The following is a 70,490-nucleotide window of genomic DNA, read 5'->3' on the forward strand; positions in this document are numbered from 1 at the left end:
TTTAAATATCAGATCAGTTTGCAATCACACGATAAAGTATGAATTGTACACTTTAGAGAAATTTTTAATCTTATTACCATGTTAAAACCTCTCTGAATTCAGACCTCAGTAAAGTGGACTTAATATAGGGAGGTACAGCCTAAAGTTTATCTTTCTGTGATTCATTATTTTATCCAAGTAAACGTATCATGTGACTAGATCATGGAGGAAATTTTCCTGCTGCTTAAAGGAATAAGTCATTTTTAAGTATCAGAATGTTTAGTGTCAGCTTTCATTTACCTCCATGTAATTCTGTTTTAGCAACTTTGGAGTTTATAATACACTATTGTTGACCTTTGTGCTGTGAATTGGCTCTCCAGGACTTTATCTAGCACTAGATACACACTTGCACCCTTAAACAAAATCTCCCCAACATGCCCCCAGCACCTGGGAACCACCATTCTACTCTCTGTTTTCAGGAGTTCAGCTTTTTTAGACTCCACATATAAGTGAGATCAGTCAGTGTTTGTCTTTCTCTGCCGTATCTCACTTAGCATAACGCCTTCAAGGTCCACGCCTGCTGTTGTAAATGGCAGTATTTCGTTTTTCTCATGGCTAAAGAATACTCCCTTGTATAGACGTATATGCATGTATGTGTGCGTGTATGTGTGTCCATATATCTCACATTTTCTTTATCCATTCATCCATTGACAGACACTTAGGTGGTTTCCATATCTTGGGTATTGTGAATAGTGCTGCAGTAAACATGGGAGTGCAGAGATCTCTTCGAACTTCTTTTTTCATTTCCTTTGGATATATACCGAGAAATGGATTGCTGGATCATATGGCATTTCTATTGTTAATTTTTTGCGGAGCCTCCACAGTGTTTTCCATAGGGGCTACACCAGTTTTCCACCGACAGTATACAAGTGTTCTCTTATCTCCACATCTTCATCGATACTTGTTGTCTTCTTGGTCATAGCCATTCTAACACCTGTGAGGTGGTGTCTCACGGGGGTTCTGATTTGCATTTCCCGATGATTAGTGTTGTTGAGCACCGTTTAGTGTACCTGTTGGCCATTTGGATGTCTTCTTTGAAAAAAAATGTCTATTTAGTTCCTCTGCACATTTTTGATTGGATTGTTTGGTTGTTATTATTATTGATTTGTATGAGTTCTTTATATATTTTGGGTATTAATCCCTTATCTGATATATGGTTTGCAAATATTTCCTCCCATTCTGTAGGTGGCCTTTTCATTTTGTTGATTATTTCTTTTGCTGTGCGGACGATTTTTAGTTTGATGTAGCCCCACTTGTTGACTCTTGCTTGTGCTTTTGGTGTCATATTCAAAAAATTATTGCCAGTCCAAAGTCAAGGAGCTTCTTCCCTACGTTTTGTTTCAGTTTTACGGTATCAGGTCTTATGTTTAAATCTTTAATCCATTTTGATTTAATTTTTGTGAGTGCTGTGAGATGGGGTCCAATTTCATTTTTCTGCACATGGTTATCCAGTTTTTCCAGCATCATTTATTGAAGAAACTGTCCTTTCCCCATTGAGTATTCTTGGTTCCCTTGTCAAATATTAGGTGATTGTATAAGTGGAGGATTATTTCTGGGCTCTCTATTTTGTTTTGTTGATCTCTGTGTCTATTTTTATGCCGGTACCATACTGTTTAAATTACTATAGCTTTGTAGTATAGCTTGAAACCAGGAAGTTTGATGCCTCCAGTTGTGTTCTTCTTTTTCATGATTGCTTTGGCTATTTGGGTCTTTTGTGATTCCATACAAATTTTAGGATTATTTTTTCTATTTCTGTAAAAAATGCCACTGGAATTTTGATAGGGATTGTATTGGATCTATCGATGGTTTGGGGGTAGTAAGTACCTTTTAACAATGTTAATTCTTCCAATCCATGAACATATTCAATAGGTATCCTTCCATTTGTGTCCTCTTCGGTTTCTTTCATCAACATCTTGTAGCTTTCACTGTACAGGTCTTTCACTTCCAGCCTTTGCTGGAACGCATCAAAGAATTAGGGCTTTGGTCTCTTATGAGGCAACACTTTTGGATACTGGAAGTGAGAAGAAGTCCAGCCAGCCTCCCTCTGACTTCATTAGGCCCTGCAGTTCTCTTTAGAGCTGCATAATCGCCCTCTCCTGCTTGAGGCTGTCAGGGACCACTGGGCGTGAGTCTGCTTTCTGGCCAGTGGAGACATCAGGGAAAAGCCATCTTGCTCAATCCTGCTGCCTCTAACTTTGTGGAGTGTGAAACCAGTGTCCTTTCCGGAGGAAGAAGTCGAAAGCCCAGGGTTAGAGTGTGGGGCAGTCTGTCCTCTGGTGGAAGTAATCCATTAACTGACTTGTCAGTAACCTCACAAATCCACTAAGTACTTCAACTCACCACCTGCAAGCCTTGGAGATTTGCAGCACATCTTTTCTTTTATTCTTTTTGGCCACGCCATGCAGCATGTGGGGTCTTAAGTTCCCCAACCAGGGATTGAACCCACATCCCCTGCAGTGGAAGCGCGGAGTCTTAACCACTGGACCGCCAGGGAAGTCCTGAGGCACATCTCTACTGCTCCAGAGAACAAGTTTCCTCTGGGAGCCAAATATGGTGCTGGGGCAACGTGCATACCTCAGTGGGGAAAATGCAAGGGAATTTGGGGTGTGATCCCTGCCTCTGTGTCTCCTGCGAGATCTGAGGGGCAGGAATTAACCACACAATGTAGGTTGCTCTCCGCCATTCACTTAGACACCGAGTCTCGTGGCTGGTGAGGCTCAGGGGAACGTCAATGAGGATCACTTTTGCCTTTTTCTGAAGTGTTTTTGTTGCGTTGTCTGTGTGAACAGGTGTGCTTGTCTTCTACCCACAGGTGTGTTTCCCAGGAACAGTGTAAGGAGACTCCCTATAAGTCTCAGCTCTCTTGAGAATGGGCAGGGTGGCACTTCATTAGAGGCACACGTGTGCTCTCCTGCCGGGGTCTCTGTTTGCCTGGTGGGAGGAGACCAAGTGGGACATTTTTTTTTTTTTTGCTGTACGCAGGCCTCTCACTGCTGTGGCCTCTCCCGTTGCGGAGCACAGGCTCCGGACGCGCAGGCTCAGCGGCCACGGCTCACGGGCCCAGCCGCTCCGCGGCGCGTGGGATCTTCCCGGACCGGGGCACGAACCCGTGTCCCCTGCACCGGCGGGCGGACTCTCAACCACTGCGCCACTAGGGAAGCCCGGAAATCTTTTCTCTCCTTCACTTTTTTCCAATAGCGTCGAATGATTTCCTTTCCCTGAAATCGGAGCTGGAAATCCACGTATATTTATCGTGACCAGAAATGGTTCTGGCTTAGTCCTCGTTCCTCTAACTTACGTTTCTTTTCCTCTCCCGCAGGTCAGCCGCAGACATGATGAGCACCAAGGCGTTCACCCTGGTCCCCGCCGTTGAGCGGGAGCAGCTGATGGGCGACAGGGAATGGGTGTCATTGGAGTGTGTGGAGTGCTGCGGCCGGAACCTGTACGTGGGCACCAGCGACTGCTTCGTGTACCACTTCCTGCTGGAGGAGAAGACCGTGCCCGGTGGGTCGGCCACGTTCACGGCCACCAAGCAGCTGCACAGACACCTGGGTTTCAAGAAGCCGGTGAATGAGCTGCGGGCGGCGTCGGCCCTCCACCGGCTGCTGGTGCTCTGTGACGGCTCCATCACCCTGGTCCACATGCTGAGCCTGGAGCCCGTGCCCTCGGGTGCCCGCATCAAGGGGGCCACGGCCTTCGCCTTGAATGAGAACCCGGTGAGCGGAGACCCCTTCTGCGTGGAGGTCTGCATCATCTCCGTCAAGCGCAGAACCATCCAGGTGTTCCTGGTGTACGAGGACCGCGTGCAGATCGTCAGGGAGGTGTCCACTCCGGAGCAGCCCCTGGCAGTGGCGGTGGACGGCCACTTCCTGTGCCTGGCCCTGACCACGCAGTACATCATCCTCAACTATAGCACGGGCGTCGCCCAGGACCTGTTTCCTTTCTGCAGCGAGGAGAAGCGGCCCATCGTCAAGAGGATAGGGAGACAGGAGTTCCTCCTGGCAGGCCCCGGCGGATTGGGTGAGGCGCCTTGGCTAACCTCGCCGACCTCTGCCCGGTCTCCCCGCGTTCCGTCCTTGAATTCACGCTGAGCTCGGAGAGGGAGATTGTGGTTCTGAAAACTAGATACTCGTGCCAACAGAACTGCACGCCCAGTGCTTGCACAGTTTTCATTAGATTGTTTTGTGTGTGGGTTTAATGGAACAAAAATAGGCCGCTCTTAGAATCACATTTCCTTTGTGCTAAAGTAGAGCCTGACAATGGCTCTGGGGAGAGAATTCCACTAAGGGGATAAGTACACAAAGAAGAATCTGTAAGACTTCTCTATAAGATTTTCTCCTGTGGGTGGGTTTCCTAGTGGGTTGGTTTTATTCTCCATTCTGAAAGGAGCTGAGGGAGCTCACTTAACAGATGATTTCAAAGGTGGAGGCTCCAAGGGTATGTCCCTGGTTTTCTCTTACTGACTGAGGTTTCGTCCCACCAAAAAGCGTCTAGCAGCTAAGTGCTTAAAAGGGCTTGAGCTGTTTGGTGTGGCCTTCCTCATTCTCCGCACTGCCTCCTAATGTCATCGGTGGTCGTGGTCGTGGATGGTTCATAGTGTGTGTGTCTGGGACAAGCAGGTGCTGAGATGAGTGAGTCTCCCTTAACACCCATAGTCTTTAACCTGTCTTCCTGCCCTCTTATAACTTTGTGATGTCCGCGGCTATGGGAGTAGTGCCTGGATCCTTGAAGTCCCAAGGGGCTGCCGAAGGGCAGCGTTCTGTTGCAGTCCATTCTTCCTTCCTGTCGACTGGAACCTTCTGCAAGAGAAGCTTCTCATTAACTTGGTTTGCCCCCAGGATCATCGTATAAGAAAGGCAGGAGAAGGAGGTTTTCGGAAAGATGACCCTTCTGTCTTCCCTAAGTGAAGTGTCACCATGAATCATGGATGTAAATGTATGTGGTGTTTCAGTCCATCTGCCCTTGGGGGTGGTTTATTCAGGTTGACTGCAAGCCCCTTCCCCACGCCCCGGGAACTTTGGTATCTTCCTTGCCTTCTGCTGTGACAAGGTGTCCGGGGTCCCTCTGTACGTTTCCTGCCCTAGATCTGGTTTCCGCCATTTCTCCGAGGACCCCTGATGTTTAGAGACCACAGTCTGGGTGCTGGAGGTGCTTGGGGTCCGTTGTTTCTAGGTCTCTTGGGTGGACAGAGCTGGGAAGTATGCATTATTTAAAGATAAAACCCATCGTGAGAGCATATCGATGGAACAAGTTTGGGGCTACCGGGCCCTGACCCCGTCTGTCTGCGTGCCTGTGTCTCCTCCCGCCCACCCCCAAATCCTAGTAGGTTCCCACCGTGACGTGGTTGTTCCTTTGATCTGCCCCACAGGACATAGAGCAGAAGGACAGGACCGACACCACCGCGCCCACCACGTAATCATCAGAAAACGTTTGATTGTAGTTCTTTTGTCCTCAGGGTACGGGCCGTGTAACCCACTCGGAACGGGCAGTCACGTTTCTGCATTTAACGTCACTGGGAATAGTTCCCATCCATGTGGCTGTGCCAACAACGGGATATATATACAGTTAGACGGATGTGCTTTGTTTCACTTTCCATTTCTAGAAATTGCTTTCTCTCATTGTTTTCTTCTGTAAATATGTACAAGTTTCCACGTCAGATCCACACAGCAAGGTACATTCCCCTACTGTCTCCTTCCCCCAGAAGTAACCTTTATTAGTGTTTGTCCTTTCATTTTCAAAAAAAAATTATAAATGAATATGTAGATAGGTGTATCTCCCTCCTTCAGAGTTGCAGGCTGTCTCTCCCGTGTGGAGGGACCACCGTGCCTCAGTCAGGCCCCGGTGGTGGGCATTTGGGTTTTTTCCAGTCCATGGTATTAGTAGGAGCTTATCTGTTTGGATTTTTCCAGTGTATCTGTGGGGAATCTTTCTAAAGATGGGGTTGCTGAGTCCACATGTAAACGCATGTGAATCTGGAGGGGGACAGTGCCACCCACTCCCCTCACCCCCGACAAAGGTGGTAGGTACCGTTTTTTCTTCCCCTGGTGCCTGTTTCCCCTGAGCTTTGCCGGCAGCGTCCATATATTGTCAGACTTTCGTGTTTTTGCCCGTCTGGCCCATGAGGAATGGCATCTCAGTGGTGTTAATCACATTTCTCCTTTTATAATCAAGGTGGAACATTTTTCAAGAATTTAAGAGCCATTTGCCTTTCTTCTGATAATTATCCCTTCTCGCTAGCTGTTTAGTTTAGCATTTGTTATATATTTGAGATACCAGCTTATCTGAGACATGTTTCGAATATCTCCAGTTTTTACCCTGAAAAGGCGTTTCTTACACGTTTCTATATAATCAGATGTATTAACCTTTGTACTTTCTTGCTTCTTTTCTGGGTCATAATTATTAGGGATGTTTCCCCCTCTCCCAGGTTGTAGACAGATTCACCCAGATTTTCTGCTGGTACTTTTATGGTTTCATTTCTTATAGTGAAGAGTGAATTCGATTTCCTCTTCGTCTGTATGGTTGTCTGTTCTCCCCACACCTGATTCAGGAGTCTGTCTGTCCTCGCTGGTGGCGGTGGCTGCCTCTCAGGTATAGTCAGTCTCCTCATGCCGTTGGGCCTCGCCTGATGGGTTTCCTGTTTTCTTCCATCAGTCCGATTGCTTACTGATGAGCTGGAGCCTGCTTTGGATGTAAAGGCTTTGTTGTGAAAACATTTGACTCCAGTATCCTTGTGTTGGTTTCAGTGTCCAGATTGAAGGGAAATGGTAGTCCATCATGTTCAGGCCGCATTTTTCCTCAATAATCTGTCTCAACGACCTGGGCATCGTGGTAAATGAACCAACCTTCTTAATTGTTGTTCTGCTTGTAACAGGTGTGATTACAAGCAAATTGGAGATCCCTTGTAAGCTCTGTAATACCTCACTACATGGAGGCTCCGCGTACCACACAGTAATCACCACCATCGTTAAAGGGCTTCAGAAATTAAGTTCAAGCAAATTACTGAAATGAATGCATATGTACCGGCAGACATACGAACGCTTATGTTTTCATTTTGCCCACTGCCTTCCCCCCTGAAGATCCCATGTGCCCACTCCCCTGTCATGAGAAATTGCTCTTAACTTTTTGCCTTAGTTTTTTTTTTTTAATACATTTATTTATTTTATTTTTGGCTGCGTTGGGTCTTTGTGCAGGCTTTCTCTAGCTGTGGTGAGCGGGGATTACTCTTCGTTGCAGTCCACAGGTTTCTCATTGCGGTGGCTTCTCTTGTTGCCGAGCATGGGCTCTAGGTGTGTGGGCTTCAGTAGTTGTGGCACTTGGGCTCAGTAGTTGTAGTGTGCGGGCTCAGTAGTTGTGGCACACAGGCATAGCTGCTCCGCGGCATGTGGGATCTCGCTGGACCAGGGCTTGAACCCGTGTCCCCTGCATTGGCAGGCAGATTCTTAACCACTGCACCACCAGGGAAGTCCCTTGCTTTAGTTTTTTTGTGTTTGTTTTGCTTTGTGTTTTTGGCGGGGCCGCGCAGCCTGTAGGATCTCGGTTCCCCGACCAGGGATTGAACCTGGGCCCCGGCAGTGAAAGCCCAGAAGCCTAACCACGAGGCCACCAGGGAACTCCGTGCTTTAGTTTAAATTGTACTATTTTAGCCGCGCTTCGTTGAGAATTTCATGATACAATTGATTATTGTGACTTTAAACTCTATCCTTGGGTAATGCTTCTTGGACAATACAGATAATTCAGCTATTCCGTACCCCTCATGGCCCCCCTTCCCCCTCCCAGCTCAGATAAGGGGGTCCACTGATATTTAGAGGGTGGAAACCGTCTAAATGGAAAAACAACCCAGTGGAAAGCAATGGTTTTTGAAGGTGTACCGTTTACAAACGTGGTACATTTGCAGGTTGACAGCACTTGTGTGCCTTTGACGATATAGAAACAATAGCGCGTGTCACCTGCTTTCAAGCCTAGAATCGGTGTGTGGGTGTCAACAACGGTGCCCCTGTTCCTGAGTGGACCTGTGGCACCTTAACTCCACCTGACCTGGACCGCTGGTTGCCAGTTACCGATCTGCTCTTTTATTCCAGTGAAATCCTCTGCTTTTCTTTTTGTGTAGAAGCCTCTGTTCTTGATCTCTGGTTTCTGCCCTTTTCATTGCAAGAACATTCATGTCTGGTCCTCTGTGCTGCATAGTCCCTGGTCGGGCGATGCCCGGCCTTAGCGGGTAAGTGCGGCGACCCTGATTTAATTCCAGGGCGAGGCTGGACAGCGTTTTGGTGTCCGTGCTCCCGTGAGAGCTGTGCTATCCAGAACACGGTTATTTGACCTGAAATTCACAGGCTCCTTGGGGTTGCTGTATGCTTGTCCCCTCACCAGGTTACATTTGCCAGACGCCTGGGTGCAGATGGTGTGCTTTTCTCTCCCTTTGGGCTCTTTTGTTGTCTGGTTCTAAATGCTCGGAAAATTCGAGAGGGTGCGAACCTCATTTCCTCCTGCCAAGCTCAAGCTTTGCACCTCGAGTTTCTCTCCCTCCACATGTTTCACGCTCTTTGAATACTTCGGCGATGCAGTCGTGGGGTAACTCAGACCTTAGTTCCGTCCTCTCTGTGACTGTACAGTGTCAGACGTGCCAAAGTCCATGCCTTCGTTCTTGTGCCCTCTCCACCCCTGGCCCAGAACCCACCGCCCTGTCGGCCCCTCTTACCTGCTGGCGCTGAGCTTTCCGGGGTTTTCCACCAAACTCCTTGACTCCTGGTCTGCTCTGGAAAGAAGTAAGGAGGAGCCCTCGCCAGCCTCAGAGGAACCTCCTCTCCCCATGGCCTGGCCTCCCCTGGCTCTCCTGCCGCAGAAAGGGTGCCCTCACCCCTGAGGATGCACTGGAGCTCCAGGCGCCCCTCCCGGAGGTCCATGCCCTGCCAGCCCTGCGTCCTGACCCCGGCTTGGTCTCAGACTCTCCCGATTGTGTCGGTCCTTATTCTGATGGCGCACAGTGACCTTGACTCTCGCTCCCTCTAAGTCAGGTGCCCAGTTCCATGATTCGCCCCGGAAGTTACCCCTCCTCGGTCAGAGCCCCCGGCTGGCCTGACTCGGGGCTCCTTCCTGGTGGCTGGCGGCCGCCTGGCCTCCCCCGAGTTTGGGTCTGTCCCTCCTTCCAGGCTCCTGCCAGGCCAGCCTTCCTAAGGTCCCTGTAACCCTGTAACAAGTTCAGCCTGACTTTCCTGGTCAGCGTTTCCTGCTCTGCCCCGAACTTGAACTTGACTTTCTGACCCTCAGCATCCCAGGCAGGGTTTGCTCTCTTCCGGGGTCACATACCCACTTCCCTGCATCCCGGGGACCCTCGTGCTTCTTGCCACGGGGGTGGTTACCAGTGCATCTCCCTGAACCCCTTCACCGCCGGGAGCTCCTGGGCGCGGCTCAGGTCGGCGGTCGCTTTAAGCTGACGCTCAGCACGTGGACTTACGGCTCTTCTTGTCTGTTCTCATGTAATACATGAGCTCTCTCTTCTGTTCGTGGTGGGTTCACCCGAAGCCACATACTCTTTCGGTGCATTATTCTCGATTTTACACTATTCTTAAAAACACCCCAGTGACCATTGTGCTTGTCAATTGGCCATCGATTTAAAAGTAGAATCACCAGATTAACATGTCAGTGTCTATTCAGTTTTGATAAAGAATTATTCTCCAAAAGTGTTCCTCATACCAAACCAACACTTGGTGCTGTTAGTCTGGAACCTCTGGCCAATCTGATGGGTGTAAGTTGGTTTTTTACTTTTTCTTTTTTTTTTTTTTTTTTAATTTCTGTTCCCCCGGTTACTAAGGAATATGGGAATCTCTTCAGGAATTTGTTAGCTATTTGCATTTTGTCTTCTGTGAATTACTGATGCGTATCCTTTGTTTTTCTCTTGAGTTAGTCTTTTTTGGAATGATTTTAAGAGACTTTTAAGGGTGGAAGGGAAATACTGAAGGGGGAGGAATGTGTTTCCTTAGTAGGAGATGCACTCTCTCTCTCTCTCTCACACACACACACACGCACACACGCACACACACTCTCTCTCTAAGGATCACTGCTCTGTCATCTCGACAGGGTTTTCGTTGGTGCTACTCACGTGACGAGAGCCAATATTTTAACTCACGTGACGAGAGCCAATGTTTTAAGTGTGAAGCAGAGCCAAACAAGTGTTGGACGTACAAGTGGCCCCTGCAGGAGGTGCCCCAGATTGTGTCAGGCAAGAGCACAGCGTGGACACGCATGTGTGATCCCACCTGATACCCATTTTCTCTTTTTATAAATTTATTTATTTTACTTTTTTTGGCTGCGTTGGGTTTTCGTTGCTGCCCATGGGCTTTCTCTAGTTGCGGTGAGCGGGGGCTGCTCTTCATCGTGGTGGGCAGGCTTCTCATTGCGGTGGCTTCTCTTGTTGCAGAGCACGGGCTCTAGGCGCATGGGATTCAGTAGTTGTGGCTCACAGGCTCAGTAGTTGTGGCACGTGGGCTCAGTAGTTGTGGCTCACGGGCTCTAGAGCACAGCCTCAGTACTTGTGGCGCACGGACTTAGTTGCTCCGTGGCACGTGGGATCTTCCTGGACCAGGGCTCGAACCCATGCCCCCTGCATTGGCAGGTGGATTCTTAACCACTGCGCCACCAGGGAAGCCCCTGATACCCATTTTCAAGAACAGCCTACTTTGGAGGAAAAGAGCTAGGTTTGTACTTGATTGAGTACAATACATTTCACTCTTTCTGACCATGGAAAATTTAGGAGGGTCGGTGATTTCATAGGCTTAGGAAGTTTGCTCCTATCATATATTTGAGACACTTTCCATTGTTTTAAAGTACTGTGTGTATTTCTCCGTCTCTCTCCCTCTCCCTGCTTCTTTGTTGTGTAATAGAAACCGTTTTTCTACTGTAGGAATATCCAATCATTTGCAGGCGATGGCATGCCGTTTTTTGTTTTTATTGAAGTATAGTTGATTTACGTACCACGTTTTTAAAGGCGTTTTATGTCAAGCACTTTGAAAACTGACTTAAAATGGATTGACTTCACTGGGTGAACGTGATTTTCATAAACCCCAGTATCTATGGACTCTATCCAGCTCATCTGGAAATGTAGTTTAGTGCTTTATGTACGAAATAGATGAACCGTGGTTGACTGTGGAAGTTATCATTGACGAACACTTAACAGCTCTCTGTTTTCAGTTGCAAGATTGGTTGTATCCCTGCATCAGAGAGAACGTGTATCCAGAATTAGACTTGAACTCTGAACAGAGACAGTTCTGGATAGGAAGGCTTGTAGAGTGGCCGGCACACAGTAGGTGCTCAATAAGTATCTGAATGAATGCGTTCAGTGTTGAGTGAATGTATAGGGAAGAGCTGGCACTTAGAGATGCAAACCCATTGGAGGACCGGATGTGGAAGCAAGCTTGTGAAGCTTCTTAAATTGTGTGAAAGTCACTTTTCCCCACATGTGAGGACGTGGGCTGTATACACCTTCATGTGGGTGCATGTACACGTTTTTAACATCACGTTTAATTGGAAGGAAATACTGATGTAGACATCCTGGGGAAAGCGGCTCTCTTCACGAGAATAGTCACGCCGCTGTTATATTATCTTTCCGATCTCGAAATGCAATGAAAGGGCAGGTATTCTGCGTTGAGACACATCTACAGAAAACAAACTAGCAAAGCCCAGCTCCTTGAAGCCCTCCTGACCCTTCCTGTTTTCCCAGGCATGTTTGCCACGGTGGCCGGGATATCTCAGCGCGCGCCCGTGCACTGGTCAGAGAACGTGGTTGGAGCAGCCGTCTGCTTCCCATACGTCATTGCCCTCGACAGCGAGTTCATCACCGTTCACAGCATGCTGGACCAACAGCAAAAGCAGACCCTGCCCTTTAAGGAAGGTCACATCCTCCAGGATTTTGAAGGTACTAGTTTCCACGGAATCTTATGCTTGTATTTCTTCACTAAATGCTATTAAGCGTCCATTGGGAACTTGGCCTCTTGCTGAGCGTGGAAGATCCACAGGCAATGGTAATACAGTCTCTGTGCTTCAGGGGCACCGAGGTTAAAGGGAGATAGTGAAACAAATAGCCACAGCAGTTTGAGAGCTTGATAGCAACAAAATAAGGCCAATTGGGAGAGCAGAGGAGGAAGTATTTCCTAGAAGTACCAGGGAGGGCTTCCTGTAGGAGGTGGTATTTGAGCCAAACCTTTAAGGATGAGTAGGAATCTGCCAAGTGGATGTGGTGTGAAAGAACCTTCATGCAGAGAGAAAGGCAGGCACAAATCTGCCGAAGAAGGAACTCTGGGCTCTGGGCCACGCAAGTGATTCACAGGGACTGTGGTGCCTGTTGTATGAGAAGGGCTGGCCTGGGTGAGGCTGCAGCGGACCAGGGCAGCCAGGGAGGGAGGGATTTATTTTACTTTTCCTAAATTTTATTGTGAACATCTTGCAACGTGCTGAAAAGTTGAAAGAAAAACAAACTGAATCCCTGCCCCCCATTCACCTAGATTTTTTCGTACTGGTTCACATTCTGCTGATCAGTTTGGAATGTAAGTGGAGGAGACCATGGCGCTTAATCCGGAATCCTTCAGCAGGCGTTTTCCCGCGTGACCACAAAGCCCTTTTCACACCCCAGAAATGTGCTCTCAGCCCCTGCCTGTGGTCAGATTTCCCCGGCTTCCTAAGAATGCCCTTGATGATATCCTCTTCAAACTGGGAGCTAATCTAGATCTGTGCATTGCCCTTGCCGTGTCGGGACTGGGGCTCCCCAGACATTGCCCTTCCTATGTTAGGTGCTGGGGACGCAGACCTGCTGAGTCTCGAGGTCCCACGTGAAGCGTGTCAGGGCTTGACTGGGGCCCTGACACGCGTGCCGGGAGAGCTTATTCAGGACAGTGTTCCGTGCTGTGCACACTGAGGGGTGGAGGTGGGCACAGGGGATCGGTTGCGGGCACGCAGAGGCTGGCAACGTAACCCACCCCCGGCGGGAACACGGGGAGGCTTCCCAGAAGGAGGGACACCAGTGCAGGGCAGGGGCAGAACCTCATCTGAGTGCGAGGACAGTGATGTAGCTTGACACGGAGGACAGATGATGCAGACAGAGAGCCGGGCAGGGAGGCCAGGAAGGGGAGATGCAGGCGCGGGGAGACCAGGCGGTGGGACTGGGATGCACACGAGGACGGAGAAGAAAAGGCTCTGCTGACCCTGAACGACCTTCAGACAGACAGACAAGGTCGTTCCACCGCTTCCCGGGAACAGGTGATAGTTTAGCTTAAAAACGTGTCTCCAGAGGGAGCAGAAGTCGCTCTCGAAGCTTGGCAGGTGGAGCTGCCTTGGGTGGCAGGTCCGACTCCCCAGTAGACCGTGCCAGGCATCGTGGTGCCAGGGGGCGGTGGGGAAGGGAGAAGGTAACGACGAGATCGGGTGATTCTGGATGACGGGCGAGTGTGAAATGTTATCTTATGGTTCAGAATGTTGCGTTATAATCTTAGTTTCCTGTAAACTGACTACCCTGGAGAGAAAAGAAGTTTTCAAAAGTTTTATACGCGGGATAGCATAATTCTTCTGCTTATTTTCCAGGACTGAGCACTGTAGCCTCATTGTGGACCTACTCAACTGGTTTTAAATTTAGCAGCATTTCAGAATAAATAAAAGGCCAAACGTTTTAATATCCCTTACTTCGGAAATGTACTGTTAAGAGTTTGCCCTTGGGCTTCCCTGGTGGCGCAGTGGTTGGGAGTCCGCCTGCCGATGCAGGGGACACGGGTTCGTGCCCCGGTCCGGGAAGATCCCACGTGCCGCGGAGCGGGTGGACCCGTGAGCCATGGCCGCTGAGCCTGCGCGTCCGGAGCCTGTGCTCCGCAACGGGAGAGGCCGCAACAGTGAGAGGCCCGCGTACCGCAAAAAAAAAAAAAAGAGTTCGCCCTTTTCTGATGGTGGGAAGAGGAAAGAGAAGCATTCATTTCTGGTTGCTGTGGGAGCTCGGGGTTGGGGCGCTGTGATGACCTTGGTCACACAGCCGCTCGTGCTGTCTTTGGGCGAGGGGGTGTGTTTTCTTCCCAGCACTGTGTTCTTACCCTTTCCAACCGTGTTCCTTTCTTCCCAGGAAGACTGATCGTCGCCACAAGTAAAGGAGTTTACGTCTTGGTTCCGTTACCTCTGGAAAAACAAATACAGGATCTTCTAGCAAGCCGGAGAGTGGAGGAGGCTCTGGTTCTAGCGAAAGGCGCCCGGAGGAACATTCCAAAGGAAAAATTTCAGGTTTGTAATCAGCGGGCCCCCAGGCCGCCGGCTTAGAAAACGTTAGGATCTCAGTGCCCGGGCCCTGCAGACCGCTTCCTGTCCGTCATTCAAGTTTCTCTGCGTCTCCACGTTGTACAGATAAGGAAGCAGGTTGCAGAGCAGCCGGACCAACAGCTGTATGAAGTCACGCTGCCGGCAGAGGCCAAGTCGGGATTTGAGCCTCTGACGTAATTCCCGCGCTTAACTCACCAAGTTGTATTTCTAATCAGCATCCTTCTTCCAGAGGAGCCTCAGGGCACAGTTTTTACAGACGAAAAGAGGGAACCTCAGGTTAATTTGTCTCCCAATTCAGAATTTATATTTCTTGGGATGGGGTTGAATTTGTAGAGTTTAGGTTTATGTCATCTACAGAAAAAGCTTTGTGAACATTAGATAAACCATCTAATGTTGCCGGAATCCATCTAATTCATTTCCTTAGGAGAAAACTTTTAATGCATTTTAGAAACGCTAACTTTAATATCGTTGGTGTGATCAATACAATTGATGAAGCAAACACGAATTATTCTCGTGTCTGATGAAATCAGGTTTCCTAAAAATTGCTCCCTGATCAGTCGCGAGGTGAGTTCGGGTTACTCTATGTATTTGAGAATAATCAAGCGTAATATTGGTGTGTACACGCTTCATGTGAACATCTAAGTCCATCATTAAAAGTTCTAATGAATTCATAGCGATCCCCTTCTTGTTTCTGTTGGCCAGATTTTCAGGACGATGTGGTTTGTGGAAGCTGTGCTTTCTGGCCTCAGTGGCTTTACGCTGCAGAGGGTAGAGTCCGGAGGTGGAAGAGGTCAGGACGTGTCATTTATGGTCACAGGATAAATATTGATAAACTTTGCATCTTAATTCCTCATTTAAAAAAAATTTATTAAAGTCTAGTTGATTTACAGTGTTGTGTTCATCTCTACCATACAGCAGTGACTCAGTTATACATATATATTCTTTTTCATATTCTTTTCCATTATGGTTTATCCCAGGCTGTTGACTGTAGTTCCCTGTGCTCTACAGTAGGACCTTGTTGTTTCTCCGTCCCACAGAGAACAGTTTGCATCTGCTAAGCCCACACTCTCAGTCCTTCCCTCGCCCATCGTATTCCTCATTTTTGAGTGAGATGATCTATGAGCATTCAGCAGGGGGCAGCAAAAGCACAAAGAAGAAACCCATCGGTTCAGGGCGTGTTTCTGCGCTGGGAGCGCCTGTGTCTGCCGCGTTTTCCTTGCGCATCCGCGTGGGGAGGCGGGTGCTGAGGCAGCCTTGGCCACTGCTCTGCCGCTCTCAGCTCCTCTCGGTCCCGAGGGTGGGCCCCGGGAGCTCGTGGGTGTCCGGACGGGCACGTGTCGGGGGCCCCCTCCTTGCACACACCCGTGGGCACACCTCAAGTGGGTCCCATTTTCTTAGGGAGGCTGCCCGTGTTCTTGGATTTCTGCTTTTTCCTCCCGTTTTCCTGAGAGCAGCTCCGCAGTGGGTAGTGGATGGTGTTAGCGCTCGTCTGGCTCTGCCGTCTGACATCCCAGTTGGGGTTTGTCCACCTAGCACGCTCCCTGCCTTCCCCCTGTGGTATGTGCCCCAGACGTGCACCCCCAGTGACCTTGAACTTGGCTCTCGTTCTCATGCCCACGTGGCTGCTGGGGACCCTTCTCCCGTTTTGCCTGAATTGTTTTCAAGCCCCTTTCCTGCGTGTCTGCAGTCCGTCCTCCACGGCCCCGCGGAAGGTGCTTTCTGACGCGTCTATCAAACCCTCAGCTGGAAATCCTTCCGCGGGTGCCTCCCTGCCCACAGTCAGGTCTGCACCAGGGGGCCTTCACGGCCAGGCCCTGCCCGCCTCCCCAGCCTCCTTCCCCCCGTGACCCCGGCCTGAGCCCCGCGCGCCTGAGCCCCGCGCGCCTGAGCCCCGCGCGCCTGAGCCCCGCGCGCCTGAGCCCCGCGCGCCTGAGCCCCGCGCGCCTGAGCCCCGCGCGCCTGAGCCCCGCGCGCCTGAGCCCCGCACTGTGCAGGCACTCCAGGAGCCATCCTAAAACACTTCTAATCCTGAAAACAAGTCAAGAATAGCCAGTGCCACCGTCCAAAGACCCACTGCAGGGATGGCTGGCCTCTGGGCATCCCTGGGTAAGGCCGGGCCAGCCTCGCTGCCCCGTCAGCGCCCCGTGCTTTCACCCACCTCCCCGCCCTCCCTGTTTTCTGTACTTGTTATTTGTGCTATTTTCTATCAGTGGAGTGAACTTCTAAACACCGAGTACAGGTTTCGATACCTTGCTCAGATAGGCCCTTTTCTCTGAGTCCACCACATCCCTGAATGCTTGCTCTGTGCTCCCACAATTACACGTGTTAACCTGTGACCAGGGACGGGTTTCTTTTGTTTGTTTTTTTTTGCGGTACGCGGGCCTCTCACTGCTGTGGCCTCTCCCGTTGCGGAGCACAGCCTCGGGACGCGCAGGCTCAGCGGCCATGGCTCACGGGCCCAGCCGCTCCGCGGCATGTGGGATCTTCCCGGACCGGGGCACGAACCCGCGTCCCCTGCATCGGCAGGCGGACTCTCAACCACCGCGCCACCAGGGAAGCCCCGCAGAAGTAGTTTTGATTTCCCTTTAGGAAGGGGAAGAGTGGGTGACATTTGAATCCTGCAGCCACGAGGGAAAAATTGTCTTTCAGCGGATTTCTCACCAGCGAGCCTGAGTGTGAATGAGAATTCTTCTGCCGCAGCTGACGGGGCCTTTTTATCCTTCTTGCTAAGTGGCTGGCCTTTGTTGCTTCTCCTTTCAGAGACGGAACTGGCATTCCCTCACAACAGAACCTGGCCTCGCTCCTGTCTACTTATTGCTGGCGGCATACAGCGGCCGGTTTTCCCGTCAGACGTAGCTGGTGTCGGGGAAGAGAGTCATGAAAAAGCAGCTGCCTCTCCTGCCGTCTCTGCAGGAATTGCTCTGAAGGGACGGGAGGAGATGCTGCTGTGCTTTGGAGAACAAGCCCCTCTGAGAGCTGATCAGAAGCAGCAGCCTTTAGGTGTCTCCATCTCCCTCGTTTCTTCAGGGGTAACAGTGTTAGCCACTTGCTGTGTACCTGGGTGAGCCAGTGAGAGGGAGGAACTGGGCTCTAGAAGCAGAAAGGTCCGGGTTTCAACCGTGGCTCGACCACTTCCACGTTAGTCACTCTGGGCTAAAAACTTAGCATCTCTGAACAGGATGTCCCTATCTGTAAAACGGGTTCAGCGAGTGACAAAGTGGAGTTTCATAAAAACGGATCAGGTCAATAGGCGATTACTTAAACGGCAGGTACTCTGCCAGGGTGTGGGGATGCTAAGATGAATTATGTACATGCCTTCAAGGAATTTATGGCGTATCAAACAGCGGGACGGATTAGAAAGGGGAGGGATTGAAGTCCTAGGGTCTTAAGCACAGTTAGAGTCTTTAGTTGTGAGGTGGTGAGGGCCCGGGCTGGGGTGATGGAGCCAGTGAGGACAGAGCAGAGACGGGTCCACAAGGCCTTTCAGACAAAGGCGGACAAAGCTTGAAGCTGACCGGCTGGACAGTGACAGGGAGGGGGTGGAATTACAGACACCACAGGGTAGCTTCCTTAAGTGCATTGCTGTTTCTGGAAGTTACCAGAACAAAGGGCTCTGTGGTCCAGGAAATTTGGGTAGGACTGTATTAGACACAGATCGACGGCACTTTTATTGCAGGATTCCTCGGGCTGCGGTGTGGATGTGGCTGTGTATCACCGTTGGGGGGAGGGGACAGAACACACAGTGTCTCCCAAGCTTCGGCAGGAAAACCTGTGTATTTATCTGTTTGTCGTTAAATGGGAGGGGCCTCGTGCTCCGGAAGGATGCTCGGAAGTGCTGGTGTGAGGAGTCAGTTCCACAAGAATGAAGGATGGGCAGCTTCCGGGCTCCCAGGGACGCCGGCGATGTTCACATCCGTCTGAGCACCAGAGGTGGAAGCTATCAAGAAAGCCAGGGAGTGTGGGAGGAGGAATACGGATCGGGATGGATGGGAAATCCACGAAGAAGAAAGAACGATGCTTAGAGAACAACCTGGTCTCAGGAATGAGGGGTTGATTGACATGTATACGTGTTTATGTTGAAAATCATTTCGTATAAGCCTCGTTTTTACCTTACCTTGTAACTTCAGGTTTCCACGTAATAGTTAACGGTTAGCCTGGATTATGACCAGAAACTTAGCTTCGCCTCCTGTCGTAGTTCCAGGGCAGGTCAGAGTGATGAAACCTGTCTTTCCCTGCAGGTCATGTACCGGCGGGTCCTGCAGCAGGCGGGCTTCATACAGTTTGCGCAGCTTCAGTTCCTGGAGGCTAAAGAACTCTTCAGGTAATCTGAGGTGTTGGTAGCAAGCCTTCTAAGTGTCCCTCCGCGGTCAGACCTCCACTGTGGCTGTGATGGGAAAGGCCGCCGTGGGTGCTGTGCTCCGGGGAGAAGTAGCGAGGCCGTCGTGTGTACACCCCTCGTGCCCCCTGCCCCCCTTAGCCCGAGGGTCACTGTCCTGTGTCTTGAAGGTAGGGCAGATAAGGCGCATACATTTGGCTGTGTTGGGTCTTAGTTGCTGCGAGCGGGCGAGCGGGCTGCTTATTGAGGTGGCTTCTCGTCGCGGAGCACGGGCTCTAGGCGTGTGGGCTTCAGTAGTTGTGGCACATGGGCTCAGTAGTTGTGGCTTGCAGGCTCTAGAGCGCAGGCTCAGTAGTTGTGGCGCACGGGCTTAGTTGCTCCGCAGCATGTGGGATCTTCCCGGACCAGGGCTCGAACCCGTGTCCCCTGCGTTGGCAGGCAGATTCTTAACCGCTGCGCCACCAGGGAAGCCCGAGGAGGCAATTCTAAAGAGCGTGTTTGATAGCCTGTGAAGGATTCCTAGGAAGACGTGATGGTTCACTTTCCCTTTCCTCCAGAGATTTTACCAAAAGCTCTGAGTTTAGAGAAAGAGCAGGGGCTTCTGGGAAGACTTGAAAAACTGTTCTTCTGAGGACATTGTAAACGGCATGCTCCTGGCCCACCGTCTTAGGAAGCTGAGGTCCCTTCCGCATGACATGGATCCTGCACGCGTGGGCCGCCCCCTTCACCAGCACCCATCCCACCCCTCTCCCTCCCCAGCCCAGGCCTGTCTCAGCCCCTCCCCCTCCAGCAGCCTTTCCTCTGGGCTGGGGGTCAGGTGCGCCCTGGGAAGCAGTGGCTCTTCACGCTCACTCAGAAGATGAACTTAAACCCGCTGTGATCGCCCTTCAATGTCCCACGAAGGCATCGCCTGTAGAAGAAGTTTTCCAAATGTCCGTGTAGAACAGATTCCGCACGACTCAGAGCCGTAAGGGAGGAGATGTACACGGGGCCTCCTCCGAATCTGCCTTTGATCAGAGCCGCTGTGCCTCCTGCCGTTTCCCCCCACCTGGGTTTGCGGGGGCCCATGTCCCACCGCAGCACTGGAGGTGCCACGTCTGCGGCCGCCGAGCCGTCTGCTCCGTCGTGGGGTCTGGGGGTGGGCGGTGCCCGGCTGGCGGTGCTTTGCAGCCCGTGCAGCTGCGGACGGCGTGCAGACAGCGCACCCGTCCAGTGTCGTCCCGTGTGCCTGCGTGCACTCTCTCTCTCTCTTTGCTTCATTTAGTTTGACACTGTAATTGCAGAAGCGGCCAACTCGACGTGCGGGAGCTGATCTCCCTGTACCCCTTCCTGCTGCCCACGTCCTCCTCGTTCACCCGGTCCCACCCTCCTCTGCACGAGTTTGCAGACCTCAACCAGCTGACCCAGGGCGACCAGGAGAAGGTGGCCAAGTGCAAGCGCTTCCTCATGAGCTACCTGAACGAGGTCCGCAGCACGGAGGTGGCCAACGGCTACAAGGAGGACATCGACACGGCCCTGCTCAAGCTGTACACGGAGGCTGACCACGACAGCCTGCTGGACCTCCTGGTCACCGAGAACTTCTGTCTGCTCACCGACAGCGCCGCCTGGCTGGAGAAGCACAAAAAGTGAGTGTTTCTGGCCCCCCGGACGCTCCCCCCGAACCCGGGGCTCCCTGCCTGGCCCTTCCTCGTCCCCACCCCCGGGAAGCTGTCACGCAGCTGAGGCACCAGCGTGACTTCTGAGTCGCAGGCATTCATCAGGGGACCACCCGGCACCCTCGGGATCTATCGGCCTCATCACGGTCTGCAGATCCACCGCAGGGGTCTTAGAGGGCACAACTCTCGCGCCAGCTCCTTCCTGACAGATCGAACAGTCATAGGCCTTGTTAGTCAACGGTGTGCTCGTTCAGTTTCCACGTGGGTGGGACTCAGCTGTGCGAGATGCCACACGCATGTCGGTTAAACGATAGTGCACTGCAGCCACTGATGGCCAGACTGAGCGGACAGATGGGCATCTGGATAAACAGACAGAAAGGGAGGCTTCCGGATCTTGTGGATAAAAGGTTACGGGGTCAAACTCCTTCATTACGGACGTGAGCTGGTCGGCACCCACCCACTTGCCGACCGGCCACCGGGTACGATGGGGGCCCGTCTGCAGTGATGACGTGGTTAAATCGGGCAGCTTCTTCATCCTGGGGGCAGGCGGTGGTCTAACCCTTCTAGGGCCGGGGGGCTTGAGAGTTCCCTGTAAGATTCTTTGCCTGTGACTTTTGGAATGCATTTGACATGGCGGAGGTGCTGGTGAAATTCCACGGAGACCCAGGCTCACGATCCAGACCCTGTTCAGTTGCAGGATGTCATGGGCTGGTGACTGGCCTCCACGTGGGAAGTGGCTTGTTCAGCCGTTTTCCTCAGTTTCCCAAAGGCACCGTGGGATGGAGTGATTTATTTAGGAACCAGGAAATGCACTGACAGCTTATGGCGGTGACTTGGGATGGCAGGGAGGGTCTGGCGGAGTCAGTGTAACTTTCTAAAAGCTTTCGGGAGAAGAGGAGGGTTCTAGGGAATAGTTCAATATCTTGAGAGGTTGCTCTTTGAGGGAAGAAATCCGATGGCCCCCTGGGGCAGCTTGATCCGGTCACCTGCTGGGGAAGAGGGCCAGGAGAGGACGCACCTGTGAGCGTGGGAGGGTGGCAACAGCTCACAGCCCGGGCGATGCCCGTGTTGTCACCGACCCTGTCCGCTTATAAATGAGGAGGCAAGGGCCAAGGAAGGTAACCTACTTGCTCAAGGTTATACAGTCCCTAAGTAATGAAGCCTGGATTGAAAGTCAGGGCCTGGAACTCTGGGTCCCCCCAGCCTGACTCTCCCTGACCTTCTGTTCTCTGCAGTGCCTGCATACTGTTGGCGTTTATTGCCGTTCAAAATCCTTACCCCAGAATGGCTCAGACAGCATCCCTTCTTAATACCTCGTGATAAGTTAATAATGGTTAGCTGAAGAGATGGCAAATCATACTAGTATTTGAAGCAAGTTGTAAAGCAATTCCAAATGTGACCTTCCATAGCATCACTATAGTTTTATTTTTTAGCTCATCTTAGATGTGAATACGGTCCTTTCTGGAAATCGATAGGGAATACATTTTCCGACTATAAGTAAATAAACAGAAAGGAGAATCTTTCTGGTGCTTGAAATTTGTTGTTGAAGTCAGTTGAATAGCTCATGTGGGGCTGGGGGCCCAGGGCCGAGGGCGTTGCTGAGGGGGTACTGCCCGCAGTGGGTGGTCAGGAGAGGGTGCACTTACCCTGAGTTTTCTTCCAGGTACTTTGCACTGGGGCTGCTCTATCATTACAACCACCAAGACGCTGCTGCCGTTCAGGTGAGTTCAGAGGCATCTCAGCACTGTTTAAAAATCACCACCATTTAACTTAGCAACTAAGTTGCTAAGTAACTAAGCCCGTGTGCCACAACTACCGAGCCTGTTTGAAAAAAAATTACAAATTGATAGAGACCAGTCTTGCCTGATCCACAACCTTTTTTACAAAACAAAAATAGTACTGTTTTAGAAAGTGAATGCTTGAGAAATGTTGGCCAAGGATTTTCTTTTTTTCTCTTTTCTTTTCTTTATTTATTTATGGCTGCGTTGGGTCTTCACTGCTGTGCGCAGGCTTTCTCTAGTTGTGGTGCGTGGGCTTCTCATTGCAGTGGCTTCTCTTGTTGTGGAGCACGGGCTGTAGGCACGCGAGCTTCCGTAGTTGTGGCTCGCGGGCTCAGTAGTTGTGGCTCGCGGGCTCTAGAGCGCAGGCTTGCTCAGTAGTTGTGGCGCACGGGCTTAGTTGCTCCGCGGCATGTGGGATCTTCCCAGACCAGGGCTCGAACTCGTGTCCCCTGCATTGGCAGGCGGATTCTTAACCACTGCGCCACCAGGGAAGCCCCAAGAATTTTCTTTTCTTCATCTTTCCATCTCTTTTTTTGTATGTGTGCAGTACGCGGACCTCTCACTGTTGTGGCCTCTCCCATTGCAGAGCACAGGCTCCGGACGCGCAGGCTCAGCGGCCATGGCTCACGGGCCCAGCCGCTCCGCGGCATATGGGATCTTCCCGGACCGGGGCACGAACCCGTGTCCCCTGCATTGGCAGGCGGACTCTCAATCACTGTGCCACCAGGGAAGCCTCATATTTCCATCTCTTTAAAGAACATTTTCAAGACTGAGTTGTTTAAAATGTAAGAAAAATAGGATTTCTTACTGAGCCACAAGGCCTGTGACTCCACTGCCTTATCAAAAATTAAGGCTGTGAGTAACAGGTTGTAATTTCCACTGTTAGTGGCAATAAGTCTTGCCAGAGAGCTGGGTTGTCATGTCATCTGTGACAGAACTAAAGCTGACCAAGGCCACTCACTTGCCTGGGTGGCACCGCTGGTCAGCAGGAGAGCTGGGGACTGAGCCAGCGCTCAGGGCCCTGGCAGGGGCTCTTGCACCCAAATTTCTCATCTTGTCTCTTGTCTTGCATCTTTTTTGAGCGGCCAAGAGCATCAGCAGTGCTCACCAAACTCACCAAGCGTATCCGGTTGCTTTGAGAAATTACCGTGGTAACACGATTGTGGAATAGGTAAAAAAAAAAAAAAAAAAAAAAAAGGTTCTCATCAACATACACCCCATGGCTAAGAGCAGATTTGGGTGTCAAAGCTAAAATTTTTATTTTTTTAAAACACCATGTTCTGAGAATTTGTTATAAGTATGTTAATAACATTAGCAAAGCTACATAGACAGGCGTTTACAAAATTGAAATAATATGGAATAAATCACCATATATGGCAGAATTTTTTTAATGACACATTTCAATGGCTGTGTGAATAGTTTGTTTGATTTGGGGAATTCAGCGCTGAAGAAACTAGTAACATAAAAAACATTGGTGTGCTGCTACCAGAATTACGGCTGCCTGTGACAAAACGAAAGCTGTTTACACTGCCTGCCTGTTTCCTGGGCCGCTTGCTGGTATGGTGTGGTTCAGGAGTCAGTGTGGACAGGTGGGTGAGGACCACGGCACAGACGACGATGCAGGGGGGCTCTCAGGCAGCTCCCATCTCTGCCACCCCTCATGAGGCCACTTCATTCTGAGGCTCTGAAAGTAAGATTCCATTTACAGGGACTTCCCTGGTGGCGCAGTGGTTAAGAATCCGCCTGCCAACGCAGGGGACACAGGTTCAAGCCCTGGTCCGGGAAGATCCCACATGCTGTGGAGCAACGAAGCCCGTGTGCCACAACTACTGAGCCCGCGTGCCACAACTACTGAAGCCTGCACGCCTAGAGCCCGTGCTCCGCAACAAGAGAAGCCACCGCAGTGAGAAGCCTGCGTACCACAACAAAGAGTAGCCCCCGCTCGCCACAACTAGAGGAAGCCTGCGCGCAGCAACAAAGACCCAACGCAGCCAAAAATAAATAAAAAATAAATAAAAATTAAAAAAATAAAAACAATAGTACATGTGCACAGTGGAGCATTAAAAAAAAAAGATTCAGTTTACACGGCAGGGAAGTGTCTGGATGAAATAGCAAAGGACTTTATTATTAAAATCTACCCTGAGCCCCCATGCAAAAGACAGTAGGAACACCAGGGCACAGGGTCACCAGAGGTTTTGAAAGCACATCAGACTCTCACAGTCCCAAAAGGTCTTCAAACTCAGAAATTCCTGTGACGGAGAAGGCTGAGACAGCCCGGCTGATGGATGTAGGTGAATGTCTTCTGTGTCCAAACATTGTCACTGATGATTTCATTTCAGGAAGAGACGTTTTTTAATGCATCCAAGTCTCCTCATAGACTACATTTACTACTTGTATTACTGTGATCTCATTAGAAAGGAAAGAAAAAGAACCTGGTGCTTTATGTTCCTGATTTCCTGGACCGTGTCCCCTCTTTTTTTTTTTTTCATGTGTGTGAAAAAATTAAAATGGATTTAAACCTCCAAAGTTTCTCCCGCCACTTTGAAATATTGAAAGGCCAGACAAACAAACACGTGCCCTTTCTGAGCTAATTCTAAGAGGTATGTAACCTTCCCTACCTTCTTTTTTATTCCTCTCCAGCTGTGGGTGAGCATCGTCAACGGGGATATTCACGACTCCACGCGCTCAGACCTGTACGAGTACATCGTGGATTTCCTCACCTACAGCCTCGACCCGGACCTTGTGTGGCAGTATGCTGACTGGGTCTTGCAGAAAAATCCGGAGGTTTGTGCTTCGTAAACGCATTCGTTCAGGGGCGGCAGGGGGACTGGTGAAAATGGACAGAAAAGTTGATTCTAGGTGGGAAAACAAGCTACACTTTAACCCTTCTCTCCGCTTTTTTTCTCCCCCCCTTTTAATACATGGCTTGAGCCGTCTGAATCCCAGCTCTCGGGGAATTTCTGCATTTCAGTGCTTCTGCACACGTGTGGTGGGGGCAGGCCACTGTGTAGGAAAGCAGAAGGCACCGCGGGTCAGGTCTTAGCATCTTCTTAAACACCCGTGTGTCGACCCCCATCCCTAACGGCATCTGGTCCCTTGTTCTCTGCGGGCTGGAGAAAGACCAGACTGTTGCCCTGTAGGGCGTGGAGCCGGGCCTGGGGCACACCAGGCAGACCGTCGCCCTTGCTTCTATGTCCCCAACCCCCTTTGGGGGGGTGAGTTGGGGACATAGAAGGGCCCTTTTTGGTTGTTTGTTTTCATCAGTCATTTTATTAATCCTTAAGGGAAATGTAAATCAAAACCATTTCACACCCAGTAGGATGGCTAAAATTTAAAAGACAACAATAGTACACGTTGGCAAAGATGCAGAGGAATCAGAACTAGCATTCATTGTTGGTGGGAAGGTAAAACAGTACAGTCATTTTGAAAGACAGTCTGGCGGTTCTACAAATGGTTAAACAGGGTTATCATATGTGCCAGCGATTTCACTCCTAGGTATGCATCCAAGAGAAGTGAAAACCTTTATTCGCATAAAAACTTGTACACGAATATTTACGGCAGTATTATTCACGACAGCCAAAAGAAAGAAAAAACCGTGTCCATCACTTGATGAATAGATAAATAAAATGTATATGCACAAAATGCAGTATTGCTTGGCAATAATAAATGAAAGGGGTTCTTTTTAGTATTTTTTTTTATAAATTTATTTATTTTTATTTGGCTGTGTTGGGTCTTTGTTGTTGTTGAGTGGGCTTGGGTCCCACGTGGGTAAGGCACACGGTGGGTATGGGCGTTTGGAGAATCGAGTTCACTGAATCTTCAGCCGCTTGTATCTTCTTTCATTTATGATCCAGCAAGGATGATCTAAACGTTACAGAGTTGTTGCTTCACGGATTGTCAAAACCTACCACCAATAAATGTTTGGTTCCTTAGTTTCCGACCCTTTTAGAAGGAATTCCGGCTGGAGCTCTGCGGCATTTCCTGTCTCTGTCAGTGCTTCATCTGCACTGCTTTTCCGAATCGTCGTGTTTTCTTGTTTGTTTTTTTTTTGACGTGGACCATTTTCAAAGTCTTTATTGAATTTGTTACAATATTGCTTCTGTTTCATGTTTTGGTTTTTTGGCCGCGAGGCATATGGGATCTTAGTTCCCCGACCCGGGATCGAACCTGCAACCCCAGCATTGGAAGGCGAAGTCTTAACCACTGGACGACCAGGAAAGTCCCGCAAATCGTCATGTTTTTGACAGTGGTTTTACCCAAAGCGGACAGTGCTCAGAATGAAGATAAGATGGGGTCTTTGCAAAGCATTATAAATAAGTTGCTATTCTTCTTTCAGGTCGGAGTTCAGGTTTTCACCAAGAGACCTGTGGACGAACAGAGTAGGTTTAACCCAGATGATGTCATCAGTTGCCTTAAGAAATACCCACAAGCCCTGGTCAAGTACCTAGAACATCTGGTCGTGGACAGGAGACTGGAGGTGAGGCCCCAGAGCGCAGGCTGAGCTGCGTGGGCTGCGGTGGCATCACCGGGACCTGAACCTGGCCCGTGGGTCTAACGTAATGTCTCGTGTTCCCGGCACTCAGTCTGTACGCGTGGGAGGTCAGGGAGGGAGCTGGATGTTCGTGAAAGAGACCGGTGGCCTAAGTAGCTTTTTTTCTCACCCTCCATCTCTTGTCTCCTCCGCTTATATTTTCTTCTCTTGTCCTTCCTTGTTATTCTTTTTTTTTTTTTTAGAGTTTTTTTTTCCTTGTTGTTATTCTTAAAGGAAATGAGGAAAGCTGTCCCTTTTTTGGAGAATACCTAAATCCCGTGGCCCTTACTTCTCAAAATGAGATATTTTCCCATAGATTTTAGATTCAGCTCCTCTGTGTCGTGGTTTCTGAAAGCTTTTGCCCCAGTACGCGTGTTCTGTGGTTGTCCTGTAGCCCCCGCTCACCTTGCACGTCCAGTCTCAGGCACCTGCTGGCTGCTTGGTTAGGGGGCGTTCTCTGGGCTCCCCTAGCAACTGCTGTCTGTCTGCTTGTCCTCCTGTCCTGTAGAAGGAGGGGTACCACACGCACTTAGCCATCCTCTACCTGGACGAGGTGCTGCAACAGAGGCCCAGCGCCAGTGGCAAGGATGCAGAAGTGACCGAGACGCAGGCGAAGCTACGACGTCTGCTCCAGCAATCCGATTTGTACCAGGTCCACTTTCTGCTGGGTGAGCGCATCTCTCTGCATAAACGTCACCGGCGGGGGTGGGGGGTGGGGGCAGGGACGGAGGCCTTGGCACCTCTTCGTCTCTGTTCGGGGGCAGGGGGTGGATTGGGAGCCTCTGTGGCACAAAGTCAGCCTCCTGGAGGGCAGGCGAGCCCCCTCGTCCGTCCTCCACCCTCTGGAAACGGATAGGGCCCCTTAGCTGATGACGTGAAGGCTACCCTGGGCGTTGGGAGGTCTGCATGTCTGCTGAGACAAGCTGCTTTGAACTTGCTTTGAAGCCCTCAGGTCAGTTCCTTCTGAGGCTCCAGCTCTGATCACGGCTTTGAGGGTGGCACTGCCCCCAGCACCCCACTCGGCTGCCACAGGCTTGGAGGAAGGCGGGGGTCCTGGAGGGGGTCTGGTTTTCATTTCCTCCAGGGCAGAAACCACAGTGTCCATGTTGTGTACGACCCTCAGAGCAGGACCCGGCAGACTGAACTTGTCTCTTGCGGTATCGGGCACCGTGGGATTTCCGGGTTGTCCTTGCTGGGTTAATACATTTCTCTTTAGCAGCTTTTAACACCACTCTCTGACCATTAACTACACCCATTCTCATTGTTCGCGGTAGTTGTGTCCTGTAGAGTCTCCACAGCTGAGTTCTCGGACACTGAGCCGTCATACCTGGAGGAGTGCAGGGTCAGGCTCCCGAGAACCTCTGGTCACATCATTTTCACCAGCCGATCAATACGTAACCTTCTTTATGTGTGTTTCTGCTTAAAGACACCTTATTTAACGTATGTTGTTGATTCGACGACACTGAGCTCGTGGCCAGCAGCACATGACTCAGGCCTGAATGATGCTTGTGTGACACATGTACTTTGTCCTAAGGCACATGGCGGCCCTCCTGGGAGGCTACGTGGACACCCCTAAACTCTGGGTGTCCAGGCAGCCCGGGTGGCAGAGCTCAGGCGCGTCCAGGCAGCCCGGGTGGCAGAGCTCAGGGGCGTCCAGGCAGCCCAGGTGGCAGAGCTCAGGGGCGTCCAGGCAGCCCGGGTGGCAGAGCTCAGGGGCGTCCAGGCAGCCCGGGTGGCAGAGCTCAGGGGCGTCCAGGCAGCCAGCCTTGCTCTGCCCGTTCTTAAGCGCATGGCCCATGCAGTTGTGGCATTGGATTGGCACCGCCTGGCGCGGGCCCTGCCGTTTCTAACCTGCAGGTCCCACCCCACAGACAGGATCCGGGGCGCCGGGCTCCCCATGGAGAACGCCATCCTGCTCGGGAAGCTGGAGCAGCATGAGGGGGCCCTGCGCATCCTGGTCCACGAGCTGGCCGACTTCCCGGCAGCCGAGGGCTACTGCCTGTGGCGCTCCGAGGGCCGGGCCCCGCCGTACCGCCGACGGCTCTTCCAGCTCCTGCTGGCCATCTACCTGGGCCCCGGCCCCTCTGCGCCCGAGCTGGCCGTGGCCGCCGTGGACCTCCTGAACCGCCGTGCCACCGAGTTCGACGCGGCCCAGGTCCTGCAGCTGTTGCCGGGTACGTGGTCGGTGCAGCTGCTCTGCCCGTTCCTGACGGGGGCCGTGCGGGACAGCGTCCACGCCCGGAGGACCACGCAGGTGGCTATGGGCCTGGCCAAGTCAGAAAACTTGATCTACAAGTACGACAAGGTGAGAGCCCGGCCCTCTCGGGCGAGACGTGTGATTTGAGGTCGGTTTTACCCGTGGAAAAACAGTCCCTGTCCGTTTCTTCTCTGTAACACACGTGATTTCTTCACACAGACACAGGTGTGTGAGCCCAGGCGGGAGCTGGCCGGCAGGTGTGCGGTGGGGGCAGCTTCCCGCCCCTTTTAGACACTGACGGTCCGCAGAGCCGCGCTCCGGGCCCTGGTCCACGCTGCACGTCACGGTGTCACTGCATCCGCACAGCACTTCCGGGCACAATTGCGTCCCCGTCACAGAAGGGGGGGCAGGGGCACCAGGAGGTGACACAGGACACAGGATCCCAGCTGTGGACTGCAGGCCGATTCACGGGTCCCCGTCTCTGTCCCCTGGGCTTGCTGTGACTAATAATAACAAATCCCATAGGCCGGGGGCTCAGACGACACGCATCCCGTTCGCACCGTCTGGGGGCCGGGAGCCCGAGATCCAGGCGCTGACGGATTCGGGGCCCATTGAGGCCCCCTTCTCACTGAGCTCACGGGGCCGGGAGCCAGCGCTGGTCTCTTCCCCCTCCATAAGGGCCCTGAGGCTGTCCTGGGGGCCCACCTCCAAACACCATCCCACTGGGGGTCAGGGCCTCGACGTTTGGCGAGAGATACAGGCATTCAGTCCATAACCTCCCCAAGCTTATCCAGAGAAGGCTTCTCTCTGGTGAGGCCCAGACGCCCCGCAGCCAGGAACCTGTCCTTCCAGAGCAGGAATCCGCCGTGTTCCTCCCGCTGGGAAGCCTTCATTGACTCCCCAGTGGAGAAGCTGAGGCCGGCAAGATTCAGCCTCCCTCCTCTGGCCCGTCCCTGCCCGTCCCAGGGTGCTCAGAACCTCCCAATGGACTTGCCGTTTCGTACGTACGGCCTTAGAATCCACCGTTTCCTCTGCCTGAGACGGCTCACCTCTTCCTTTTTTGCCTGGTGAACGCCTACTCGAAACCCCGCCTGAGTCTTTCATTTGTGAAACCTTCCCGTCCCTTGAAGCAGACGGGTGCCCCGTGTGCCGACTCACGTGCTGCATCCATAGCCGTCCCCTTCCCTGTTAGGCTTTGGGTTCTCTGAGGGCAGGAACTTCCTTTACTTATCTCGGTATTCCTGAGCCAACCTGGCATCTTGAAGGCATTGAATTTTGCTGAATGAGTAAAGAAACTAACGAGTAGGGTGAACTCACTAAGCCGCCGCCCCGTCCTGCCACTAGGCCGACTTGCTGGGCTGATTCATGCAAACTGTGCAGAAAGGCTTTTAGCTTGCAGAACTCAGGTCCTGTTTAATCAGACAAGAAATAATAAAGTTTTGTTAGTTTTGTTAGTTAACACTTAAAGAAAGGAAATGACGTTTCCTGGGGCCGTTCGGGAACGTGCCACGGATCAACCCCATGGGTTTGACCCAGTCTCTTATTTGGGCCTTAACGTTTCTTGTTTGCAGACGAGGGGAGCAGGGAATTAGACAGCTTTCACGGTCTTGTCAGCTCTAAGGCCCCATGATTCTGTAATAGGCCTTGCTTGAACAGATCAGAGCTCAGAGAATGTCTGAAAGATCTTGGTGAGCAATTCCTCCGCCAGACAAGCAGCAATTACTTTTGGGAAATAAGAAGGCGGTTTTGTAGCTTTTTTGACTTTTCCAGTTCCGGAGGGAGTTTTTGTTTATTTTCACCGCCGATACTCTGTTTCGAGAAATTGATCTTAAAGCTGTCCTCACCAGTGATGGTAACAACCCACGGGGTGACGCGTGTCAGCTCTGAAGACCGGTGTCACTTATGTCACAGGCGTCCCTGTCTTTGTTTCTTTTTGCAGATGAAGCTGAAAGGAAGCTCAGTTCGGCTCTCGGACAAAAAGCTTTGCCAGATGTGCCGAAACCCATTTTGCGAGCCCGTGTTTGTTAGGTATCCCAACGGTGGTCTCGTCCACACCCACTGTGCGGCCAGCAGGCACACGAACCCCAGCTCCCCCAGCCCCGGGGCTCGGACTTGAAGAGGCTGGGCCGAGGGCTCCTTACCAAGGCGGCCGGGTGCACAGAGTAGGAGGCCGCGTCAGCCGCCATCTGGTGCTGGGGGGCTTCAGTCGTGGGAAATGGGGCCGACCCCCTGCATCGGATGGAAATGGATAATCCTCGAAAGAGAGACAGGCCAGATTCACCCGTCCAGGGACATCGCCACCCAAAACAGATGTCTGCTCTGAAAGGAAATGAGCCTTCCTGTGCCACCCGGACAAACCAGACCCCGCACCCCGAGCCCCGATCTGTAGACACGTATTTGCACTGGAAACGTTCGCTCCGGTGGCACGGAGGGGACCGCGTCCTGGCAGGCGAGCAGCCAGGGCGCAGAGCTCTCCATCCTCACCGCCTGGCCACCGGCCGCCCTGCGGGCTCTGCCTTTGCCCTGAGGGACAGCTGACCTCAGGGAGGTATCCCATCTGGCTTGCAACCCCTAAAAGGTCTGCCTGGGTACTCAGGCCCTCCCTTTGGGGTAAATTCATCCGCTTCTGGATACCTCGCACGTGAAGGCTCCGAGAATCTGGGACGTGCCGGAATGAGCTGCTCGCAGGTCTGGAGCCGACGGCGGGGACAGGAGCACACGGCCCATCGCCCGCCGGTTTGTAACTCCGTGATTAACATGTTCAATTAGAACTTTTAATTTGGCGTTATATCCTCTTGGTGATTCTTCTCTCTTTTGGAAATTCACCTCCGTCGTGTTCATTCGGGGCGTTTTTCTTTGCACCACCACCCGCCCCATTGATTCCTCGAGAAATTAAAAGGGAAAGGTCGTGAGCACAAGCTGAGTGTGTTTTCCGGGGCGGCTGGTGGTCACCTCCACGCTGGCCAGGGCGGGCCGTGGGTGATGGCTGCCCTGCGCGATGGAGATGTCACCCCTCCCGAGGGAGCGCCGCCCCCAGAGGAAGTCCAGGCGGGCTGCCTTACCTCTAGCACTTTACACGCCTGCCCTGCGGCTTCCTGGACACACAGGACAGACACCTCCCCGCATCACAGACCCCACGTCCATTCCGCGTCTCTGTCCAGCATCGCGGAGAAGCCGACGCTGTTGTTACTTCACTGCCCTCTTCTGAATTTCTTCCTGGTGTTTATCGACTCTGTCGGGGACTAAGAAGAAAGATGCCGTGACGCCTGGCAGACGTGCATCAGTTCGTGCGTGTGACGAGGGGATGCCGGGATCCGGCCCCTCCTTCAGCCCAGGCCTTAGCAGACGGGGTGGAGAGCTCATCCTCCCTTCTGTGAAGACGCTTTCTGTACTGATCACGGTCACTGTTCTCTTTCCTCTTGTGATTCCAGGGGGTCCAGAAAGCAAAGGCATCCGTGCACTCTTCCCTCCTGTGTCTCGATTTCTAAAGAATAAATGATGAAGAAATTCCTGCAGCTCAGCCGCGTGCTGTGTAAGCTGGTGTGAATGAAAGCCCAGTCATGAGTCTTACCCCGCGGATGGCTGTGAAGGAACGGCCATGTCACTGGGGACGTTACCATTACGACTCGTGAGTTTGGGGTTATCCCTCAGAGAACAAGTGACTAGGACACGGAAAACTGCACCTCTAAAAGCACTGTTTCTCTCCGCGAGATGGGTACAGTCCTGGAAAAGCCTTCTGATGGTTCCTTTCTCACTTGGGGGCACTGGTCTCTCTCTGCCCTGAACATTGATCAATATTTTGAGATGTTTGTGATCCTTTAGAAGAATGGGAACTGAAGTTGAGCAGTTTCTATCTCTACTCTAGAATCCTCTAATGCAGCGGAATTCTCTGACCCTGTGCAGAATTGTTAAAAACCTTGCCTTTCTCTAACTCCCACAAGGCCCTTTTCTCAAATCATATTTTTTAAAGAAGTACGTGCTTCTTTCTAAAGACCTGCTGTCTTGTGATTGTGCCATCAGTTAGAGGAATTAGAGCCATCACCTGGCCCTTGTCCCCCTGGGTCGGTTCGATGTCACCATCCTAGTTAAAATAGCACGAACTGGACTCAGCTGACGTTAGTATTCTCTGGGCAGGACTCTTCAATTTCACGAGCTGGTTATCTGCTGTCGCTTATCGGGTATCCATGTGGGAGTGGCACGTGGGCTATGGAGTCTTGAGCCCACGCTCAGAGCCGGAAGGCCCGGGCCTGAGCCCCGGATGTGCTTGCAGTGGGGCTCCAAGGGCCCTGGGTACCACCCTTGAGTCACTGCCTGTCACACAGCCAGGGTAACCTGGCCTTCCCCCTCGCCCGCCTATGGAAACCTGGTCGTTTCAACTTTACCCTTTGCCCCTGGTTGGATCCCAAATACACAAGATGTACAAATGTAAACTTGTTGATTTTATTAAAATTCTTTTGATTCTTTGTCCCTCCTGTAATTGTTTTTTAAATAAAAGTTACCTCGGTGATGTGATGGTTTCTGCTCGCATGGCACCTGATAGCCCAAGGGGCCATAGAACTTGGCCGTCTGCCCTGGTGGTGCCTTCCAGCTCCTGCAGAAGGACTTGCTTTGGTCGTTCCTCTAATCCTTTGCTGTTGCTTCACTACATTTTAAACAATGCACTTTTTTTTTTTAATTTTTTATTTATTTTTTGTGGTGCGCGGGCCTCTCACCCTTGTGGCCTCTCCCGTTGCGGAGCGCAGGCTCCGGACGCGCGGGCTCAGCGGCCGTGGCTCACGGGCCCAGCCGCTCCGCGGCATGTGGGATCCTCCCGGACCGGGGCACGAACCCGCGTCCCCTGAGTCAGCAGGCGGGCTCTCAACCACTGCGCCACCAGGGAAGCCCCTCTCTGCAGCTTTTTGCAGCCGGGGAAGGGAAACAAATAGTTATAACGCAGCCTGCAATCCAGAGTCCTAAATTAGTGCAACAAGACACGTGGTAAGAAGGAATTAGAAAGCAACACACACAACCCGCAGGCCACGTGTGACTCGGGAAGTAAAACGCCGTCACTAGGGTCTCAGGGCTCTGGCACCCTCTGCTGTGGCCCTGGCAGGCCACCTCCCCTCGGCCGTGGTGTCATCCATAGCCTGGAGGTGGTGGCTGAGGGCCCTCTGGGTGTTAGGCCTTAGTCTCAGGACAAAGCAGCGGGATGGGCCAGCCTGGGATACCAAATGTCACTCTCTGGGATCTCGGGTCTCGGGGACGCACAGGAACTCCTCTGCAGCGGCCCCGCAGATGTGTCTGAGCGCCCGGGGCATCAGCTGCAAGAATCTCATTGCGTTGCTGCAATCAGCAAGAAGATCCCTCTGTACAGCCCACACCCTGGCTCCAGAGCTGGTCTGCGGCTGCCCTTTTCTTTTCTCTTCTTTCTTTATAATTGATTTTTATCGGCGTATAGTTGCATTACGCTGCTGTGTTAGTTTCTGCTGTACAGCGAAGTGAATCAGCTCTACGTATACATATATCCCCTCTTTTGGATTGCCTTCCCATTCAGGTCACCACAGAGCACTGAGCAGAGTTCCCTGTGGTTTTTGAACCTCTCTTTACACAAAGCTCTAACATCTTTCAGGGAGGGAAGGAGATATGCCCGTCCCCAGAGCCCTGGTCCTGCCCCTGCTTAGGTGGTTGGTCCTGCTATTATGGCTCAGTTCCTGCCCTCAGGTAGGTCACATAGCGTGTGCGTGTGCGTGCGTGTGTGTACGTGTGCACGTGTGTGCCTGCGTGTATGTGCAAGCATGTGGATGCGTGTGTGCGTGCATATGTGTGTGTGCATGGGCGTGGGGGGTGGTGAGGACTGCAGTTCACCACTTCTTCCAACAGGCTAATCAGGGAAGCAGGGAGTTAGACCAGCCCCTGTTTCCTCCCGTCCGGCTTCTTTGCTGCTGGGAGGAGCCTGGTGCTGTTCCCACACCTGCATTCAGACCTGTGTGGCGGGTCACCTGCAGCAAGTGTTCCCTAACTGCAGGTGGGCAGCTGGCTGTCCCGGCACGTGGCACGTGTGAGCCCCCGTAACCAAGCATCACCTCTGCTCCTCTGACCGTAATTTCATGCAACCGCGTGTTGGAAACGTGCAGGGGCTGTGCCACCCTCCTGTTTGTGCTTGGTGTAATTTACTGGTGTAATTTTCATGTATCTGGTGTTTGTACAAATACTAGAAAATACGCTGCTTTGTAGCAGCTGACAGAGAAGCTCAGCCATCCCCAACCCGCCTCGGCCGTGCCAGGGTGCACACCCGCCGGGCCAGGAGCTGAGGGGCTAAAAGACTCACTTTACCAAGAGCTGTACGCAAGGTGCTAAGGGGGCGGTTTTCCTTTTTCAATCCATGCATTCATTTATTCGTATATTCATTAATTCATTCATTCATTCCACAAGTATATACTGGAAGATGCTCCGTGCCAGACATCGTGCTCCGTTCTGCAGAAAACCTGGTGAGAGACACATCTGGTCTCAGCCCTGCTGGAGGTAATGACAGCCCCGGGGGACAAATGCCGGAGGACGCAGTGCCGGTGGACCAGATGCACGGAGTTGGAGGGCGAGTGCTGCACTCAGGGTGAGGGGGTGAGCGGGCTTATGGCCCCGTGGGGATGGAGAGAAAGAGGATCTGATGACTCTGCAGCCCGGGAAGGCGGCAGGGGACAGTGACAGATGAGGCTGGAGACCGAGGCTTCATCCCAGTTCTGGGTGGAAGAGAAACACGGGTGTCTGTGCTGTAGAGAGACCAGCAGTCCCCCCGCCAGGGGCAGCCTCAGCCAGCATGTCCACCTGGTATTGGGTCCATTCATCTTGGTCTTTACATGGTTTTTATTTATATGGGAAAGGAGTCCCGCCCCCCAAAAAAGAAACAGAATGTTGTGGCCAGTTTATTAGGAGAGTCCCTTGTATTAAAATACAGTACATGGAGGGCTTCCCTGGTGGCACAGTGGTTAAGAATCCGCCTGCCAATGCAGGGGACACGGGTTCGAGGGTCTAGGAAGATCCCACATGTCACAGAGCAACTAAGCCCATGCGCCACAACTACTGAGTCTGCGCGCCACAACTACTGAAGCCCACGCGCCTAGAGCTTGTGCTCCGCAACAAGAGAAGCCACCGCAATGAGAAGCCCGCGCACCACAACGAAGAGCAGCCCCCGCTCGCCGTTAGAGAAAGCCCGCACGCAGCAATGGAGATCCAATGCAGCCAAAAGTAAATTTAAAAATAAAATATAGTACATGGATAAAAAATTGGAGGTATAGTAAGGCCAACAGATCAGGAGACAATTGCCACTGAAAAGATAGTCTTTATACTCACGGATCCCGGAGACCCTCCTCACAGGGGAGGGGGCACACCAGCCACAAGGGGAAGCACCAGGGCCAGGCAGGAGGCACAGGGCAGGTCGGGGAACGTGGGCAGGAGACTTTATTGTGGTTTCCAAGGGAAGGAAGGGGTGAGGCAGCTGGACAGGCTTGGGGCTGGCGAGTTGGAATGATTTCCATGGGCTCTGGGCCCAGGGGCTGTCCCTGGCTGTCTGGCCCTGGCCCTGGGGCATTGGAGCAGGTGGATAGCAGCTCGGGGTGTGAGCTCTCACAGAGGAGGCGGTGGGGTGTGGGCGCTGCTTGGGCTGCTTTGTATTTGGAGGGGCACTCGCAGGCGAATTGTTCAGTGTCTCCAGGAGCCAGCCAGTCCTGGGAGCGGCAACCTCTCCAGGGTCAGCCAGGGCCCAGATGTCAAAGCATCAGAATACAGAAAATCAAAGATGTGGTTAATACAGATTTTCGATTAGACCACTGGGGTGGTCACATTGTACTCTGCTTCCCAGGACAGAGAACCGGACGTGACGAGTTTAACGTACTTCTAACGGCAAGATAGCAAAGGCTGCCCAGAGTAGCACAGGGTGAGGAACAGGAAAGAGGATGGTCTGGAAACCCTTCCCAGGCCCCACCTGCCAGACGTGTGTTGTGGTCAAAGGGTTTCTCAAGCCTGAGTGACTCAAGTTGGCTTATACTTGCCATGAATAAGACTTTCAACCCAAATTGGTTTCTGGAGAGATGTAAGATGCCTTTAATAGTTGTTTCTCTGTATAGCTACTGTACAGCACAGGGAACGATACTCAATATTTTGTAATAACCTATAAGGGAAGGGAATCCGAAGAAGAATGTATAATATATATATAGTCTGAATATAACTGAATCGCTGTGCTGTATACCTGAAACTAACATGATATTGTAAATCAACTATACTTCAATTTAAAAAAAGGAAAACATTAAAATATAGTTGTTTCTCATGCTTTTCTATTTATAATTAGTGAATATATGTTAATTGGCCGAAGCCTTTGCAGCACCGTCAGGCTCTTGAATTATTAACGTCTCCTCCGTCAAACGGCTGTGGGCTTTCTCTCCTGGGCTCCTTCATGTCCTAATTCATAATCCAACCTTGGCCCAGCCTGTTGGCGGATGACCCGTTGGCAGCTGCTGAGAAGAGCTTCACAACCTACCTTAAGAGTTTCCCAAGTTTTTGGTAACTCTCAAGCACAGCTGGTTAGAGAATAAATTGTCATGACCTTTCCAAAAAAAAACAATTTTATTATGGCATCAAAAGCCACCAATTCCACTTTCATAAGTTTATTTTAGGAAAATAATCAGCAGCTAGGTAGGAAGATTTATGTCAGGGATACTCATTATAGGAGGTTTTTTTTTTTAATAGTGGAAAACAGAAAAAAACAAAACGAAACAGGGAGTACTTAAGTAACTTAGGTGCTGGTGCAGCCACATAACGGATGACTTCCAGCCAGCAGAAATCACTTTAAAACATGAAGAAAAAAATCTACCAAAACACTAAGCTAAGTTGTGGGATAGTATGATCTAAATTTTGGAAAAGAAAGACACATTTTTATATGTAAGTTTAAAAAACTAGAATGTCTTTAATTTTCCTTATGCGTTTGGGTAAAAACAAAGTTTTCACTTCTACAAGGAGCAAATTACCTCTATAATAAAAAATAATCAGTAGATATGATTTTTAAAACTTGTCTAAGACTAGGGAACATTTATTCCTAAGGATGGAAAGTACTCCATTCTCTTACAGAATCTAAATCTAAACTTTAAGGTATAGCATCACCTCCTGTCTAGTTAGGAACTTACCCATATCTGCTTATTGCGTCATTTGAGAAGGAAAGGTTCGAGGAAATCAGAGCAGGGGGCCGGGGAGTGAAGGGGATCTGTAGGTTCACACGAAGGTGTAATGGAGATTTAGACTCTGGGGACAAAAACCTGGTGGAACCTCACACCTTGGAGAGCGTCTGAGCGGATGTCTCTCGGTGGTCCCGGGGCTCCCCGCCAGGGAAAGCAGTTCCTAGCAGCCTGGACTGCCTGCTTCCTGAGAGGGCAGGCAAATCCCGTGACAATCGGAGCCCTGGGGAGACAGAGCCTCCTGCTTGCCACAGTGTTTCTCCCTTCACGCTTTGAAAGCAAATTACGCTTTGCACTTTTCCGTATGCATTTATAAAGTTACTCAGTCCTGTTTGTCTTTTATGGTGAGGTGAGCGACCCTTTCTTCATGGTTTAATAAAACATCCGAAGTCTTCGTGACACCACAGCAAAGCACGGCAAGGAGGGGAGACGGCAGCAGCATTTCAATGAGGGAAGAAATGAGAAATGAGTCCCCAAAGGACACTTAATAAGGAACAGCAAACCTGTCTTTTCAAAAATGCTTCTGGAAATGAGCTTGGCTGTTTTTTCCGGCTGGATGGTTGGCAAAGGGACAGCAGCTGCCAGAGGCGGCAGGAGAGCGCTGGGGAGCTGGAACACGCAGATCCATGCAAGGGACCGGCCTCGTTACCCCGGCCTTGGGGATGGTCAGACGTTTACCTGGACACCTCCAGGCTGAGCTGGCGTATCAGCACCCTCGGATTCCTGGTTGCAGAAGGTAACGTTCTGGTGACACCTGTGTGTTTCTCATACAGGTGAGTTCTTTCTGTTCCTATCAGACCAAGTAGGGAAAATCCCTCTGTGCTGCAGCCCCTCCCTGGTTTCCTCTTAGCCAGGCACTCTGGCACCTCTCCTATTCTTAGATCACCTCGCCCCCGGCTCCTCCAGGAGGAAAGGGCAGAGGGCGGAAGGTAAACCGAGGCTGTCTGCTGCAGTGCCCTCGCCCGCCCGCCCCAAATAAATGTGCGCGCCCGCGCACACACCATGCTATTGTGTTCCAACATCCTTTTATTCTTACGCAATCCAGATGTAACCACCCCTAGGGTCCCCAGCCCTGTTTTCTTGAGCTGCTCAATCGCCATGGCCTGGCCCCGGCCCCCCCTCTGCAGGTCCACCTTGCCATCAGCAAACGGTCTGCACCTTCCAATAGGCGAAGCTTTGAAAGTATAGTCTTTCCTTTAACGTAATTAAATTCTTGGCAGACTCGGTCTCAATCGCTGTTGATTGTGGTTTTAAATGATAAGTTTTTTTATCTTGGCAAAAGTCATCTCTTTGTGGCTGCAAATTTTCAAACACCTTTTGTGCCTAAAAGGTTAAACGTGGCGACTCTCTTCTCAGCCCAGTCATCACCGCATATGCAATTTCTGTGTCTGGACGCACATCCCCAGGCGCCGGGGGCTAGAGGTAAAGAGAGAGGCACCATCTTGGGTTGACTGTGTTTATTTTACATTGAGAAGAGGCTCAGTTATGAAGTTTGTGCTTAGGACTTAAGAATGTCTGTGTGTGCTAAGATCGCTCATTTTTCAAAATCGTTCAGTCTCGGCAGAGACTGCTGGGAGTCCCCCAACTCCTCCTCTCCTGTGCTGAGAGAGCCTTGACTGGACACGTGGGCACCTGGCTAGGGACTCAGTCTCCCAGCCCCCTTTGCAGCCGGCGTGATCATGTGACTCATCCCCCAGCCTCCTTTGCAGCCGGCGTGATCATGTGACTCATCCCCCAGCCTCCTTTGCAGCTGGCGTGATCATGTGACTGGGCTCTGGACCAGGGAAGACCAGGAAAGACCAGGGGAGCGTGGATGTGCCTGCCCACTTTCGCCTCCTGAGGAGCCGGGACACAGACCTGGCTGCGGCCTGCACTGACCACAGAGATGAGGACGATGCCCCAGGGACAGTGCACACTGAGATGGGTGGAGCCTGAGTGAGTCCCGAACAACCCGGTGGGTGGGGAGCCCACCTCACAGCTGGACTTCCGTGAGAGTGGGCGGGGTTATTTTTTAAAGTTAGGACTGGGGGGTCGGTTACAGCAGCTCTGCCTATTTCCCCTGGCCCACTGCCTCCCTCCCGCCTGCATCCCTGCATTCCCAGTTCCGCCACCCAGCTGTCTGCGGACCTTAGAACCACCGAGAACAGTGGGGTGTGACCTCCGGCTGTTTCTCCAGCCTGGGAGTAGGGTGGCACCACCCACCCATCCCTTCCCCTAGCAGCCCAGGGAGGCTGACTCACAGCCCTGGGAGCGTTTTGAGCGGAATGAAGCGGTCATTTCGGGCCATCGAGTCCATGCTCCTGGCTTCAGTAGCTGTTGTGTTCTTGTCAGCCGACCCTAAAATCTTACAAGCACACGAAGACAAGGAAAGGACAGGACAGCCAGTTTCTGAAACACATTTTTACGCTTGCCCCAGGCGGACAAAGCTGGGACGCAAGCAGGTTGACAACACGACCCTAGCAATTACTGCCCCGGTATATCCAGCCCAGGCGTGGGACTAGATCCTCATATACATTATGTCATGTGTTCCTCTCGGGGGCCTCTGGCTGGGAGTGTCTCCCTCATTTAGGAGGCCAGGAAGCTGGACACGGAATCGCTTGCTGGAGGGAGGCAAGGCTGCTGACCGTGTGAGCAAGGGAACATAGCAACGTCGGAAATACTTAACACGGCAGATTTTTAGTCCCCCAAAAGCATGTACTGTAAATCATGTCAGGGGAAACTACGCCAGGGCTCAGAGTAGCCAAGTAGGAATTGATCTAGATTTTGCTTTTCATCTTGGTTGTCAGAACGGCCTAGAGAACCTTTGCCTTTACTTCACACCAACATCGGGGGCCAAGGTTCATGATGACAAAGTAGTGGATTTTCCTGGGTGGTGAGAATTAGGATGACACTTCTGAGACTTACTGAGTCTCGTTTTCTGAGGCAAGGCTCTCCCACGGGCCGTCACCACCACAGTCACTGCCCAGGACCCCACAGAAACAATTCAGCACCCAGGGTTTGGGGGAAGTCCAGGGCCAGAGAGAAGATGAAAACATAATACAGAGAAGCAGTGGTCGCCCTGCAGGCATCAGGGAAGGAGACAAGAACTTGCTATTTATGTAGTATTTTAAGAAGTTCCTTGAAGGCCTAGCGAGGCTGGAGAGAATCAGGAAGTCGGCAGAGTGAAAGTCAGAGGTGAAACTAACTGTCTGGAATTATCTAGCAGGGTGGGGAGCTTTTAAAAATGTGGGCGCCTTGCTGTGACCCTCCCACTGCCCAATCTCCCGTTGTCATCAGTAATGCCCTTTAGCCACTGCAGCTGGGCTAGTGGCTGTCAGGTTCTGGACTAGACTTCCCGAAGTGGGTGTATCTTAGGGGGTGTCCGGCCCCAGATTCTTCGTGTACTAGTCGTGGCTCTGGCGCTAATTTTGGCAAGAAACACAGTCTTATACACCGAAAGAGCAAGAATACTTTACTTAAAATATATACAAAATTATTACTTTGAAACATATATATTACTATCCAACATACATCAAATAACACTGATTGATGTAAATTTTGGTACCTTCATTCGTTCAGTTTTGTGATTTCTTTTTTACACGAGGCTCCTGTAGAACGTTCTCTTAAATGCCCACCGGAGGGGAGGTGCCCAGAGGCCTCGTCCCCGTGGTGGTCTGGCTGTGCTCTTGGACACCACTGAGGCTGTGCAACTCTGCCTCGCGGCGGGCACTTGGGACACAGAAGTGAGGGGACCCACCTCAATCAATCACATGCCATTGACGGTCTTCAACCAATCTCTGTCTCTCCTCTCTCCTCTCTTGTCTGTCTCCCTCTCCTCTCTCTCTTCTCTCTCTCTCCCCCTCACTCTAGGTATACAATGGTCTGGGGGGGTCTGGGCCTGGGTGTAAAAGGAGGGTGAAGTTGGTGAGAAAACTTGCCAATTATTGGGGCTTCCCTGGTGGCGCAGTGGTTGGGAGTCCGCCTGCCGATGCAGGGGACGTGGGTTCGTGCCCCGGTCCGGGAAGATCCCACATGCCGCGGAGCGGCTGGGCCTGTGAGCCATGGCCGCTGAGCCTGCGCGTCCGGAGCCTGTGCTCCGCAATGGGAGAGGCCACAACGGTGAGAGGCCCGCGTGCCGCAAAAAAAAAAAAAAAAAAGTGCCAATTATTTTCTGGAAAAGCCCTCGTCTGGACTTAGGTTAATGTGAATTATGTTATCTTTCTTTTTTGCTTCTGTCACAGCAGGAAAGCATGGGAATGGGGAGCTGGTCTCTTCATACAACCTTGGAAAGGAAATGAGAAGAAAAACACAAAGGGGGAGCGTCTGTGTTTGAGTTACGGTTATCCTGAGATAAATCAGACATGTGCCTTTGGGCCCAGACGGGCGTGACTCATCACCATCCCCTACAGTGCCTTGCATGTCGTAGGCACTTAATAAATGCTCACTGCGTGGATGGATAAACGAAGGCAGGGGATCTGGTGACTACAAGTGGAAAACACGCACATGGCAGGGACCTCGGCAGGGATGTGGGAGACCCTCTAGGCCTGCTTCCTCGCTTGGCAGATGGGGAAACTGAGGCCCAGAGAAGTGGGGGGGAAGCGAGCAAGGTCACGTGACTAGTTCCTGATGGAGTTAGACTTAGAACCGTATTTTCTAAATTTCTCCTTAAATTTCCCACTCTCTTCAGATCTGAAGCTGTAAGGACAGCTCCGTGGACTCGACCATGTGCCCTGACTGCAGGAAAGTCGCCTCCCCCATCAGAAGCTCCCAGAGGTAAAGGGGGCCCTGGGTGTAGAGGCTGGGCGTACGAGGCAAGCAGCAGGTCCCCTCTAGGCAGCTGCCCTCCTGGGATCGCAATCCTGCCTGGGCTGGGGGATCACGGTCCCGGGGAGGTGGCCCCGACAGCAGCGGTCAGACCCCTGCGGCCCTGAGTGAGGTAGAGGAACACAGAGGTCAGTGGGAGTGGGTCGTTGCGTCCCCTCCGCAGGTCCTGGGACGGGGTGAAGCGGCAGCCTCAGCGCGTCGAGAGGAACATGTAGACAGAGCCCCCGACCGCTTCTGGGGCTGAAAGCAAGTCGCTACAAGTACTTGCTGAAAAGATGGATCACAGGAGAAGGAGTGTGGTTCCTGCTCACGGGGACAGACAGAATGAGGACAAAGGGGTCCCGGGAACCAGAGGCGAGAGAGAGGGAAGGGGCAGGGGCTGTCACGGCAGGCAGGGAGGTGACAGGCTTCAGGGTGAGGGTCCAGGTGGGCCGGTCCAGGGAGGAGGGTTGAGGATGTGCGCTGGGGTGGGCTTGTCATTTCAGCTGAGCTGCCCCCGAACATTCTCTGGGCTTCAAGCCACCAAGGCCTCCCATGTGTCACACGGGGGCAGCTGAAAAGCCCAGGGGCTCCTCTGCTTCCCGCGTGATTTTGGTGTATAGAACGGACGATTCGGCATCGTCCAAAATGCACATCTGACCACTGTAAAGAACCTGGCGTGTTTCCACAATGTATGCCACAGACACAAACGCCTCTGAAGAATGCTGGCGCCCAGTACACTGACCGATGACCCAGAGGTGAACCTACCTGGGTTTCTCGCGTCAGAACATGGCACCACGGCTGTCTGCGAGGCAGATCTTGAGAGAGCTCTTTAGACAGAGGTTTCCTCCTGCCCCGCAGCCGACCTCCTTCCCTGCTCCCCTCGCCTCCCTAACGCTGGGACTCCTTCATCACCCACCCGTTTCCCCTTTTGTCGTGACGGCCGTCCAGTTTCCATCAGACCCGCAGGGAGAACAAAAATAATTCATCGTGCCAACCTGGGAGCCGCAGCTCACCCGGTAACAAATGAGTCCCTTTGTGCTTAAGAGGCCCCCCCAAGTGCTGACTGCACGGGAGTCCCAGGAAGCCGCGCGGGGGGCAGGGGGCTCACCGCCACCCCCTACACGGCGGACTGGTTCTCGGTGCACGCGTAGACGGTGCTCGGCTGGATTCGCCTCCGGATCCGCTCAGGCACTTTGGGGAGGGTCTGGAAGGTCTGGGGCAGCAGCTCCAGGCAGGCCTCGCGGAACTTCTTGATTCGCCAGCAGTAGACGATGGGGTTGAAGACGGACTTGAGGTAGCTGAGCCCGAGGATGCAAGAGCTGGTGGCGTAGAATGAGGGGCCGCAGTAGAACCTCCGGCTGAACACGGACAGCAGGCTGTAGACGGAGTGCGGCAGCCAGCACAGCGAGAAGCCCACGAAGAGTATCAGGATGGTGGTGAAGGCCTTGGTCTTGAAGCTCAGGTCCAGGCTGACCTGCTGCTGCCGCTGGAGCCGCCGCAGGCCGGCGCGGGGCAGCCGCCGCAGGTCCAGGCTGTCCGACCGGTTGTGCACGCGCACGGCGTTCTTGCGTACCGTGTGCAGGATGCCCAGGTAGGAGCCGAGCATCACGGCGAAGGGCGCGAAGAAGGCGGCGCCCAGCAGCGCCAGCACGTAGGCGCGGCCGGCCGGCAGGTCAGTGTAGCCCAGCACGCACTGCGGGGCCCGCGCCGGCACCTCCACCAGCGGCCAGGCGGCCAGCGACGGGGCCGAGACGCAGAAGGACAGCGCCCAGGACGCGGCGATGATCACCTTGGCCCTGCGGGGGTTCAGCCTGTCCTGGCGCTGGACGATGATGAGGAAGCGGTCCACGCTGATGATAAGCAGGATGGCCACGCCCTCCAGGACGAAGAACCAGTAGAGCGCGGCCGAGAGCCGGCAGAAGGAGTCCCCGAAGTGCCAACGGACGGTGACGAGGGTGACGGCGGTGAAGGGCATGCAGCACAAGGACAGCATGATGTCCGAGAAGGCCAGCGTGGCCAGCAGCAGGTTGATGGCGGAGCGCATGGCCGGCCTCTGGTACACGATGATGCAGACCACGGCGTTGCCGAGCAGCCCCACCACGACCGTCAGCAGCATGAGGACCGCCAGGGACACCCTGAGGGGCGCCGGCGGCGCGGGGGGCCCGGGGTCCGCCACGTGGCTCCCGCTGGGCAGCAGGTATTCGTAGGTCTCGACGGACGAGCGGTTACAGGCCATCGTGGAGGAAATCCTGGAGCCGGGGCAGCAGGGAGAGGAAGGGGCCTCAGCGCCTCGGGGGCGGCAGCCTTCTGTCTGCCGGCTGCATCTACCTCCCGGTTGTCTTGGATCTGGAGGGCGCTGCAAAAGCTGGGAGGAGCCTCCCTCTTTGGGAGCAACTGGCGGGGATTTGCGATTCATCAATCACAGCCTCATCATCTCCGTGACAACCGACTGTGTCCGCAGCTTTCTACTTGGACGCTCTCGGTGGCCTGGAGCAAAGAAGCACGAAAGAGAACGGGGTTAGACCTTCCAAGCACGGGTTGAATAGAGCAGTTTTTGCCTTTTGCAGGTATTTTAAACATCAGAGTGGCGGTGACTCATTTACTTCCCATGTGGGATGAGGCTCGGTCTTCACACATACGCCGAGCCTTGTCACATCACCCGGGAAACCTGATTAGACCCACCTTGTGGGGGACCAGACTTTGTAATCAACATCTCCATAATCGGCATGTATTTTATAACTTGAATTATAAACAGCCTGATCCAGTGAAGCTTCGGACAAGGCAACCCCCAGTAGAAAGCCAGCTCCGTGAGGGCAGGGTTTTGTTTGTGTTGTTTGCTGTGTCCCCAGTGGAGAAGATGCTCAACAGAAATTTTGTGGAGTAAATAAATGGTAGTTGATGCTGCTATTTGTTTTATGTGTGGAGTCACATGCAGTTGTAAGAAATAATCCAGCAAGATCCCATGTACCCTTCCCCCAGTCTCCCCAATGGTAACACTTTGGATAACTAGTGCTGCTAGAATGTTACTTTTGGAAACACTGATGAAAAGGAGGACACTCTCCCCCCAGATAAACCCTTTTAAAGGGTGCTGTTGGGGCTTCCCTGGTGGCGCAGTGGTTAAGAATCCGCCTGCCAATGCAGGCGACACAGGTTCGATCCCTGATCCGGGAAGTTCCCACATGCCGCGGAGCAACTAAGCCCGTGCGCCACAACCACTGAGCCTGCGCTCTAGAGCCCGGGAGCCACAACTGCTGAGCCCGTGTGCCACATCTATTGAAGCCTGCGTTCTAGAGCCCGCAAGCCACAGCTACTGAGCCTGTGAGCCCACATGCCTAGAGCCCGTACTCCGCAACAAGAGAAGCCACAGCAATGAGAAGCCCGTGCACCACAACAAAGATCCAACACAGCCAAAAATTAAAAAAAAAAAAAAAAAAAAGGATGTTGTTATCTTTCATTTCTTGTTTCTTTCAGGGGTGTGGCAAGGATGGTGTTCTGTAGCTCAGTCCACAGTCAGCTTGCTTGAGCAGGTGAAATCCACCACTTTCCCATCAGTGGGTGCCTCCGGAAGGATGCTTAACCTCTGCTGGTGTGACCTCCTCGTCTGTAACATACAGATTCCATAGCTTCCCACTGACCGATGACTTGGCAGGCTGTCCACTTGAGGCTGAAAGAACGTCCTTGCAGAGACTGGGAGACGTCACTCCTTCTGGCATTCAGCATTGCTGGGGTTAGGCTGGAAGTGGATTTGCTTCTGTTCCTTCACAGGTGACAAGTTATGGCCTCTTGAAGGCTGGATATTTTCCTTCTGAAAAATGTTTACAAGGCAGTGTCTAGATATGAGTCTTTTCTTGTTTGTTGTGCTGGGTACTCAGTGGGCCTTTTAAATCCAAAGCCATGTGCCCCTCAACTTTGGGAAAGTTTCTTTTTTCACGTCTTTGCTAGTTTTCTCCCTTTTGATCTTTGTGGGGAATACCTAACAGGTAGATGCTGGACCTCACTGATTGGGCCTTAATTTTTCTTTTCTTTTCCCTTATTTTTTAAAAAAAACTTATTTAAAAATTTTTTCATTGAAATGTAGTTGATTTACAATGTTGTGTGTGTGTGTGTGTGTGTGTGTGTGTGTGTAATTTCTCTGCTTTGGACTCTTTTTTTACACTGTGCTCTGAGGGGTTTTTTGACTTTATGTTTAGTCCTATTTAATTTCTGACTTTGGCAGTCATGTTTTTAAATCTCAGAGTGTTCCTATCTTCTGTGTCTTTTGTGCAGCTCTTCACTCGTTGAGGGATGTACGCTTGAAACTCTCCAGGTTACTAGAGGTGGTATTTTAAGTTCTCTTCATTTCTTCTGAACTTTTTCTGGTTTCTCTGGAGTCAGGGCCTCAGTTTCTCTTTTTTTTTTTTTTTTGCGGTACGCGGGCCTCTCACTGCTGTGGCCTCTCCCATTGTGGAGCACAGGCTCCGGACGCACAGGCCCAGTGGCCATGGCTCACAGGCCCAGCCGCTCCGCAGCATGTGGGATCTTCCCAGACCGGGGCACGAACCCCTGTCCCCTGCATCGGCAGGTGGACTCTCAACCACTGCGCCACCAGGGAAGCCCCTCAGTTTCTCTTTAAGACTGCTGGTCCTCCTCATGCTAGCGACCTTGAGTCCTCATCCTGCCCAGTTCCCAGGGCAGGGGGGCCACTGGGGGCAGTCTGCCACCCACCCTCTCACTGTGTGGCGTGCCCGGGGGTGGTCCAGTGCAGGCCAGCCTTGCATCAGGGTGCACGGATGCGGAGCCAGCCCCAAGCCGAGGGCTTCCCGTGCTGGGAAGAGGAGGGCTGCCCTCTGGGACCATAAACCTTCATGACCGCCAAGTGTATGGTCAGTACATTCACTGCAGTCTTCTACTCTTTGCCTAAAGGAGGAGAGATAAGTATCTATCACTTGACTTCACACAGGTTGGACCTCCCCTTTTAAAAAAGTGGTTTGAGTGGGTCTCTGTTTTCCAGTGCAGATGTTAAATAAGTATTTCGCATAATTTGTAAGGATTATACCAACCTCATGACTCATCTTCAAGAAGTGCTGGGGGGGCTTCCCTGGTGGCGCAGTGGTTGAGAGTCCGCCTGCCGATGCGGGGGACACGGGTTCGTGCCCCGGTCCGGGAAGATCCCACATGCCGCGGAGCAGCTGGGCCCGTGAGCCATGGCCGCTGAGCCTGCGCGTCCGGAGCCTGTGCTCCGCAAAAAAAAAAAAAAAGAAGTGCTGGGGCTTCCCTGGTGGCGCAGTGGTTGAGAGTTCGCCTGCCGATGCAGAGGACGCGGGTTCGTGCCCCGGTCCGGGAGGATCCCACATGCCGTGGAGCGGCTGGGCCCGTGAGCCGTGGCCGCTGAGCTTGCACGTCCGGAGCCTGTGCTCCGCAGTGGGAGAGGCCACAACAGTGAGAGGCCCGCGTACCGCAAAAAAAAAAAAAAAAAAAAAAAAAAAAAGAATGTTGCAGTAGAGAATGTAGGTGACTAGAGTGGCCATGGAACCAGGAGGCTGGGCAAGCAGCTTCAGGCCACACCAGGCCCCCGGGAAAGTCTCACGAGCCATGGGGGGGTGGGTCATGTGGGCAGTGACCAGCTTGGGCTGGTGCAGGCAGTGCCCACCAGGAGCCAAAAGAACACGCGTGACCAAGTGGAGATTCCTGCCGCAGGTGATGGTCCAGGAACGAAAGCATTCGAAGGAGACTGGAATGGTTTCTTCTTTCCTTTACCTTCTGCCAGAGACAAATTGTGTGAACCAGGTGAGCATCAGACCTGTAGAAGCTTCCAGAGACACCTCAGCTGATGCTTCTCTTTTTTGGAAGCCCTCCTGCTTTCCACTTCCTCATGCCTACTTCTTCCTCTGTGCTGGCAAGAAGCATCTCTTTCCAACTTCCCTAGAGTTGTCCTTACCACAGAGATCTCAAGTTGAAGGGCAGGGGTGATGTAGGAATCTAGGAAGCCTCAGACCACTTAGTCTAAAGGCTCCGTGGGGGGCAATGTCTTGGTGATGTTAGCTCAGGTCCACAGCCCCTGGCGCTCCAGGTGTAGACCCTGCCTTGGCCGAGCATGCCCGGAACGAGTTCATATCTGTGGTGGGAATAGTCATCCAGACTCGTGGAGGCTGAGCTGTATAATCAGAGATCTGGCGTGTTACTTTATTAGTGAGAAGTATCTCTCTGCAGATGACAAATGCTTGTGTTAGCACGATACAATACTTCTGTGCCTCAGTTTCCCAATCTGTGAAATGGAGAGAACTACACATTACCCCCAGGGTTGTAAAAACACGTGCAAGACCTGGTACAAAGAAGGGCATTAGTAAATAATCAACTAGTAGCTAATACATTAATCCACATCCCTCATTGTTTCAAGCTTGTGGATTTTTGTCTCTTGGATTAAAGAACAAGAACCATGACAGGCATGCATGAAGCCCTCATGGATTAAGTCCTTCTTGGAGCACAGAATAAGGGGTCACTGAGTAAAAGACACATCCCTGTGTGTCCATGTGTCTGTCAGTCCTGGCTGAACCTTTCACCTGCTCCCTTCTCTACGCTGTAAGAGCAGATCTTCCCTACAACGTAATTACAGGGGGTGATTTCATGCTTAACCAAAGGAACAGATGGTGCAAGGAATATTTTTTTTTAATGTGTGTCTTGAGGTTGAATCAGATTAAAATTGTTTGGGCTTCTGGGCAGCAACTTGTCTCAGATATTTTAATTTAGCGTTTTGGTCACAGTCCTGTCGCTAATACCCAAATCAACAGCACTTTTCTTACCAAGCGCTCGGGCACAGTGAAGATCAAAGTGAGAGGTGACAGGCAAACAGGAAATGTTCCAGTACCTTCTTTAGTCTGACCCAGCATTACCGCCTCTCTGGCGATTTTCACTGGGAGGGGTGGGGTCATGATGGGAATTACAAGCCGAGGAAGAAGCGACTCGGGAACGGAACCATTTCAAGGTACTTACTGCAGCTCCCATGCCATCAATCCCACCTCGGAGCTGGGCGGTCATGCAGGTGTTGAAGATAAATAAGCATCTCGAACTGAGGTTTAATTTATGAGCTAAGGGGAAGAGACCAGCCTGCGCTGTGGTGTAAGCAGGGCTCCGCTGACCGTGTGCTCAATGGACTGTGTCTACACAAAGGATGGAGGGAGCTTTGGGCCGTGCGCAGGGAGGAAACACTGCTGTCTGTACACTGAACTGACCACGGCATTGCCTAAAGCTCCTTCAGCCACTCCTCGGCCCTGCCGCTACTCTGCGCGGAGAGCTGGCCCCGCCCACCATCCATGTGTGCCGCTCAGATGCATCCACGAGCAGCTCACCTTCGCAAAAGCAGTGCCAGGTGGAGGCAGCCAAGACCCGAGGCCGGTCTCCGGTGCTGAGGCTCCGAAAGAGGGGCCCGACGTTGGTAGGATCAGAGCGAGAGTGAACGCAGTTCCTTGTCCGTGATGCTGACGAGCATAGAGAAAAGACACACAGTGCCTCCACCGAACCAACCAAGATGAGGTGCAGAGAACCCTTAGGTGAGAGCACCCCTTCCAGTAGGTGAAGGGTGGAGGGTGGTCACCTGTGAGGGTGAGGGAAGGTGTCTTTCTCCGCTCTGTAAGTAGGACAGCTCTGCGGGGGACCACCTGGTGGTACCCTGGGGGGTTACCTGGGCCAGGGGCGGCCACAGGCTGCTGCGAGGCCCTGGGACCTGCCCTGCCTGCCTGCCTGCCTCCCTCCCTCCCTCCCTCCCTCCCTCCCTCCTTCCTTCCTTGCTTCCTTCCTCCCTCCTTCCTTCTCTCTCTCCCTCTCCTCCCATCCCCTACTCCTCTCTATCTCTGTGTGTGTGTGTGTCCATCTTTCTCTTTTCTAGCTTTTAAAACTTTTTAAGATGGTACATTGCAAACCTATAGAAAAGTAGAAAAATTAGTATAACAGAGCCCCATTTGGCCAAGGTTTTGAGATGTGTTTTTCCCATTTCCTACATTGAAGTGGGAGCAGCTCTGCACGTCCTTGTCACCAAACACCTCCTGTCCTGGCTTTTTTTAAAAAATTATTTTATCTATTTTATTTATTATTTTTGGCTACATTGGGTCTTTGTTGCTGTGCACGGGCTTTTTCTAGTTGTGGAGAGCAGGGGCTACTCTTCTTGCAGAGCACGGGCTCTAGGTGCGCAGGCTTCAGTAGTTGTGGCATGCGGGCTTCAGTAGTTGTGGCTCACGGGCTCAGTAGTTGTGGCTCGTGGGCTCAGTAGCTGTGGCTTACAGGCTCTAGAGCAAAGGCTCAGTAGTTGTGGCGCACGGACTTAGTTGCTCTGCGGCATGTGGGATCTTCCCAGACAAGGGCTTGAACCCGTGTCCTCTGCATGGCAGGTGGATTCTCAACCACTGCGCCACCAGGGAAGCCCCTGTCCTGGCTTTTGTTTCCAATGTAAAACCCGGAGATTCTGCTGGGTTTTCTTGGAGAACAGAGAGCAGGCTGGGAGGCAGAGGGGTGTCCTGATAGACAAGGAGAGGAACGCCAGCCCAGGAGAGGTTCCTAGGGGACAGGGCCGGCGGGGAGTGGGTACACAGAGGGCTAGGGGTTCTAGAACCTCTCCGAGCTGCTCCAAGGATTTGACCGTCCTAGTAACGATGGTCCTGCAGCCAGAGATCAGTCCTTGATAGGATGTCACTGACTGTATTGCAAACGTGTAGTTTCGGGTAACAGATCTCCTCTTAGCTGGTAACATGCAGCTCTGAGTTGATGGGAAGGGACAAAGTCTAAAATGTTTTTCTTCCTTTTCCATTTTCAAAGTCCGACATGAAGAGACCATCCAGGCTGTAACCTGAGATGGAGCTCGCTAGAACCCAGAGGGGGAGGGAACGCAGTGTGTAGGCAGAAGCCCCTGGACTGGGCAGAGGGCTGCTGGGAGGGCAGCAGGGCCGGGCAGAGGGCAGAGCTGAGCCAGGGGAAGACTTCCTGGCAACTGGGAGGTTAAGCACCAGCATGGGTTCTCAGTGGAGGCTCTTATCTCTTTCCTTGTTGCCCCTAAAACAGAATGGACTCAAGGCAGGTCCACATGGAGACAGCAGGGTGTGTCATCACCTGTGTCGTCTGAAAAAAACAATGCACAACCTAAAAGTTGAGAGTTATGTTTTATTTGGCGGACAAAACTGAGGACTTAAGCCCGGGACACAGCATCTCAGATCACTCCGAGGGACGGCTCCGAAGAGGCAAGGGGACAGGGGTGGGGGTGGGGCCGGGATATATGGGAGTTCTTGCAACACAGACCAGGTAGTTGGAACATCAGAGGATTACTTAAAGAAGACCAGACATCTCAAGTGAAGGAATGTAGCGCTTTTCTCTGCGTGGGAAGATGCAAGAGTCGTGACTCAATGAAATCATTCCTTTGATCTGCACCTCAGCCATCTGGGGCCGGTGTCGGGTGCTTTCTCATCCTGAGTCTTCTCAGGGTGCACCTTCCAGGTGGCTGCAGTCTGATGGCTGCTAGATGGGGGAGCATCTTGTTTCTATCCCGAGTTCCCTCAGGGCTCACCACTGGGGCAGCTGTAGCGTGATGGCTTGATGGCTGAAGCATCCTTTGTTTACTTATACGGCAGGTGGCACTTGTAGTTCACACGTTTGAGGTCGGTGCAACCCAGGAAGCCCGCGTCACTGTTGGGCGTTCAGGGAAATGACGGCCCCTCCTCACATGATGGCAACAGCAGCTGTTCCCCCATCTTCAGACCCCACCTGCCGTCTCCTCGCGGCTCCTCTGTGCATCTCTGCGTCCTCTGAGCGAAGGCGGGCGCTGGCCTTCCTGGGGCTGTGCCCTGGGTGCCTGGAGAGTGTCCCTGGGGCGGGACCACCGCCCGCTTCGAGGAACAAACCCTCAAAGCACTGGGCTGGAGACCAAGCCCTTCTTAGGGAACTGTTTTCCAGAAATACTAACGTCAAGTACGCACTACACACAGGCACATCTACACTTTACTTCACAGACTTAGAAATAGGTATTCAATCTCCAGTAGAATTTGCCGTCTCTTCTGGTGGGAAACCTGGTGGACTCTTTCTCTGAAGTTGTGGTTATTGCTTCAGGTAACCAATTGGCCTCTGAGATATTGGACTTTTATTTCTTACTACGGAAACACACAGTGGTTCGCAAACACCCAACCTAGGGAATGAAGTCGGTTTGGGCAGATGGAGAAGTTTGCTGTGGAAACAGCTTGACTCTGTCCTTACCTGCAGCCACGTCACCTGCCTTTTTGATACAGACTCTCACACAGATGGCATATTCCAATTTCAATAACTTTATTGGCAATGAAAAAATATGCAAGAGCTGCCCAAAGTAATCCATCAATAGCTGTGCTTAGAAACAGGTGTTGGGCTACGTGTCTCAACTTTTAAGAAAAGTGAGCTGAGAGAGACCAGACCGTTTGATCTCTCAAGTCAGGCAAGACTCCTGGGGGGAAGTTTTACAAGTAGAACAGAATCGGGGAGCCTTTTAAGGAAGCACATCTGTACTCGTTTTAGCAACACCTGAAATGTATTGTGTGCGCGTTACTGCCGGCTAGGCTCGGTCCTAGCTCGGTGGTTCTCTGAACCTGTATCAGTATCACATAGGAACTTGTTAAAAAGGCAGATCATCAGGGCCACCCAGACCTACCGAGTCAGAGCCCTGGGGGTGGGGCCCAGGAAGCTGTGTTTGAACCAGCGCCCCAGGGGATTTGAAGTTCTCAGCTGTGGGAGCTACTGACACAGCCTACCCCCTGGAACCCTGCCACTGACTCGGTTTTACAGACAGAAGTTCTTGACCTAGAAATTCATGAAAAGACACACCTGCCTTGGGACCCAGGAGGACCGGTTTAACCCTGGACTGTGCCACTTCCATAAGATGTAAGTGAGAGTTCATGGCAGTCTTTTATATTTGCAACAAGTTAGTATTTCGGGGCAAGAGCAACAGAAACAGACGAAGGGAGGAAAGTGGCTCAGAGGCTCTGTAGGACCAGCAAGGGCCAGAGTGCGGTGGGAGCACGGCGGCCGAGGACAGGCCCCAGGACCCCGGCCGCCCTCGGGCACGTACGGCCTGCACAGGGGAGCTCTCACAGGTGCTTCTGGAGTGATGTGGGTGAGTTCTCCTTGTCCCCCCAAAGTTAAACTCTGCTGGCTGGAGAGAATGTAGGATTCAACGCTACATTGGCGGGAGACGCAGGGTAGCACCGGGATTCGGCCGCTGTCCACTCTGTTGAATCCGCGGTGCCACCCCCACGATACGTACAGAAAACATCCATATGGCCCCGTGGAGTGACCAGGCTCGGGGACTTAGAGGGTTAAAGCCTTGACATGCCCGCAGCCCATCCTACGGAACTAGCTTTCAGGATTCTATGAGTAGACGGGGGCTAAGACAGACTGAATTTTTGCTCTGACCAAAGAAACAGTAACAACACCTAGTATCTGGATAAAACTTTAAAATATTCAAAATGTTCCCAGAATGTGCTCTTTATTTCCTTCTCACAGCCACCCGATGATAAGTTAATATTCCCATTTACGGATGAGGAAACAATCAACGCATGAAGTGATTTGCTTGAGGTGACACAAGTGGGCAGAAGGGCTCCGGTCACTTCTCGCCTCGTCTCAGGCCCTGATGCTTTCTCTGTCCTGGGGGCCCGGTCAGTGGCGCCCACTCAGGGTGCAGGTGGGTTTCATCGTGTGGACAAATTCCTTTCTACCGACCCAGATGCCGACTCGGATACGCTGACTGCCCACACTTGCTCTAGTTATGAGAAAGAATAGTTGGTAATATAAGTCCTTCCGAAAAGTCCAAAGAACCCACCCAACCTTCACCACATACCTGTTTTCTGCATCTTTATGTTCTCCTCTTTCTTTAGAGGAGGCCGAAGCATATGGTTCACGTAGGGACCTTAGTTTCCAAGTGAATCCCTGAAAATTGTATCTGTGCATGTCACTGTTAAAAGGCAACTTTTCCCCCTTTCTGACCTAGTTTAGAGGTGTTGCGTCTAAGGTGGAGTTTTTAAAGTCCCGGAATCACGTATGAAGATTTTGCTAGAGGCACAAAGCCTACGGTGCTTGTTTAAAAATAGTTTGATGTTTTAATGAAATCTGAGACACTTAGCGCTTTTTCAAGATGCTAAAAAATAAGACCTGCCAAGGTCAAGTTTCTCCAGGTAGACATGTGACGTCCCAAGCAGCCTGTCTGGGGCTCCAAGACAGCCCACCCTGGGGCTCCCAGCGCAGCTGCAGCTCCTTTAAATTCGAGAAACCCCGGGTGCCGGCCCCTCAGACTTCTCAGCCTTGCAGCCTGGCTGCTTTGCAAAACCTTTTCCCTTCTCCAAAATCACATCTGCAGGTGCCCATCCCTCTGCTTTAACTTGGCTTTCTCAAAAACTATTTTTAAACTGTTTTTTGGTACCTTTGCAATTTTTCTAACATTTTAATGCCCCTATTCTGAAAAAAGAAAACCCTGACTCTGATCAAAATATACTTTTTCATTTGTAGTAAAGAAAAAACAGACGCAGCTGATGTATTCAATTAAAATGATTTCTGATGATATTTTAATGTCTTTAACAGCTTTACTGAAACACAATTTACATATGACGAAACCTGCCTATTGTAAGATTACAATTCAATGAATTTTGTACAATTTATAATGTTGGGCAACTGTCACCACAGTCCACCTTCAGAATGTTTCCATGGCCCCCCAAAAGACCCCTTGTGTCTGTTTGCAGGCAACTGGTTGCATTTTTTTTTTTTTTTTTTTTTTTTTTTTTTTGCGTTACGCGGGCCTCTCACTGTCGTGGCTTCTCCCGTTGCGGAGGACAGGCTCCGGACGCGCAGGCTCAGCGGCCACGGCTCACGGGCCCAGCCGCTCCGTGGCACGTGGGATCTTCCCAGACCGGGGCACGAACCCGTGTCCCCTGCATCGGCAGGCGGACTCTCAACCACTGCGCCACCAGGGAAGCCCTGGTTGCATTTTTAATAGCGGTTTTGTTTTTGTTTTTGTTTTTTGGCTGCACTGCATGGCTTGCGGGATCTTAGTTCCCTGACCAGGGACTGAACCTGTGCCCTTGGCTGTAAAAGCATGGAGTCCTAACCACTGGACCGCCAGGGAACTCCCGATTTTTAATAGCGTTTTAAATCTCCAAAAAAGAGTTCCTAGTACCGCCCAAGAACTTGACAGTTGTATGGAGGGCTGTTAATCTGGCAGCCCCGCCCTGACATTTCCCGCCCTGGGTCCCCGGCAGGAGGAGGGAAGTGGTATTGAAATTTGTGATAAAGATGAAATAGCATTGGAGTCACTTTAGCCCTTCGGCCCGGGCCCATGTGGATATTCGTGGCTCCGAGTGAACACGCATCAGTTGGGCAGGGAGCAGGGCAAGCTTAACTCCTTCACCCCTATACCTCCAGCAAACCCCTGCCCAACCTGGAGTCACGACGGACCAGTGAAGCACAGCAGCCCGTGGGGCTGGGCTGGTCAGGGAGCTCCAGATCCAAACCACCGTCCTGCCTCTGCTTCTCAGCCTTGGAACTTGAGGACCGTTGGCAATTCTTCAGCCTCTGCTGCTTCTGTACTAACCCCACAGGGTGGCAGCAAACATTAAACAGCATCTCGCAAGTCACACGGCAAGCGGAGCGACGGGACTTTACCAGGGCAGAGGGCGAGTTCAGAGGCATCGTGCCGCAGAGCTACTCGGGAAACACCTGCTTGGCTCTCCAGGAGGTGGACCCGGTGTGGACAGCCCTGGAGAGCACAGGGGAGCGAGGGGCTGGACGGAGAAATGGCCGCTAGTGTTCGGTCGAGTTCTTGTTCCGGAGGAACGTGGGCAAAAGGAAGCTACGCTCCCAGAAGCCCCGTCAGACCCAAGATCATTACTGCTTCCCGATTAACTGTCATGCATTGTGTTCAGTACTATCCACGGTCCCTCCGAGCATCTGGAATGACTTGTTCTGACTTGTTTCATTTACAACGCATTAGAGTTTAATTGTCACATTAAAAGAACTGACCTAGAAATTCTACCTCCAGGAATTGGTTCTAGGGAAACAATTACTGATGGTCACAGAGATTTGGCCACACGAATGCTTAGGGCAGTGTCGTCTCTAAGAGGAAGGCTGAGTGTAAGTTTGGTGACAGGAAGGCAGTCAGGAGACGCCTGGCCTGTGGTCGCAGCTCTGGGTTAAATGTTGACTCCGCTCCTGGTGAGCCTCTTGGTCTCGGTTTCCTCATCTGCGAAATGGGCAAATGAGATTCCCTCCCTCACGTGCTCTGGCGAAGCGGCACCGTGCATGGGACCCGGTGATCACTGGGCACGGGCTTCTGCTTCGCCTATGACGTCCTACAACAGAACTGTGTCCCCCAGCAAAAGGAACCTGCGGGCCAATGCTCGGCAGCTTGGATAGATGTTCACGAGAGAGCAAGGGGAAAATGAAGGTTAGAGCATAGTTTGTAGAGTTTGAACCCTCGCTAATAAACGCATGCATTAAAAAATGAGCACGGGAAGTAAGTGCATGTTTGCGTTGGTCTCTCTGGCAACTTCCCTGCCTCCACCCCTCCCCCTGCAGGCTATCCAGAAAGCCTGCGGCGCGGCCTGCAGTGGAGGTCACTCCTCTTTCCCTGCACTGTGGGTACCCCCATCCCTCTCTCTGTTTAATTTCTGTTCGACCTGACACCTGTATTAGGCAGCTCTTCCACCGACAATGCTCTGTAACAAATCACCCCTCAGACTGTCACGTCCGGGAGCAATCCTTTACACTCACGCTCACGGGTCCACAGGCTACAGGACTGGTTGATCCCAGTGGGCTCAGCCGAGCATCTCTGTTGCCACCTTGGATCTGCTGGGCGGGTCTCCAGGCTGCAGGTTGGGGTCAAGTCGGTGCCACAGGTGTCCCATTATTCTGGGACCAGAAACTACTCGGGGCATGTTCTCACGGCAATGGCAGAAGTACAGGAAGCAAGCCAACACCAAGCATATCTGAAGCCTCTGCTTGCGTTGCCCACCAATATCCCACAGGCCCAGGTGCGTCACCTGCCACGCCCAGTGTCCAGAGGCCAGAATGGACTCTATTTGCTGGCAAGGAGCTGCACTGTCCATAGCAACGTGTGATGCTGAGTCCTAACATGAGCAGGCTTTGGGGGTCCGAGGACAACGCTCCCATCTACCGCTCTCCTTGGCAGATTGTGTTTTTACTGGTTTTTATCAAGAGTACTTTTCCTGCCACGTAATAGAAGCTCCACGAGAGCAGGGACATTGGTTGTTCTGTACACAGTTCTCTCCTGGGCCCTTAAACAGTCACTCTTCAACAGGTGTCTGTTGACTGAATGCGTGAACAAATGAGCCAGGTGAGAACGGTAGTGATAACAGTCACACCGCTAACCTTCTATGGTACAGCCGGAGATGAGCCGAGAAACGGCCAAAGAGAGGTGGGCAGGTGGGGTTTCCTTAATGCTGAAGGGAGGGCCGTGCAGGGCTGTCGGCCAGTTGGCTCCTTGTACCAGAAACTGGCCATGGGACAGCAGAGTCACAGGTTCCGGGCCAGGCCATGGTTCATCCATGTGGATCGCTTTATACTCATCCTCAAAGCCAGATGCTAGAGCAAGAGCCACACCACAGGTACCCAAAGCCAGTGATGAGACATCACTTCAGCATCTCAGTGCCCCTGGTTTCTCAACCATTTGTTGTAAGAAAAAGCGCTGGTGCTGAGTTAACTTCCCTAAAGTAACACTTAGCAGCTGGCTGACCACAGAATTACCAGCCTCATTCACTAAGTAGGATTCTACACCCAGAGGTGGAAACACTGAGTTTGACCTACTTTTATCTACGTATTTTTTAACTTTCCTTGTGAAGGAATGACACCATGAATGGAAAGAGCCCTAAAAATACAAATTCTCTACAATTTAGCAAATGCAGGGACAATGAAAAGTCTAATAATAAACTTGAGACAGACTAAATACCACCACATAATTAGCACACTTGAACCAGAGGCAGAAGAAAAACATGTAATTAAATCTGAATACTTTAGGAAGAAATAAAAGTGGTGCAATCATAGCTAACTCAACCAGAATGAGAAAGGTTATAAAAAGAAACCTCCGATTGATTTCCCCAGTAAGAAGATGATTTGGGACCAAACAGCAAAGGCTGGAAGAAGAGGGGGAAATTCACTACGGATACAGAAAAATGAAGCTGATGTAATTTCCAAGAGCAAATGGTTGCTTCTCCAGAAGCACCCTGACGGCTGAGTTCTCTTATGGTTGGTGAGAACAGAAAGCACTGATGTGTAAAACTCCGTTCACATGTAAGTATTAATTATGTAAAGCCATCCCACCCCAAGCACCTGGCTGGAAGTACATGAATAAGAAACCTTCACTGACTGACTAAACAAGCACAGCACCCCAGAGGATCACACAGTAAATCCTCCCAAAGGTGTGAACAAACAAATCCGTGGAATTTGTTGACTCGGCTGAAGGAAAGCACACCTTCATCCTCAATATCACTGTTATAAAAGCTGCTGTTGAATAGTAGTGGTAAGTATAGCTGCCCTCAGCCTGCTCTCGGCACTGAATGGTACTGGCACTGAATTTCTCACAAGCACCTTTCTGGGGAGGTCCACGTCAGTGGGGGAGAAGGGGGCCCCGGAGCCCGGGATGCTTAGTGCGAGGCCGCTGCGGAGCAGACTCAGGACCGCCCAGGCTGGTTGGGGGGGAGCTGAGGGAGCCGGCGGGCACCACGTCTGCAGGAGGCTCTCCAGGAACCAGCAGATCTGGGACTGACAGAACGATTCCTAGTACTCTGGCTTGTCTCCAGTTTCTGCGCAGAAAAAATGCGATTACTTTCTTCCCCCTCTTTCTGCTAAGAACACGCAGAGAGAGGATGGCTGGCTTTCCAGGGACCCCCGGACTCCGGCAGTCACAGTGACTCCCAGCCCCGGGCGCAGGAGAGCCACCCGGGGAGCTTACACCGTAAGATGCTCAAGCCTCGCGCTCTGGCATTCCATTTGCACTGGCCGGGGGCTGGGCCCAGGCATCTGCATTTTTTTAAAAAAGGGCAACAATTGTTTCCACTGTGTGGGGCGTTGAGAGCCGCTGGGGCCCCAGAAGAGGTGCAGGGTGTGGAGGAGGGGGTGATGGTGGGGGAATGAGGTGCCTCACTTTCTAAACAGACGCAGGAAGAGAATTACTACTTCTCCTTTTGCCTCGGGCTCTGATATGGCTCCACACTGGTAATAGTCCTGTCTTTAAACATTTTGCTACTTTGCTTGTCGTGGGTTTTTTGCATTAATTTTTATTTTTAAAAAATGCATGGAAATTTTATTTATGTTGATTATGGTGGTGTTCCGGCACCTCGTTAACTTTAGTGCCTGAAGCAAGTGCCTCAGGGCTTCACCCTGGGGGTGGGGGGAGGTGGGATGTGGCAGTGCCCATGGGAGGGGGCAGAGACCTGCCAGAGGGCGCATTTCCTGATGGGGACATCTCATCCCATCACCAGAGCCTCCCTCGGGGAGACACCCAGACCTCGGCTCTAAACACCATCTTCACGAACATGGTATCTCCGTCCGGCCCAGACTCCTCACCTGACATCCCCCTGACGGTCGCACTTGAGTATCTGAACACGTCTCACACTTGTTCAAAGCTGGCCTCTGCGTTCCAAGTCCTTCTCCGGCCCAAAGCAGAACGGCAGCAGCAAACCCCGGTCCTCCTAGACGTGCCTCTCAGCTTAGTTGGGGCCCAGGGTGGGCTGCCCCAAAATGTGCGTCCACGGCGTATTGATTAATCTGAATTACAGTTACTGAAGAAATGGCCGACGCAAGAGGGTCACTGTGACCCTCCTCTCTGTCCCCCTGAAAGCAGGAACTAAATCCTCCATGTGAAGGGCCATCCCGGTACAGGAGGAAGAGGCGTCCTTATCACCACAGATGGGGATTCAGGGCTGAGCAGCCTGGATAAACAAACCTTGTTCCTTCTTTACTAATTTAGAACCCAAGCCCAGAGCTTAAATTCCTTGCTAACTAGGCACCCAAACCTAAGTTTCTTTGTCCTGTCAATTCCCGCCCGCCCTTCTCAGGCCCATTTCTATGAGAATTTAGATCCGTGTGCATGAACTAAAGGTTTCTCTTTCTCCCGCTCAACGGCATTGTATCGATTTTATTACTGGTCCCGCCAGGAGAACTCAAGAGGGATCAGAGGGGGAATTTCCCCTCCTCCACAGCACCGGTTCACAGGCCAGATGCTCTGGCATCCGTCACCTCCCCCCAGCCCCTCAGCACGTCCAATCCGCCAGCAGTCTGTCGACTCTGCCTCTGCACATGCCCAGGAGCATCTCCTGTCCATCCTCACTGCCTCTCTCCTGTCATCTCCTTCCTGGACCCCTGTCAGCCTGTCTCCCCCCAGCCTCCAAGCAACCCAAGCGATTGTTCTACACCCAAGATCCATCACTAAGTTGTTCACACCTTGCCATCAAAAACAGGGCAAATCCGGGGGCTTCCCTGACGGTCTAGTGGTTGAGACTCTGCGCTTCCAATGCAGGGGACACGGGTTCGACCCCTGGTCGGGGAACTAAGATCCCATGTGCCAAATAAATAAATAAATACGTACACAAAAGATTAAAAAAAAAATAGAGCAAACCCCTTCCCACAGCTTTCCCTGACAAACAGACACACCCTTTGCCTCGGCCCTTGAAGCGTCACCTGACCAGCCGTCAAGCTGCCCAACCCTGCTGTCCACCACCCTCCTCCCCGCTCACCGTCTGCAGCCGCGCTGGCCTCCTTCCTGGCTCTTCCACAGGCCCAGCTGGCTTTTGCCTTGCGGCCTTTGCACCTGCAGTGTCCTGGTCTGGACCGCTCTTACCCCTGGAACCTCCCATGGGGGCCCCAGCGTTTAGGTCTCTGTTGGAATGTCATTTCTTTAGAGGGGACGTCCCTGACCACCTCACTGGTCATTTGTGATCTCATCTCTGCTTTCTGTATCACACTTGTCTGTCTCCAAAGTCATTTTAAGGTACGAATATTTCGCTTGTCTATTGTTTTCCTTCACCACTAGAATGTATATTTCATGAAAACGGCGGCATCGTCTGTGTGGTTTGTGCTGTGTCTCCGTGGCCTACAAGAGAGCTGGCTTATAAGAGGTGTTCAATAAATACATGTTGAATTAATAAATTACCGGATAAATGAATGGATAAGTGCGTAACTGAATGTGAATAACAGAACTTTCTCTTGGAAATTCCTAGGACCTATAGGCTAGCAGGATGACTTTTACACTTCAAGGTAAAGAACCAAAGACATACAGCTAAGGAATTCCAAGAACTGTAAGGTACAGAGTTGCTGTTCTTCTTGGAAACCCTTCCGGACCTTCGGTGGATTCGAAAGGCAGGCCCCTGTGACACGGTCCATAAGTAGCAGAATAACGGCCCTGCCAAGAGGCCGGGACAAATCCCTGGAACATGCGAATATACTCGACGTGGCACGGGGGAGTGGAGGGTGCAGGTGAGCTTGAGGTTGTCAGCCAGCTGACCTGGACGTGGGGAGGATCCCGACTGTCTGTGCGGGTCCACTGTGATCACAGAGCCCCAGGTGGGAAGAATCAGCGTCCGAATGGGCAGCAGAAAACTGGCCAACGCTGATCTTAAAGACGGAGGCAGAGGCCACAAGCCAAAGAAGGTAGAGGCTGGAAAAGGCAAGGAGACGGACTCCTTCCGAGCCTCCAGAAGGACCAGATCCCCGCTGACGCTGGACCGCAGCCGAGGGAGACCCTTCTCCTTCGTCTTGTCCCTTGTCTGTAAAATTATTGTTCTTTGCCGAGATGCTCTAGAAGCCCAAGTTCTAACCACCCCTTGAGCTCGTCGGCACTGAGCTCTCCCGTGTGTACGTGAGATGCACGTTAGTAAGCTTCTGTTTGGTTTTCTCTTGTTAATCTGTCTTTGTCAGTCTAATTTATATGGTGGCCCAGGGCTCCTGAGGTGTGCGTCCTGAGAGAACTGCCTTCTCTAACCTAGCCTCAGAGTCACGCAGCTTTGTTTCCACCGCATTCTTTGGTGGAAGCATCCACAGGGCTCACTCAGGTACAGGGGAGAGGGACCCAGATGCCACCTCTTGACAAGAGGCAGGTCAAATGACTTGCACATATGTGTTTAAACAACCACAATATGGTTCTCCCCACTTTTGTGTATGTTTAAAATGTTTCCATAATAACACACACAGCCACAGAGATTTATAAAATGCTATTTGGGAAGTCCCTTTACTTCCTTAGATGAACTTCAAATTAACGTAAAAGTTTTATATGCAGTTCGGAGGCAAAAAAAAAAAAAAAAGATAAAAAGAAACTGACTAGAAAAGAATGTCTTTCCAGCATAGTATATCATGCAGAAAAGAAACAATATCACGAGTCTGGGGAAACCCAAATACTGTTTTATTACACCCTGCAGCCTGTAATTTAATTCCCTTTCCATATCACCTTTCAGCTCTGGGGTCTGTAAATATTTGCCAACATATTTATATTTATGCAGTTGCCATAAGAAAGAATAAAGGTTTTGCTTTTTTTTTCCAGCCAGGCAGAGGGAGACGGTCTGGGACAGCAGCCAATGTGGCACAGGAGGGCTCTGCCCCCTGGGGAGCATCTCAGTGCTTGTTGGTAGGGGCTGGGGGGCAGGCGATGGGAAGGGCGTGGCTGGTGGTGATTGGGGCAGCCACCAGGAATCTCCCGTGGGTCGGGTCGCCCTCTCCTCTCCCTTGAGGTTGAGCGCGGCAAGTGGCCCTCGTTGGCCAGTAACCGTGAGGGGTGCCCTCTGGCTGACGCTGAAGGGCAGGTGCGCCCCTGACTCCCTCGTCCCTCCTGGCCCTTGACGCTGGAGCCTTCCCTGCCTGAAGGTGACAAAGAGGAGACCCCAGCCACCCTCGGCGACCACGGAGCAGGAAGCAGCACTTTGCTGCTCCCCGGGGTTGTCAGCACCACGTGACCTCGTCCCCCGGCCACACAGCAGGCAAGGCCTCAGGGTTTGGGTCACGTCTCTGCCGCTCCCTGGGGCTCTGGGCAAGTGAGTTGCCCTCCCTGAGTAAGATACACATATTAATGCCTCCAACAACCTACAAGAAAGCACGTATGAGGCTCAAGTGACGGCCACACAGGGAGCAGCCACTCAGTGCCAGGTCATCTACGTGCTCGGTAGAGCTCAGTCTCTGATGCCCTGGTTCTCTCCAAGGCCTCGGTTTCTCATCATTAAATGAGGCTGTGAGGTTGCAGGGGACGGCCCCCGAGGGCCCTTCCTGCCTTCTCTAGGATAGGACTGGCGCCTTTTACACAGTCACACTGTAGAGTTCCGGAGCGTCTGCGTGTGTCTTGACAGTGATGGATGACTGAAGGACATGGGCTAGCCACCTCAGAGGAGAGGAAAGATCGTTTCCCTGCCCTGAGAATCGTGTGTGATGGTCACAGAGCCTTTGGCAACGCCCGGCAGTAAATCAGTGGTCACAGTCACTGGATGTGGCCTGAGACTCAGGGATGTGCCCTGGGGAGGGGATGGGAGACCCCGGAGAGAGCCACAGCTTCTGATCAGCCATTCCGCATACGAGCTGTCTACTTTTCACTTGCTTATGTGATTAGATCTGCTTGGTTGGTGGCCTTTCAAGGCTCCGTTCTCAGGAAAACCACTCTGACGTTTAATAAGCCTGGGTAGACGGCGGCTGCGCAAACCACAGGGCACCAGGTCAAGGTTGACCTGCCCCCGCCCCAGCCTCGTCGTAGCATTTTCTTCTCCGTCAAGTGCTCTTTTGCGGCAACACAAATCCCCATTCCCCCACCCCGCAAGTTTTCCTTCCCCACCGGATTCCTTCAAACAACAAATAATGACTGTGTGCTGGGCTCTGAGCTGGGAGCTGGGATGCAGCTCGGGGCTTGCCTCATGGAGTCCAATGGGGAAGAGGCTTCATGGAACCATCAGGCAACTGCTGGAAAATGGCAAGGCTGGAAAGAGCTGCGGAAGCAACACCCACGGTGCAGGGACCACGGCGGTGCAAGGACCATGGCGGTGCAGGGACCACGGCGGCGCGGGGCCCCTCCCGCACGTGCCCGCTCCCCAAGGGTCTGCACGCCTCCACCTCGCCCCTGCCCGGCTGACACATCCCCACCGTGCTGCAAAGACTCCCCAGTCTTGACCTCCTGCCCCTTGTCTGAGCTTCTGGCTTGTATTTCCAACTGCAGTTACACAACTTACAGTTGTCTCGTAAGAATAAAATCAAACGTGTACCAGCACTTACTATGGGTGTGTTTGACAGGAATGTATGCAATCCTTCTTAGGAGTTCTCCTACTGTTCCTACTTTACTCGGGGACAGTGGTGTGCAGAGGGGTCATACCCTTGATCAAGGCCACACGGCTTAGAAGTGGCTGAACCTGGATTTGAACTCTGAGCTCTGACACCAAGCCTGGGCCTTCACCACCGTCCACTCCATCCACTGCCACTGGGGTGACCCGTGGCATCTCGTATTAAAACATCTAAAACCAAGCCCTTCTTGCCCCTCTCCACCGAGCGCCTTATCCATGCACCCTGAGTGAGCTCTGTCCCTCTTCCTGTCTTTTCTAGAAATGACATCGTCACTCTCTCAGGCACTTAGACTGTCAGCATTTAGACTGTCACCTCCCCCTGCCTCTTCCCTCCTATGTAATCAGTTGCTAAGTCCTGTGGCTGTCTGCAAAGTCTTCTAGGTCATTATAACAGCTCCTGAATGATCCAGTTTCTGCTTTGCCTCTCTCCAACTGACCCCCAAAATAACATGTAACGTTTGTCCCCCTACATCTGTTTGGTTCCTCCCTTGATCAGATACCTTATGGCTTCCTAATGGAACTCAAGAATCCTAAGTCCTGAGACCTCTCTTCTGGGTTGCACGTACGTCCCCTGAAACTCACCCATGGCACCTGGAGCTCAGCATGCCTCCAACCACACCTTCTGCTGTCACCCTCTCCATCCTCCCGTTCTTCCTCTGGTAGCAGAACCCCAGAGAGTTAGCGGGACACAAGACCATGTTTCCCATTTTCCCTGCAGCGAGGTATGGCCACGTGACTAAGGTCTAGCCAAACAGATGTTTAGCAAAAAGGATGTGGGAAACTTGTGGGCCATGACCTGGGAGGGAAGAGGCACGCTTTCCTTCCACTTCACTGGAGCCAGTGGTCTTGGTGGTGTGCCATCTTGGACCACCTGACAGATGACAGAACAAGGTAGAAAGAGCCTGTGTCCCAATACCATGGAGCTACCTTATTAGTTCGGACTTGCTTACGCTTCAGCATCTATGCAGAAGACAAGTAAGTGTCTCTTTTGTTTAAGTCATTTTGTGTGTCTGTAGTGGGGGGGGAAATACCTTTCTAAGCTGTTGACTGGGGCCCCTATTGTGAGAAACAGACGAACAAGAGAAGGGCATACACATTTACTTGATAAACTTTCACATGACACAGGACCCTTGACAAGGAAATGAAGGCCCAAAGAAATGGTTAGATCTGAGTGTTTTTATACTAGGTCTGATGAACGGTGGAAGGCTGTGGAAAGATATAATAGGACAGAGAGTGCGAGCTGAGTATACTAAACTTGAGGAATCATCGCAAGTTCTCCTCCTTCAGATTCATCTGTGTCCCTTTCTATTCCAAGATAAGGATGCCCTTTTCCTGTGGATATAGGGAGGGTACCTCGCACATGAGGGTTTTATGACCTGCTTCAAGGGAAGTTCAGAAAGTGTTTTTTACTAAAGACCTAAATGTAAGACCTGAAACCATAACTCTGAGAAGAGAACATAGGCAGAACGCCCTTTGACATAAATCACAGCAAGATCCTTTCTGATCCACCTCCTAAGGCAAAGGAAATAAAAGCAAAAATAAACAAATGGGACCTAATGAAACCTCAAAGCTTCTGCACAGCAACGGAAACCATAAACAAGACCAAAAGACAACCCTCAGAATGGGAGAAAATATTTGCAAATGAAGCAACTGACAGAGGATTAATCTCCAAAATTTATAAGCAGCTCACGCAGCTCAATAGCAAAAAAACAAACAACCCCATCCAAAAATGGGCAGAAGACCTAAAGAGACATTTCTCCAAAGAAGATATACAGAATGCCAACAAACACATGAAAGAATGCTCAACATCATTAATCATTAGAGAAATGCAAATCAAAACTACAATGAGATATCATCTCACACCGGTCAGAATGGCCATCATCAAAAAATCTAGAAACAATAAATGCTGGAGAGGGTGTGGAGAAAAGGGAACACTCTTGCACTGCTGGTGGGAATGTGAATTGGTTCAGCCACTATGGAGAACAGTATGGAGGTTCCTTAAAAAACTACAAATAGAACTACCATACGACCCAGCAATCCCAATACTGGGCATATACCCTGAGAAAACCATAATTCAAAAAGAGTCATGTACCAAAATGTTCACTGCAGCTCTATTTACAATAGCCTGGAGATGGAAACAACCTAAGTGCCCATCATCGGATGAATGGATAAAGAAGATGTGGCACATATACACAATGGAATATTACTCAGCCATAAAAAGAAATGAAATTGAGCTATCTGTAATGAGATGGATAGACCTAGAGTCTGTCATACAGAGTGAAGTAAGTCAGAAAGAAAAAGACAAATACCGTATGCTAACACATATATATGGAATTTAAGGGAAAAAAAATGTCATGAAGAACCTAGGGGTAAAACAGGAATAAAGACGCAGACCTACTGGAGAACGGACTTGAGGATATGGGGAGGGGGAAGGGTGAGCTGTGACAGGGCGAGAGAGAGGCATGGACATATACACACTAACAAACGTAAGGTAGATAGCTAGTGGGAAGCAGCCGCATGGCACAGGGAGATCAGCTTGGTGCTTTGTGACCACCTGGAGGGGTGGGATAGGGAGGGTGGGAGGGAGGGAGACACAAGAGGGAAGAGATATGGGGATGTATGTATATGTATAACTGATTCACTTTGTTATAAAGCAGAAACTAATACACCATTGTAAAGTAATCATACCCCAATAAAGATGTTTAAAAAAAAAAAAGCTTTTGCACAACAAAGGAACCATTGACAAAACAAAAAGACAACATACTGAATGGGAGGAATGTTTGCAAGTGATATGACCAACAAGAGGTTAATATCCAAAGTATACAAACAACTCATACAACTCAATATCAAAAAACCAACCTGGCTGGAAAATGGGCACAGGACCTGAATAGACACTCCAGAGAAGACATCTAGATGGTCAACAGGAGCGTGAAAAGATGGTCGACACCACTAACTATTAGAGAAATGCAAAGCAAAACAATGAGCTATCACCTCACACCTGTCAGAATGGCCATCATCAAGAAGACCACAAATAACAAATGCTGGAGAGGATGTGGAGAAAAGGAAATCCCTGTACACTGTTGGTGAGAATGTAAATTGGTGCAGCCATTGTGGAAAACAGTATGGAGGTTTCTCAGAAAGCTAAAGATAGAACTACCATACAATCCAGCAATTCCACTCCTGAGCATATATCTGGGAAAAAATGAAAACACCAATTAGAAAAGAATCATGCCCCCCAATGTTAATAGCAGCATTATTTACAATAGTCAAGATATAGAAGCAACCCAAGTGCCCATCAACAGACGAATGGATAAAGAAGATGTGGTACCTATATACAGTGGAATATTACTCGGCCATGAAAAAGAATGAAATTTGCAGTAATGCGGATGGACCTAGAGAATATTATCCTTAGTGAAATAAGTCAGACAGGGAAAGACAAATATTGTATGAGATAACTTATATGTGGAATTTAAAAAATAATACAAATGAATATATATAACAAAACAGAAACAGACTCACTCACAGATATAGGAAAACAAGCTAGCATTTTCCAGTGGGGCAAGGGAAGAAGTGGAGGGTAGAGCAAGTTACGGGTATGGGATGAAGAGATACAAACTATAATGTATAAAATAGATAAGCAACAAGGACCTACTGCACGGCACTGGGAATTACAGCCATTATCCTGTAATAACTTTAGAGTATAATCTGTAAAAATACTGAATCACTCTGCTGTGAACCTGAAACTAATATAACATCGTAAATCAACTACACTTCAAATTAATAAACAAATAAATAAATGTCCTTTTCACAATGCCATTTCTCAAATTCCTTCCTCTCGAAATATTCAGTATGTCAAGGTGCCTTATTTTGGGGTAGCATGTCCTGAACCCCATCAGCGTGCATATGTGTGTTTTTCATTTCGGTCTGTTTAAATAATCAAATCTGTATCCCAGTGATGCATTTTCCCTTCCCCTCCGCCAAACAAATCCCTCCCTCTGGTTAATGACACCCTGTACCCCAAGCAAGCTGCTTAAACCAGAAACCTGGGAGCCACTAGCTGACCCTTCCTCTCCCTCACCGTCCCATCCAATTGCACGTCTAAGCAGTTCTCAGACCTGCCCCTGTTTCCGGGCGCGGCCCTAGCCCAGCCTGCCTTCCCAGCCAGAGTGCACCTGCCCAGGCTCGGGTGGGTGCCTCTGCAGCCCACGGCCCCTGGGCTGCCGCTGTTCTCGCCAAATCCCCCCCAACCCCGAGACCTGCCGCGGCTCAAAAGCTCTCAACAACCAGCGCCTGAACGCAGGGCAAATCGCCACCTCTCTTCAACAAGTGCCAGGGTCAGGGCGAGGCGGGAGCGACAGTTACTGATGCAGTAACACTTACAGGACTTACCGACCAAGTGCAAAGTGTACATCTCACCTGGACCCAAACGCCACTGTTAAAAGACGTCTCCGAGCCGACTGGGGAAATGTGAAAACTGCCTGAATATCAGATGATATTTGGAGATATTGCTAAGTTTTAAATTGTAATAATGATATTATGGTGTGTTTAAGATGAGTCTTTTCCTCTTAGAGATACAAGCTGAACTAACATGATATGATGTGAGGGGTTTGGTTTAAAATAATCCAGGGGGACTAATAAGGACCTACTGTATGGCACAAGGAACTCTACTCAATACTCTGTAATGACCCATACGGGGAAAGAACCTAAAAAAAGAGTGGGTATATGTATATGTATAACCGATTCACTTTGCTGTACACCTGAAACTAACACAACATTGTAAATCCACTATACTTCAATAAAAATTAAAAAAAAATAATCCAGGGGGTTCAGGAGGGGTAGTGGAAAATAGAAACAAGATAAGCTTGGCTCCATATTGACAATTATGGAACCTGGATAAGCAGGTGCGAGGAGGTTAATGATACTATTCTATTTTTGTGCACGTTTTAACATTTTCGTAGTCAAGAATTTAAAACAAACAAGCAAACAACAAACAAGCGTGCAGAGAGCCCTGGCTAAGCCCTATTGCCTTCATGGTCAGGCGTCCTAGAGACCCCCTGACCTCTGCCCTCTGAACTCCTGTCCGCCCTACCCCTCCGGGTCTCCAGCTCTGCCCAGGCCCCTGCTGTCCCCAAGCCTGCGCCTCCACAGTCCTGAAGTCCTGCAAACACTCTCAGACCTGCTGGAAGTGCTGTCTCCCTGCCTGCTGTCCTGCAGCCTGCCCGCTGGCTCTGCTGGGCTCTGTGTGCCTCTCCCTGACCCGTCCCCACCCCGTCCCCCTACAGGGTTTGGGGCTCCATCCTCTCCCCCCGAGGGTGTCCCAACGCACCTCAGGGACAACCCCTCCAAACGGCGCTGAGCCCATCTGCTTCCTTCTGTCTCCCCCTCTAGAGCCTG

At 51.5% G+C, this 70,490-nt stretch overlaps 2 protein-coding genes across 2 annotated transcripts; one reads left to right on the forward strand and one right to left on the reverse strand.

Moving 5' to 3' along the window:
• The first annotated feature begins 3,371 nt into the window (after nt 1-3,371).
• TGFBRAP1 (transforming growth factor beta receptor associated protein 1) lies at nt 3,372-30,938 on the forward strand. Its single transcript, XM_065891377.1, has 11 exons — nt 3,372-4,059; nt 11,753-11,947; nt 14,132-14,286; nt 18,561-18,643; nt 19,942-20,283; nt 21,977-22,034; nt 24,735-24,878; nt 26,431-26,571; nt 27,134-27,293; nt 28,497-28,930; nt 30,762-30,938. Exons 1-11 carry the CDS (start codon nt 3,372-3,374, stop codon nt 30,936-30,938), a joined length of 2,577 nt encoding a protein of 858 aa, XP_065747449.1.
• A 12,986-nt stretch (nt 30,939-43,924) lies between these two features.
• On the reverse strand, nt 43,925-45,043 carry GPR45 (G protein-coupled receptor 45). The gene has a single exon (XM_065891646.1). The coding sequence runs from the start codon at nt 45,041-45,043 to the stop codon at nt 43,925-43,927; it is 1,119 nt and encodes a 372-aa protein (XP_065747718.1).
• Between the last annotated feature and the right edge of the window lie 25,447 nt (nt 45,044-70,490).

The sequence above is a fragment of the Phocoena phocoena genome, chromosome 14 (assembly GCF_963924675.1).
Source record: "Phocoena phocoena chromosome 14, mPhoPho1.1, whole genome shotgun sequence".
NCBI lineage: Eukaryota > Metazoa > Chordata > Mammalia > Artiodactyla > Phocoenidae > Phocoena > Phocoena phocoena.

Bases quoted from the DNA above. Each gene is read 5' to 3' on its own strand.
- GPR45 (XM_065891646.1), bottom strand. From the start codon at position 45,043: ATGGCCTGTAACCGCTCGTCCGTCGAGACCTACGAATACCTGCTGCCC.
- TGFBRAP1 (XM_065891377.1), top strand. From the start codon at position 3,372: ATGATGAGCACCAAGGCGTTCACCCTGGTCCCCGCCGTTGAGCGGGAG. The intron at 18,644-19,941 runs GTAATCTGAGGT...CTGTAATTGCAG, and splicing joins GAGGCTAAAGAACTCTTCAG to AAGCGGCCAACTCGACGTGC. The intron at 28,931-30,761 runs GTGAGAGCCCGG...TTCTTTTTGCAG, and splicing joins TGATCTACAAGTACGACAAG to ATGAAGCTGAAAGGAAGCTC.